Source organism: Sycon ciliatum, chromosome 2, assembly GCF_964019385.1.
Source record: "Sycon ciliatum chromosome 2, ocSycCili1.1, whole genome shotgun sequence".
Classification (NCBI taxonomy): domain Eukaryota; kingdom Metazoa; phylum Porifera; class Calcarea; order Leucosolenida; family Sycettidae; genus Sycon; species Sycon ciliatum.
Window position 1 is genome coordinate 1,533,053 of NC_088644.1, and position 72,089 is coordinate 1,605,141.

General features: G+C 47.6%; 4 protein-coding genes across 4 annotated transcripts; 2 read left to right on the forward strand and 2 right to left on the reverse strand.

Moving 5' to 3' along the window:
• Positions 1-15,244: 15,244 nt before the first annotated feature.
• Positions 15,245-16,129, reverse strand: LOC135810999 (integrase/recombinase xerD homolog). Its single transcript, XM_065324365.1, has one exon. The coding sequence runs from the start codon at positions 16,127-16,129 to the stop codon at positions 15,245-15,247; it is 885 nt and encodes a 294-aa protein (XP_065180437.1).
• LOC135811000 (uncharacterized) lies at positions 16,129-43,218 on the reverse strand. Its single transcript, XM_065324366.1, has 2 exons — positions 42,171-43,218; positions 16,129-17,888 (listed from the first exon to the last, which is right to left on the reverse strand). The coding sequence occupies exons 1-2, from the start codon at positions 43,216-43,218 to the stop codon at positions 16,129-16,131; spliced, it is 2,808 nt and encodes a 935-aa protein (XP_065180438.1).
• Positions 43,219-45,485: 2,267 nt separating this feature from the next.
• On the forward strand, positions 45,486-49,377 carry LOC135811001 (transcription termination factor 4, mitochondrial-like). The gene is made up of 4 exons (XM_065324367.1): positions 45,486-45,620; positions 47,233-47,286; positions 48,940-49,274; positions 49,365-49,377. The coding sequence occupies exons 1-4, from the start codon at positions 45,486-45,488 to the stop codon at positions 49,375-49,377; spliced, it is 537 nt and encodes a 178-aa protein (XP_065180439.1).
• Positions 49,378-57,055: 7,678 nt separating this feature from the next.
• On the forward strand, positions 57,056-59,106 carry LOC135810696 (pair-rule protein odd-paired-like). Its single transcript, XM_065324185.1, has one exon. It carries the CDS (start codon positions 57,185-57,187, stop codon positions 58,985-58,987), a length of 1,803 nt encoding a protein of 600 aa, XP_065180257.1. The 5' UTR covers positions 57,056-57,184; the 3' UTR covers positions 58,988-59,106.
• The last annotated feature ends 12,983 nt before the right edge of the window (positions 59,107-72,089 follow it).

Sequence of the window (72,089 nt, forward strand, 5' to 3'; positions counted from 1 at the left end):
CCTTCTCTCTCTACCGCGGCCATCAACACATACCGTAATCCCGCCCGTCTGTATGTTGATGGTGAGATTGTGCACTCATCAGAGGGTATCACGCAGGGAGATACCTTATCAATGACCATGTATGGGCTGGGGCCAGGGGGGGGGGGGCTGCCGTTGATTGAGGGCGTCTCAACGGCTGACATCATTCAAACATGGCTTGCGGATGATTCTTCCGGAGCAGGTCGATTGCCGGCAGTTCGTGCGTGGTGGGACTCCCTGAGCAGCCTTGGGGAAGCATACGGGTACCATTTGAATCCAACCAAGTCGATACTTCTGGTGAAGCCAGACAGGTATCATGCGGTGCTTAATCTAGTCCCTGACACAGGCGTTCAAGTGAGGATGGATGGCTGTCGTTATCTTGTTGCAGACCTCGGCACTGCTTCGTTCGTCGAGGAATACCTGGCTGACAGAGTGAGTGGATTCCTCGGGCAGGTGAACAAGTTGTGTGAGTTTGCTGAGTCGCAGCCACAGGCAGCCTACCATGCTTTGGTGAATGTGCTGCAGAGTAAATGGACGTCTCTTTGCCGCACAGTGGAGGGTGCTGCAGAAGCCGTTGGAGGAGGCTATTCATCACAAGCTCCTCACAATGGTAACTGGATACCCCCCTAATGAAATGGAGAGAGAAATGGTTTACTTTCCTTGCCGTCTGGTCGTTCTCAGCGTGTCAAGGTGTGTGAGGCTCTCTCTGATGCAGTCCCATGCTCAAGAGGTGTGCCCCAAGGCAGTGTTCTTGGGCCGCTTCTCTTTGTCCTTTACACGAGTGACATTTCCGACGTCATACCTTGCATTGTTGTTCATCAGGAGTTCGTGGACGACATCATCCTAGATTATTCTGATTCAGGTCTGGACACTGTTTGCAAGACTTTGACTACGGCTGTGACACGTCTGTCTGACTGGCTCTCCGAAATTGGGCTTCTGCTGAATACCGGCAAAACCAGCCCAAGTCATGGTAATTCAATCTAGGGGACTCACTGGCAACATACCAGTCGTGAAATGTAAGGATCAAGCCTTACTCTTTCCTCCACTGCCAAATACCTTGGCGTAGCCATTGATGACCAGCTATCCTTGCAGCCACATGTCTCCAGTGTTGTGCAGAAGGCGTCAGTCGCCATCAGCCAGCTATGGCGCCATGGGCGATCTCTGCCCATAAGAGCCCGCAGACTTTGGTACATTGGCATTGTGCAAGCACGACTAACGTACGCATCCAGTGCATTCTTCCCGTCGCTGACACAGCAGCTGCAGAGTCGTTTAATCAAATCCAGCAAATCCTTTTAAAATTCGTGCACTTTTCCGACTCTCCAGCCATGCATCCACAGCCCCTCTCCTCGTGAGCTTATCTATTCGATCCCTAACTCAAATTTTTCACTACAAGGTTTTGTTTTTTGTTTTCTGTTGCCTACATGATCTTGCAAGTCCTCTTTTCTGCACCTACTTTCAGTTAATGGCTAATACAGGCCAAGCATTCCGGAATGATCGCCGAATTACTGGAGGACAGGAACAGCGGCTACTGCAAGTGCCTTTCCTTACTGGACCTTCCGGTCGTCAGTCATTGACATTTATGGGAAGCACTCTTTGGAATGCCCTTCCCAGCGATATTCGCCTCCACAGGGAGGCTTTTTCCTTTAAACTGGTTCTGAACAGAATTAATATTATTGTAATTTGTAACCAGTGTTAATCGCGCTCCTTCCTTCCTCGGCATCCCTACACATTACTGCATGTTTTCTCTGTGTGTTCTTCACTGCATGCTTACACATGCACACACCCATTTGAATTATATACATACTTTGTGAATGTTGAGTCACCTCCACCATTAAACTGCGCTCTTTAGCCGACTAGACCCTCCTGCACACAACCATCACCATTGCGAGGACACTTCCGTAGACGATATTGATAAACTCCTTCAGACAGCTGTTTCGCTAATATATAGCTCATCAGTGAAGTTAGATGTTGAATGATTAAAAATATAGACCAAACTGCTATTATATAGGGGGTTTCCACATACAAAACTGGCATAGCTGAGGTGATAACGCGGGAAAAAGAAAAGTGTGAAGTACTGTTGACGTGCATTGGACATGCATGCAGCGTCGGAAATTCGGCGCGGAAAATCAATCACTATTCAATGCAGAAATAATGTGGCAGAATCAGAGTACTATGTAGCTAGTGAGAGTCTGTGTACTAGTATTGCAGTTGTCCGAGTGCCGGCATGAAGGTCTGCGAACGCACCTCACGACTCGCCGACGTCGACAGCCACAGCAGTCCCTGGGCCTGGGGCATGACACTGTACTGCTCGCCCGTCGCGCCAAGACGCTTGGCAGTCACTAGGCTTCAGCAGCCCCTGGGTCATGATACTGCACATACTTTGTGCTTTGAAATTATCATGTTATGATTCTTTTTAATATTTCCTTCTCTCATAATAATATAATTATAATATTCGTTCGTAGCAGGAACCGGAGGTTTTCCTCTGGTGAGAAGTCAGAATAGCCTGTGCTCTAAACGAATTCAAATAAAAGAAAGAAACAAACAAACATGGTGGCTTGGGCATGGTAGTTCCCACTAAACTAAACTACCAGCACACAACATCGAAGACCATTACAGCGTCTCTGGTGGAATGCGTCTGTTCTCAGGCTCCCCTTGGCCGACTCGTTGGATTGTGTTCGTTCCGCGAAGCGCAAGTTGTCGGCAGCGAACAGACGTTCTACGAAGAGCAAAGTGCTTGATTTCCTAGCGGTGGCGCCGGCAGAACTTTCCTATTCTGGCCAATTGGCCTCCCAGCCAGGAGCGTCCAGTTGGCTGACTTGCCGGCCGATGAAGCGCGACGGATTCGCTCTGACCAAGGGTGATTTCCGGGACGGCATTGCCCTTCGGTATGGCTGGCCATTGACTGGTCTGCCCAGTAGCTGTGGCTGTGGGGCCAGTTTCGATCTGTGCCACGCCATATCTTGCCCAAAGCCAAAGGGTGGCTTTCTAATATTACGCCACAATGAGGTACGTGACGTCACCGCCAGCATGCTCCGGAAAGTGGCAAAAATAATACCGTTGCGACGGAGCCTCATCTTCAGCCGATCACTGGCGAGCGGTTTCGCCATCGGACGACAATATCAACTGACCAGGCACGGCTTGACAATGCGGCAGGCGGAGTGTGGGGTGGAAGGTTTGAACGCTGCTTTTTTGATGTAAGGGTATTCAGCCCATATGCAGCTTCGAACCGGTCGGCCCACATCCAATCTGCCTTCAACAAGCACAAAGCTGAGAAGCGACGCCACTACGCTGAACGAGTGCGAGAGGTGGAGATGTCGGGTTTCACTCCACTTGTCCTGGCGACAACTGGTGGTATGGACAGTGCTGCTACTGTATTCTATCGGCGGCTGGCTGTCCTTATGGAGGAGCGTGATCGGTTGAGTATCATACCCATATCTCGCTTATCCGGAGTCGTCTGGCCTTTGCTTTACTGCGTGCTAATATTATGTGTCTGCGAGGGGCCCGTTCACCATTTCCCTGGCATAGGGGGATGGATGACGCCTCTCCAGATGTTCCTGTTGCCGAAGCCCGCCTTGTTGGCAACTAGCTAACACGGGTAACGGATACCGACTGATCAACAGAGACTATCAAGGGGAAGTTAAGGCAAAAATCAAAATTTCACCAGTTGTAGTCTTCGGGGTGCTGAGTCGAATGGTCTTGGTCCGAGAAAGCTGAGACGCTCCCTTCCTACTTGAATCCCAATCGAACTCGCGCACTTCCACCGAAACTGGGTGACTGCGCCCTACTAGATGGGGATTTGTATGCAAAATGTCACTAAAAGCGCCATTTCGTTCTTATAAAAGCACGGATGACCACGATTGGCCCATATGTTGTAGTCTTTTGGACGCTGAGTCGACTGGTTTTGGTCCGAAAAGGCTGCGATGCAGCGTTCCTCCTTTATTCCCAATCGAACGTGGTTGAAGAAGCGGTCACGTGCTCCTGGGTGCCCAAATCACCTGGTCACCACGCCAGCAGGTGACAACTTTCACACCAAGGTTCAATTCGAGTGACAGGACTGCACCCAAAAAAGGTCAAACAGGCTAGTAAGCTGTACCCTGCAGGCACGGTGACCACGTGACTGGCGTACGCAGCAGCACGTGACCGCTTGTTCAACCATGTTCGATTGGGAATAAAGGAGGAACGCTGCATCGCAGCCTTTTCGGACCAAAACCAGTCGACTCAGCGTCCAAAAGACTACAACATATGGGCCAATCGTGGTCATCCGTGCTTTTATAAGAACGAAATGGCGCTTTTAGTGACATTTTGCATACAAATCCCCATCTAGTAGGGCGCAGTCACCCAGTTTCGGTGGAAGTGCGCAAGTTCGATTGGGATTCAAGTAGGAAGGGAGCGTCTCAGCTTCCTCGGACCAAGACCATTCGACTCAGCACCCCGAAGACTACAACTGGTGAAATTTTAATTTTTGCCTTAACTTCCCCTTTAAGGACAGTTCCTAAAATTTTAACCGAACCTTGGATAGCCTCCTGTTGCACAATAGCCAGGTCTCTTCCCTGCACAGTCCGACGGTTATTAAAGGGGAACTCCACGAAAAAATGAAAATTTGATAGCCTGTAGAGTTTCGGGCGCTGAGTCGAATGGTCTTGGTCCGAAGTCTCTACGAGAAAGCGTTCTTGAGATATTTCAATTTTAGCCACGCCCCATACCAATGTATGTGTGACGTCATTGTGGCATGGTTCTTAAATACTTGGATTTTGAATCTCACTTTCTTCAGGACGAAAGTCACTTCAGAAAGTAGTTTGCCAAGTCGCCTGAGCCGCTGCAATGCCAAATTGTTGTGTTGTTGGTTGTGCCAGCATCATTATCATCCTCCTGGGGCCTGGCAAAGCGCCGAGATGTTGCAATGCGTCGTGAAAATTTCAAGCCTATTTTCGCAGCACAAGCTATGTTTGCTCGCTGCATTTATGATCCAGAGGGACTTGAGAGCTGAGTTTTGACGAGTACGCCGTCCAGGAAAGCCCTCATCAGTGTACCAGTGCCCTCCGAACCGTGAGCCTCCAGCAAAGCGAACTCAACAAGCTGCAACTGAGAAAGCAGGGCGAGATACGTTCCATCAGGATCAGAAGAGTACATCACCCCATCAACTCCGACTGCAGCTAGCTGATGAACGATATTACCCCAGTAACTTTGCGCATACCAGTACTCAAACTGTGCACATCTGTCATCAACTGGGACGCAAACAGACAGACCCCCAACAAGTACGAAGGTTACAGAACTGTTTGCTTGCGATGTGCAGGCAGCATGCACGACGAACTGTCTCACCAATCCTGCCAAACTGAACCAGTATAAGTTGATTGCGTGGACATGTCTCTATTTATAACAGCTACCCTACTTCTAGGCATGGTTGCATGAATATCATATCACTCAGAGCAGTTGTTAGAAGTCTGGACAGCCTAGGAATAGTGCAAGTAAGGTGAAACAAAAATTTATTACACTCCGAGTTCCACGCTTGCGGGATCACCAGGCCAAAAATAATCTAATTTCGAACAAGGAATGGGTTCTGGTTGAAAAGGAAAAGTAAGTGAAGACCTATTGTGCAAGGAATACAGTGGGAACTACACATATTATACACATGCACTCACACTTTCACCCACATGCGCGCGCGCGTGTGCGTGCACACACACAAACACAACAACACGCACACATACGCACCCACATACTCAAACTCCCTCGCATGTACGCTAGCCTAAGGATAGTACATATGCTGTAGTAGTGGTGTACTTAGTGAAATGACTATGTGTACATCTAATGACGCCACCACTCCACGCCAGAAGACAACAAACATCTGCTGAACATTTTTGCTCCCGTCTCTTACGGGCAACACAGGGAATGAAACGAACAATGCAAGTGAGAACAAGAGTCGTCCTGTATGGTGAAGTTTCCATTTTCCCATACAGCAGTATATTGTCTAAGCAAGTGTGTTTTCTCCACATTCTTTTTGCCATGCAGGTATATCACAGTGTCATGCCAAACTACATTCTCAAACGCATTCGTTTCTCAATTCTGGGGATGATTGGACACGCACATCTCGCAGCTCTTGACGACGTCAATGTCAACCGTCGTCACAGCACAACCAAAAAGACCGCGATAGGAAGGTATAAAGTCCAGTTCTCAAAGCATAAAGAAGACTGAGGCCAAATAGAAATTTATACAACAGAAAGAGCTATGAGTATGTTGACAAGCTCATGTGTGAGGTGGTAGCGGTTGCAAATGGCAACCTCGATGTTCCTGCCTTGGAGAAGCGTGTTTCCCTGCCAAATTCCAGGTGGAAGCCTCCTGAGAATGCTGAGGTGGTGCAGGATTTGGATATCTTTGCCTGATGGTATTCACAACGCAGGCTGGAAGACGACAACGAACGTGCTTGCCCAATTTGCCGTGCACATAGTGTGTACTGCCTGTGTGCCGCATAGCGTAGAGATCTACACAAACACAGAATGTCATATGGAATGTGTATGATATGCGCTGTATTGCACCTACCGGTACCTACCTGCACTTTCAGTGCACGCGCCATACTAATTTAGTGTCCACTGGTACAAAGATGGAGGGTCTTGTAGAATCTGAATTTCCCATAAGGCCACACTGAAGAAGGTCTGTGGTTCGACTCACCCGACCGACCGTACATTTTTCAGCCCGACCGTAACTTTTTTTCGGCGGGCTGTCGTGTGACTGACGTACGTGGACTGAACACGTCCACGTCTACGTGCTGTGCAGCGTGAGTCTGCGGACGCAGGCGGCTCCTTTTGGACTTGACTTGTACTTGTAGTTGTCCTGCAGTGCAGTGCAGTGAGTGGTACGACTGCTGCCTTGTGCTGGTAGTAGAGTCTACTCGATACGACCACCGGCAGACTGGCGAGACTTATTTTGAAGTGACCGTCCGGTTGAGAGTGATTGCCTCGTTCCAGATTAAGGACGGCCTTCTGTTTTGGGATGAAGGACAGACGAGATTGCACTTTCCTCGTGTATTGGGAACGATATTTCACCTGTACCGGTAAGTTGCTGCTCCATGTGTGCAAGCACAGGAAGCGTCGATGGAAAAAGCCCATGTATTCGTGCACGCCGACACCAAACTAGCAATACATGTACCGGTACATTGTACAATTTGTACTTCGATTGAGTTCGAAGTAGTTCCCGAACTTACTTTCAACTCGCATCGTTCTTCATTTGCTTGATGATTTGGACAGTCAGAGTCACCGCTTGAAGTTATTCTCTTCTCGTTCCAGAGCTACACAATGTTTCAAAGTATTAGCCATTCTAAGTTCGTAAAAAATATATTAAAAAAAAAAATCCACCCGCCCGCCCGAAAAAAAAATGTCCATGTTAGTCGAACCACACACCTTCTTTAGTTTGGCCTAATTGCTGATTTCAAATTGAATTCCAATGATCTGGGGGATGAATACTGATTAGGACGCGTTCGATTACCTACTAGTACAGAGATGTCTTGGTCAGAAAGTACAGATGTCTTACTCTCCTGCCAGAATTTGTGCATTATTTTGATGTACGCTTTCTTGACCCCACGCTTGTACGTTGCATGCCATGGAACGAGTTTATTGACAAAGTCTATCGCTTGAAACGATAAAGTATGGGTTCGGGTGTGATCAAATGCATCCATGGTGCTCATAAAGCCTGTTTAAGATCCGTGCCGCCCCTTATTTACTACGACATGCATAGCTCATTATCCACATGTCCTTTGCGTCTCTGTGTGTTTTCACTGTTTTTATTTGACATTATCTTTCTTTACGGAGTTGTTGTTGCTGTTCGTTTTGCTACTCTTTCTTTTTCCCTCCCCTTATTTCTATTAATCGCCGTGGTTGGCAATCACCCACTCTCGTAATATTGGCCGGTGTTTCCGCCGAGTCTTGAGATGTTGCAATAAATAAAAATAATAATAAAAATAAACGGTGTGCAGTGCTCTCTTCACCAACAGAACACTACCATACTTTGCAGATCGTGTACCAATCCAAGGGAAAATGACAAAGACAAAATAATGTGTTTGAGTCATGCATGAAAACTTGTGATAACTACTAGCACTATAGTACAACGTTGTTCGTGCTATGCCTGACAACAATAAGTTACACAAAACATTAAGCGCATCGATCCTCACAAGATAAGTCAAGACATACTCGGAGCAAAGAGAAATTTGTTTGTGTCATGCATGAAACTTGTGATAACTACCAGTACAATGTCTTTCTTGTGCGACGCCTACTGTAGCACGCCTGACAACAATAAATTTCCCCCCAAAAATAAGTGTATCATGCTGATACGCGATCCTCACAAGACAAGTCAAGGCAAACTAATTGAGGCTTACCTAATGTCAGACTCTTCTGTCAATGGCATTGGCGGCTTCTGCATGTCGAGATAACCTCGAAGAGCAGTGGTGGGCACAGCCTAATGCAAGGATACGATCTCGTAATCTGCTAGGTCCGCTACGCAAGAAACCTTGGGCCGTCTTGTCGACAGCGACGGCAGCATCCTGCCAGCAAAAATCATTCCCGCGGGCTGGGCATGGCTATACACTTTTGTCCACGCTCGCACCAGTCGGAGTCCCAAACGAATCGAGATTCTGGTGGCCTTGCCCAAGCTACTCGTCTTCCGTCGGACGCAGCTGCTGAAGTATCTTCTTCCTCAACATTTGTTACACGCGATGGCAGCTCCTCAGCAGAGTATCTGAGCTCCCTGCCCCAACCATACGCGGCGGTGGGCTGTTGGTCGTCTTCACTGGCCTCAGCATCGCTGCCTTCATTGCTGGGGACAGAGGATTGTTCGGAATCGCCCATCTTCCCTTGAAATACCAACTAAAATTAGTGCTTGTAGATTGGCGAAGAGAAACGACTATGCCACAATGACGTAGGCAGCCCGTGATGACGTAGCCAAATGGCCGCATGACGTCAGGGCGCGGCCCCCGTTTTTGCAATTTCAAAGTGAAATATCTCAAGAACGCTTCGTCGTAGAGGCTTCGGACCAAGACCATTCGACTCAGCGCCCGAAACTCTACAGGCTATCAAAGTTTCATTTTTTCGTGGAGTTCCCCTTTAATTAATATTATTATTAAAAGTAGAAAGGAAAAGGACATACAGTCCGTATCGCCTATAGTATAAGGTTGGCGGCTATAGTGATATACCGGATATAGTGATCAATTTCTCAAATTCATTTTCATTTGCCATAACTAAGTATACACAGTTATCGCGTATAGTAATAATTGTGTTGTAAACCACCAGTTCTCAATTGGGAAAGGCCTTCGCGCTTATGGCATTGTATTCGTTGAAATGTTGTATTTCGACTCCGCCGTACCGCTGATGTTGCTGCATGGCATACGCTATATGCGTTGTGTGCGTTTTGCTGTATACGCTGTTATGTCCAGTTTTATATGCTTATGTTTTGCATGTACGCTGTTTCTGCATGCTATAAATAGCTGGTGTTATTAGTGTTCATTGTTAATTATTCGATGGAGTGAAATATACTGTGTAAAGGAAAGAGTTGTCCTCGTGCCGTGTGGTCGTACGATCCTGACAATTTAGAGAATCTTAGAGGGTTCACAACATTTGGCGACCACGCCAGGATAGGAGCGAGCATGGCAGAGGAACTATGGAACAATTTGGAAGCCAGCTTTATCGACAATGGAGAGCGGTTAGGATTAGAAGGCGAGTTGTTGAAGGTACATGTTGAGCAGAGGCTCCAACAGTACGCGGAGCGTGAGGAGCGCAGTGCCAGACGGCGAGAGGAGGCGCTCCGCACCGAGTTTGCCAAAACACTAAAGGAGATTAACGAGCGCATCGCCAATGCGCAGGAGGGTGAGGGTAAAGCCACGATGGGAGGTACAGAGGAATCTCCCAGTCACAGCGGTGGGCGTCAACCGGTGATGAAAATCCCCTCATATGATGGAACGCAGCCATTGGAGCGTTATCTTGACCTGTTCGAGGACATCTGTTCCAAGAACGAGTTCGAAGAAAGCGAATGGCTGCTGCGACTACGCATCGCGCTAGCGGGTAGCAAAGCGGAGAGGATATGTATTGGATGCAATAATTACGAGGAAGCAAAACGAGAGTTGCTTGCCTCGCTCGGAAAGACTCCGGATAAAGCGTGGAAGACATTGCTGACAGGCAAGCAGCGGTCAGATGAGTCGTTTCATCAATACGTTGTCCGTGTTTGCCGAGAGGTAGAGGTGTGGGCCACACTCGCTATGACAGAAGATGGCGAGGTGGACACCAAGTATAGCGCCGATATAGGAAAAATGTCCCCGGTGCTGCAAGCAATGGCAAAGCAGGTAATCTTGGAGCAATGCGGACCTGAGATGAAGACGTACCTGGTCGAACGGCAGTGCTACGGGATGTCACTGCGCCAGGTACAGGAGCACGGCGCGTCTTACCAGGTCGCGCACGGACGACAGGGTGATACTGCCAGGAAGCCAGTAGAACGATCCGTGCCAAGGCCCACGGCGTCGGCACAGTGCATGGCGATATCGGTCGCAGATGCAGAGAAGCAGCTAAAGTCGCTGCCACTGGAAGGAAGAAAGGGTTTTCTGCAGCGAGAGAGACTCTGCTGGAACTGCCTTAAGTATGGCCATATGGCCAGAGAATGTCGGTCAGGCTCGAGATGCACGAAATGCCAGAGGAAACACCACCTGCTAATACATGATGTGTTGGAAAGAGCAGGTTACAGCCGGGAGAAACCGACTGAGATAGTTACGGAGAAGAATGTTGGGTCGTGCTGTCTACACTCGCCAAGTGTGCGGCTGATGACCGGAGTGGCACGAGTTGAGGGAAGAACTCGAAACGCGAAGGTTCGCGTGTTCCTGGACTCGGGTGCTGAGGCGTCATTCGTGACTGCAGCTTTGGTGTCAGCAATCGATGCAGAACACGTTGGGGTTGAAAATGTAGAGGTGAAGCCGTTCGGCGCGGAACCAACCCAACAGCGCATGGATAAGTACGCCATCACGATCCAGGGTAGCTCCGCTAGCATTCGGGTACGCGCGTTCGTGAAACCAACGCTTGAGCTGGACCTGAAGTGCGCAAGTCCGCAGACCATTGCGCAGTGGCACAGTTGGGGAGTAGAGCTGAGTGACAAGCCTCAACAAGGGACATCAGACGAAATACATATGCTGATTGGTGCAGACTATATCAACGCGGTACTGCACAGCAAGAAGGAAGTTAATGGTGAGACGGTGTGGAACACAGAGATAGGTAATGTATTATCTGGTCCAGCGTCTGCACCAAGTCGAAACAGTCAGCCGGTAACCGTGTCATGTGTCACAGCCCACATCGACAAACTATGGCAGTTGGATGAACCTCCAGAACAACATCAGCACCTGCCATCTTTCCCGCTATGTCGCCAGGGCAGCGGGTACCAAGTGGGTCTCTTGTGGCGAAATGAGCGTCGGCCAACGGATAACTTTGCTCAAGCTAGAGTCATCGCAACGCGGCTTCTTGAAAAGCTGAAGAGGAATGGGAAGCGTGCGCTCTATGATGATGTGCTGATCAGGGAGTACCGCGAGCTTGGAGCAATTGAGCTGGAGCCATGTGAGAGCGATGCCGGGTACTATGTACCGCATCATGGTGTGTTCCGCGAGCACGCTGCAACCACGAAGTTAAGAGTGGTGTTCAATGCCTCGGCGACGGCTCCAGATGGCAAGTCGTTGAACGACATGGTTGACCCTGGACCGTCGCTATTGCCGAGTCTCGCAGGTATGCTATTACGGTTCCGTGAATATAAGAGCGCGCTGCAAGCGGACATCCGCAAGGCTTTCTTCATGGTCGCGGTTAATCCCGAAGACCGTCCGTACTTGCGTTTCTTGTGGCCCGGTCGAAGCGACAGCGATGAACTGTTAACCTGGAGGCTAACGAAACTGCCATTTGGCGTAAACTGCTCGCCGTACATGCTTACTGCGGTGATTCAGCATCACTTGAAGGAGCTACGGGCGTTGTCTGCACCCAAAGAGCGAGATCGTATTGATCTCTTGCTCACGAGTTTCTACGTTGACGATTTGGTCTCTAGTGTCTCAAATGCCTCGGAAGCTAAGGAGATGCAAGAGTTCAGCGTGCGTGTGCTTACGGATGCTGGCATGGAGTTACGCAAGTGGCGAGGCAACGAAATCCCGTGCGATCCAGAGGCCGGAGATAAAGTTCTCGGTCTGAAATGGAAAACCAGTGATGACTTGCTCAGCATAGCAGCGCTAGGCGAGTCCGATAGGCCGTCTGTTTGGACCCGGCGATCCCTCCTCAAGTGTGTTGCATCAGTGTTTGATCCGCTAGGTCTAGCAGCACCGGCAGTTGTGCCGGGAAAGATACTGCTACAGCAAGCCTGGAAAGTCGGAGGCGACTGGGATGATAAGTTGCCTGATGGCATCGCAGCCGCATGTGCGCAATGGTGGGGAGAGTTGGCCGAAGTGGTGAGCATTGACATACCACGTTGGATTTGTTGCACTCTTGAGACGCCGATTGCGCTTCATGCCTTCGCCGATGCCAGTGAGAAAGCGTTTGGATGTTGTTTGTATGCAGTCGTCAATGGACAGTCGCACTTGGTATTTGCCAAGGCCAAAGTGGCACCTGTGTCTCCGCCCACGTTAGCCCGCCTTGAGTTACAAGCAGTATGTCTAGCGGCTCGCTACGCTGAGTTTGTGGTGAAGGAGCTGCGTGTGACCGTCACGCAAGTCTATGGCTGGACTGACAGTCTCACTACCGTTCATTGGATCAGTAATCCATCGTACAAATGGAAAACATTTGTGGCTAACCGCGTCAGTCAAGTCCAAGAGATATCGAAGAAGGTCGGCATTGTGTGGAACCATTGCCCGGGCCTTCACAACCCAGCAGATTTACCGTCGCGTGGGAGTAGTGCACAGCAGATCCGTAGTCCGTTCTGGAGGGGCGGACCAACCTGGATCACGGAGCCCAATGACTGGCCCACCGCATCCTCAACCGCAGCTACAGATGAGTCCAGTGTAGAAGTACGAGTGTCAGCCACCACCTGTAGTCGAGAATCTGATAAGGAATGGTGGCTCCGATTCAGTAAATGGTCGAGGGCACAGGGCATGGTGACTCGGATGTTGCAGTGGAAGCACACTGAGCCTCGTGCTGAACTCTATTTTGCAGCAGACAACGTATTGTACCGCATCGTTCAAGCCGCATGTTTCGCTGAGGATCTTGAGCTGATCAAGCAAGGTCAACCAGTGAAGCCCGGGTCGAAGGTGTATCAGCTTGCACCGTTTCTAGATGAGCATGGAGTGCTCAGAGCCGGGGGACGACTTCAGCACAGCGAGTTGGCGTATGGAGCCAAGCACCCAGTCCTGTTAGGCAAACATCATCTGACCGAGTTGCTGTTGGAGAAAAAGCATGTTGAAAGGATGCACCAAGGTGTAGAAGGAGTCTTGTCGTTCATCCGTCAGAAATTCTGGATTATCGGTGGTCGACGAGCGCTACGCAACATTACTCAGCGATGTGTTACATGCCGCCGCTACAAGGCTAAGGCTGCCTCAGAAGTCTGCCCGCCGCTGCCAGAAGACCGAGTTGTTCCATCGACTATGCTGGTCCGCTGTACGTGCGCCGTGGTGAGTCATCTCCGAAGGTATGGATAGCATTGTTTGTGTGTGCCACCACCAGAGCAGTTCACTTGGAGGTGGTCGATAGTTTAAGTACCGAGTCATTCTTGATGGCATTTCGGAAGTTTGTCGCGAGACGTAGTTTGCCGTCTCGGATCAGGTCTGACAACGCTACAACGTTCAAGGCGGCATCTGACAAACTGAGTGTGCCATGGATGTTCAATCCTCCAGCTGCACCATGGCATGGAGGCTTCTATGAGCGAATGGTTGGTACAGTGAAGAGTGCCTTAAAAAAGGTAATGGGAACAGCGTTTCTGAAGGTCCAGGAGCTTGAGACCCTCTTGTATGAGGTTGAAGCAGTGGTGAATAGTCGTCCGCTAACGTATGTGTCTGATAGCCTGGATGAGCCACCAGTAACCCCTGCAATGATGATGGGTGACATCTGGATGTCGTCAGAGAAGCCAGCAGGTACCCTGGACGCTGCGCAGATGTCATCGAGATTGCGTTACCTCAGTCGGACACTGGAGCATGTCAAGAATCGTTGGGAGGTGGAGTACCTCAGTCAGCTGAACAAACACCAACAGACCATGTCGCGCCCTTTAGCTGTGGGTGATGTTGTCTTTGTTCTCGATGATACCAAGCGCAAACAGTTCTGGCGTTTGGGACGGATCATCGAGTTATTCCCTGGTCGAGATGGCAAGCGTCGTGTTGCCAAGGTTAAGTTGAGTACCAGTACCCTGTTGAGGCCGATCCAAAGGTTAGTGCCATTAGAAGTATCGTCACAGGACGTGGCTCCTGGGCTTGCCGATACCGCTCAACCTGCTATCGTCCCTCAGCAGCCAGCATATGAACCGCCAGCACCGTTACCACCACCACGGCAGCAGGAGATGACGCGTTCTGGGCGCGTAGTCAGAGCCCCGGATCGTTTTTGACTTGTGTGCATTGTTGTACGGCGGTGAGAAGCCCTTTGGTGGGGAGAATGTTGTAAACCACCAGTTCTCAATTGGGAAAGGCCTTCGCGCTTATGGCATTGTATTCGTTGAAATGTTGTATTTCGACTCCGCCGTACCGCTGATGTTGCTGCATGGCATACGCTATATGCGTTGTGTGCGTTTTGCTGTATACGCTGTTATGTCCAGTTTTATATGCTTATGTTTTGCATGTACGCTGTTTCTGCATGCTATAAATAGCTGGTGTTATTAGTGTTCATTGTTAATTATTCGATGGAGTGAAATATACTGTGTAAAGGAAAGAGTTGTCCTCGTGCCGTGTGGTCGTACGATCCTGACAATTTAGAGAATCTTAGAGGGTTCACAACAAATTGTCTATAGTAATATATCGCCTATAGTGATCAAATTCTTATTTCAAAAGACCTTTATTACATTATTTTTGCATCGGTTATAGTGATTGATGTAAAATCAAGCGATGTTAGAGGAGAACAGGGTATTACTTCTTCGTGAAGAACTTGTCCAGTGAGTGTTGTTTGGTGAGTTTTGCTCGTACAAGTTGCCAAAATATGCCTCCATCGTGAGGAAATGCTGATTTTCTGTGTGGGTGTGTGTGCGTGCGTGTGTATGTGTCTGCGGGTGCGTGTATGTGGGTGTGGCTGTGCGCGCTTGCGCGCCTGCGGACGGCGAACAGTTACTTTCCACAGCGTACATAGTTCTTGTAGCAGGCACTTCGCCATCTGCCGAGTTTCATGATCTCGGATTCGGTGAAGCCGCTCATTGCTCCTGTGGTTGCGGCTCCGGCTCTGAGGCCGTGCAGTGAATACTGGATAGGTGGGTACCCTGCGCTGCTCAGTAGCTGACGGATTAGACGGGTGAGTCTTGGTGCAGTTAGGAACTTGCCACAGCTGTCAACGAACAGTGGTCTATTGGGCAGGTTGGGGCGTCTTGATAGATAGGTATGCATGGCTTTGACCGGGCAAACCGTTGAGTTGGTGGTTGTGAGCCGGACGGAGTGACCCTTGCCGAGTTGGTCGGTCTTGGACTTCTTGATTGTGACCTGTATTGCCTGCGGCGTGATGGAGAGGTCTTCTGTTCGGAGGCCACCGTCTGACATGGTCGTGGCGGTTGTGGAAGTGTACTCACTTGCCCGGAGACACGCAAAGAAGCCCAGGCAAATAGCTGCCCATACCATGGCTCGGTCGGTCGCGTTGAGGTTAGACCGTATCAGGGCCCTGCGCATAGCTGCCATGTGGGGCAGGAGGATTGGCTTACTGGCGTTTTTAGTTCGGTTGGCCTGTGCACGTGCCACTCCTTGAACTGCGAGGTCCACTCTTCGCGACGAGAGATCTTTGCCGTTTTCTTTGGCAATTGCCCGGATCGCCGACACATACAGGCGGACGGTTGACGCGGCATGTTGACGCGCCAGGTAGGCTACAAACGCCAGCATGATGGTGTCTGTAATCACCTTGGTGCCGACTAGTTGGCAGAATTGGTGCAGTCGTTTCCAGGCTGTCGCGTATGTGGCACGTGTGGACGCTGACAGGCCTAGCCACTGGTAGGCCTGACCCTCCAACATCAGAGGGAGTAGGTGCTCTCGGGCACCGGAGATGGCGTGTCTTCTGCTGTGGGTGCCAGTCGGCGAAATCGGGCCATCTGAAACCGAGACAGAGAGTCAGCAATCGCATTGTCAGTGCCGGGGATGTGGGAGACTATGACGTGAAAGTTGTGTCGGGCAGCAATGGCAAACAAAGTGCGTACCAGCGCCATTAAGTCGGGGCACTTTGTGCGTGAGCGGAGCCAGATGTCGCATACGCTACGGTTGTCGCAGTGGAAGCGGATGCGCTTCAGATGCAGCTGCGGTGCCCATGTGGATGCTGCGGCCACGATGGCAAAGAGCTCCATCCACGCGATGGATCTCTGGGATTGGTGCCTCTGCCACCGGTGTTGGAGCCACCGGCCGGCGAAGAAAGCACCATAGCCGATGGCTCTAGATGCGTCCGTGTAGAGGTCCATATCGGCGGCGGCTGACCACGTGGGTTCTAGGAAGAAGGCGACGCCATTCCAGGCAGGGAGGAAGTCAAGCCACCACTGGATGTCTGCTTTGGCGTCTTCTGTGATTCTGATGTAATCGTTTGGATGCGGGACCGTCGTGCTGAGATCAATGAGGCGGCGCAGAAACATGCGGCCCGCAGGGACCGCCTTGCAGGCAAAGCTGAGGTGACCTATCAGGGACAACAATTCAGACTTGCGGGCGGTAGGGCGGGTATGTTGCCAAGCCTTGAGGGCAATGAGAAGGTCTTCTAACTTGTCGGATGGGAGGCGGATTTCGAAGCGCTCTGTGTCCAGCATGACACCGAGGAATGTCAGGGTTGTACTAGGGCCTTCCACCTTTTTTGGATTGACCGGGAAGCCTAAGTCGTGGCAGGCTACCAGGGCACGGTCAAGCTGGTGCTGTGCGCCGATAGAGTCCGTCGCTCCACCAAGGTAGTCGTCTAAGTAGTGGATGACTGGGGCTACGTCGAAGTTGTGCGACATGACCCACTGGAGGGCGTCTGCGACTTTGTTAAACAGCGACGGTGATGAGCGAAGGCCGAAGGGTAGGCATTTGTCCACGTAATATTGCCCGCGCCAGAACAGGCATAATAGTTCCCAGTCCTCTTTCCGTACTGGACAAATGCGAAATGCGTCTTGGAGGTCGACCTTCCACAGATGGCAGCCACGGCCTAGGGACCGTGCGAGATTTACGCCGTCGTCGACCGAACAGTACTGTACAGAGAATTTGTCGACAGGGATACCATCGTTCACTGAGTGGCCCTGTGGTGCTGACAGATGCATAATCAAGCGCCATTTTTGCACCGACCGTGACTTCTTGGGAACCACACCCAAACCGGAGACCTGTGTAAGTGTGAAGGGGGGCTCTTGGTAGGGACCGGCCATGCGACCTGCGGCAATTTCACGACCGATGGCAGCATCGACAATGTCAGGGTGCTCAATCGCTGATTTGAGATTACGAGAGACTCGGAAGGTACGGGGACCAGCAAACCCAATATCGAACCCGTAAGACAAAGAATGTATTACGAATGAGGCAAAAGCCGGATCAGGATGCTGACACAAAGCGTCCTGCAGGTAAGAAACGTTAATGGGGGTTACAGGCGTGTGCAAATGGATTGGCTCGTGAGCGAGGGTGCGTGTAGGAGAGATGTGAGCAGCTGGGCAGAGTGTGTGAGTGCTATTGGCCTGGGTGAGTGTAGAGTTACCGGTGAGTGACTGGAGTGACCGAGTCTCCAAGCTGGGCAACTGCGAGCTATTGGTCGCGGCTGGCGGCGGCTGGCTTTCTGGGAAATTGCAAAACAGTTGGATGCACGCAGCAGCACAGCTAGCAAGAGAAAGAGCCGTGGATGGGTTTGTTCCTGTTTTTGATGGCTGTGGCCATCCGTTGGCCCAGCGGTCTCGTGTGAGTACGGTGTTTGTTCGTGCTGCCAGCTCGCGCCCGGCATTTGTTTGCGCTGGCAGCTCGGGCCCGGTGCGCGAGTGAAACCGAACCGTGACAAAGGCTTTCGCTCTTTAGTGCTATTGACTGGCTTTTCATACGATGCCTATTGATGTCTAGAGACATGCTGTCTAGCCTTCCCCTAGTACGCATTCACGGGGCTTTGTTGAAGTTCGTGCCGTGAACTGCCAAAGGGAACTGTTTGAATGGTGCTGGGGCGAGTGCGACATTACGGCGTCCCTGCAGCCGGCCTAATCGCGTTTGTCGCCACAACCGATTTTATAGTGATAAAATGCTCAAAATCAAACACCAACGCTATAGGCGATACTGACTGTAATATGGAAACGAGTTAAGAGTAACTCTCCACCACTGTAACTAGATACTATTATACAGTCAGAAAGTGCAACAACTAGGCACAAAACTGACAGAGTACTGAAACATGCGACGTCCTGACACCTAGCTTCAACACATCTCCGTAGCGCTAACCGGCAGCCCTCCAACTTGGAAGGTTCAAGGTTATGGAAAGACTAAAGAGGGAAAGGCAAGCGCAACGAAAACGAGCACAAGCTACAGTCCCAACGGAACAAAGAATGTCGATTGTTACTGGACGATGACGAGACCAGTAGGCGATTTGACAAAGCGGTCTAACTACAATTCGAAGCAGCAAAGCAGCACACCACCCAACTTGGGTGGGTCATAAATATCAAAGATAAGTAAAGAAGGGGGAAGCTTTGCGAAAACGAATTGTACAAGCCGAAAGCCAAACTCCTACAGTACTCCTCATGCATGACATTGTGATGGACTAGTTGACTACAAAACAAGTTGTTTGACACGACATACTTTTTGTCAAATCGCCTACTGGTCTCGTCATCGTCCAGTAACAATCGACATTCTTTGTTCCGTTGGGACTGTAGCCTGTGCTCGTTTTCGTTGCGCTTGCCTTCCCGTCTTGGGTCTTTCCATAACCTTGAACCTTCCAAGTTGGAAGGCTGTCCGTTACTTCAAGGCGTTAGCGCTACGGAGATGTGTTGAAGCTAGGTGTCAGGACGTCGAATGTCTCAGTACTCTGTCAGTTTTGTGCCTAGTTGTTTCACTTTCTGACTGTATAATAGTATCTAGTTACAGTGGTGGAGAGTTACTTTTAACTCGTTTCCATATGTCCTTTTCCTTTCTACTTTTATTATTGGCTCAATACCCGAGTTTCAAATTATTATCAAGTATTATTATTATTAGCCTTGAGGTTGACTCGCCCTTTTAAAATTATTTGCTTGCCTTTCTCTGAAATGGGAATGGGATAAACTTCAAATTCAAGGTAAACAGGGGAAGTGAACTGCCTGAAAAGGGAGAAAAAATGCCAGACCCACCAGGACTCGAACCCGGGACATTGCTTGTCATGAGGTTTTTTGCCATGAGCTGCCATTGCCAAGGCCTTGAAGTAAAAAAAACCTGTCAGCGCCTTAGAGGTTTGGCCTGGCCCGTCGCTCCGTTGGTTAGAGCATTTCTCACGACAAGTAAAGTATTCCCATTTCAATTAATCTCTCTTTCTCATTCCCTCTCTCCCTCTGTCGCTCACATGTATGAAAGGATGCGAAACCGCCTGTTTATGGCGCGACGTTTTGTAAATGTCAACAACAACAGGAGCAACATGCTTGCACTGGCCTTTGGAGAATATACTCGACCCATTCAAAATTTTTAATAAAATGTTTGAAAAGGTCTCACGGCGAGCGAAACAAATGTGCACAGTGGATGAAATGGGTACAGTTCTCCTCTAACAATGGCGTTATCCACAGTGGGAGACTAGGCGACCAATGGGTGTGTGGTGCTTTCCTCGCTTCGTCCGGTGCATGTTGCTTCGCTGAGACGAATTGGTGAAGACTATATACCACAAACATGCGATAAGCAGCAGCACCACATGCACCCAATGAAGAAAGGAACGCACAGCCCATACGTCTACTGTTGTTGCACAAACGGCAGAAGAGAACAGAGACGACCGGCTAGGTCATTGTTGTAACGCTGCTGTTGTAGAGGTAACTGTAATTTGTAATTTTATTGTTTAATGATTCCACAAAGGTTTTCGCCTATCGAGGGGGTTAGGTTGCACCACAAACAGGGCGAATGAGAGAGAGAGAGGTAGAAATACGGAGAAAAGAAGAGTAATAGGTATTCGCATGCAACGACGCAAATCCACACAATTCAGTAGACACTTCTTTTCTATCAAACGTTTTCTTTCCCTTCTCTTCAGGATAGTACAGGGAATGTTGTTAATTTGAAAACCACATAACTATACAGAGAATGAAAGAAAGGAAAAAGTCAACACTTCAACATAGGTGTTAAAATGATTAAAGTGTTAAAAACTCAAAAACAAACAGCTGCAAGGTGTAGACAAACACGTTGAACACATCAGGGAACACTTGTCACACTTTCACGAGGTGTGACACCAAACAACTGCAACGATAACACATTCTCCTTCTGTACACATAGTTCTGGATCTAGTTTACGAATATACAGAGCTTCTAACACAGCAAGATGTAACTTAGACCTTCCACGAGTCAAAATCGAAAAGATATCATCACTATACAATTTACGACAACTAGCACTGCCCGACAAATGACGCTGGATGGACGATGTCCGATCACTTAGCTCTGTCACCTTCGACGCCTGCCGTTGTTCTCTTCCGTTAGGCTTGTTTGGTTGGTTGCTCCGGTCCACACCTCCAACGTCCGTTGATTTCATGTCCGTTTTTGTTGATTTCATGGCCGTTTTCGTTTCACTTCTTGGTCTTCCTCGTTTCCTCTTGAGGAGAGAAGGGAGGCTCTTGAGAAGGGAAAGAAAACGTTTGATAGAAAAGAAGTGTCTACTGAATTGTGTGGATTTGCGTCGTTGCATGCGAATACTTATTACGAAACTGTTTTCCCACCGCCTCCAAACTACTGTTAGAAGAAGAGTAGAAAATAATTAAGAGAGTTTAATAATAAATTAAGAGAGTCAACCTCTTTTTTTTCTCTCTCTCTCTCTCTTTTTTCAGTGAAGATGCGAGCTTTGTTTATTATTATTATTATTATTATTATTATTATTATTATTATTATGTCTCCTTTATTCACTTCTTTCGAAGGCGATAAGCCAGACCCACCGGGAAATATTTCCATAGGTGGGACAGCAAAAATAAAGTGAAAAAATAAAAAGCTAAACCAAAGGGACAAGAAATAGGGGAAGGAAGAGGAAGAAAGGAAAGAAAAGAAACTCAATCCGAACTCCAACATCAAAACAATAATAAAGAATTTGCAGCGACAGCCGGGCAAAGTACATCAACCAATGAAGGGAGTAACAAAGGAAATAGCAGTCTTTATCAGTCGTTATTCAAGTCTCTTAGCTATTGAACACGCAAACGCAGCAGAGGTGCATCTACATGTTAAGGATAGTTCTCAGTATTTTAATCGAACCTTGGATAGCCTCCTGTTGCACAATAGCCAGATCTCCTCCCTGCACAGTCCGAAGGCATTGAGGAGTCTCTCCCACCAAGCCTCCCAGGGCACCGACAACCACAGGGACCACGTCAACCTGGGTGAGGGACCAAATCCTGGAAATCTCCCGCTTCAAGTCATAATATTTCGAGCGCTTTTCAGCCATTTTCTTATTGATGTTGTTCTCACCAGGAACGCTTATTATTATTAAGCTTATTAACTGGTTTTGAGGGAAAGAGACAAAAGGGAAAAGTCTGAAGAAAAAATTGACCGTCACCACCAGGACTCGAACCAGGGACCCTCGCTTGTAGCCAGCGATGCTCTAACCACTGAGCTATGGTGTAGTCGTCATCCAAGCAGAGACCGTTCAACGTTTTCTTCAGACTTCGTAACTCACACTTCCTGTGAATCCACACAGGCGGGTGGGACGCAGCCCTCACTGTACCCACACACTTCACGTACAAACTAGCACGCGGGGAGCCCCAAATCATAAAATATTAACTGGTTTTGAGGGAAAGAGACAAACGGGAAAAGTCTGAAGAAAAAATTGACCGTCACCAGCAGGACTCGAACCAGGGACCCTCGCTTGTAGCCAGCGATGCTCTAACCACTGAGCTATGGTGTAGTCGTCATCCAAGCAGAGACCGTTCAACGTTTTCTTCAGACTTTGTAACTCACACTTCCTGTGAATCCACACAGGCGGGTGGGACGCAGCCCTCACTGTACCCACACACTTCACGTACAAACTAGCACGCGGGGAGCCCCAAGTCATAAAATATTAACTGGTTTTGAGGGAAAGAGACAAACGGGAAAAGTCTGAAGAAAAAATTGACCGTCACCACCAGGACTCGAACCAGGGACCCTCGCTTGTAGCCAGCGATGCTCTAACCACTGAGCTATTGTGTAGTCGTCATCCAAGCAGAGACCGTTCAACGTTTTCTTCAGACTTCGTAACTCACACTTCCTCTGAATCCACACAGGCGGGTGGGACGCAGCCCTCACTGTACCCACACACTTCACGTACAAACTAGCACGCGGGGAGCCCCAAGTCATAAAATATTAACTGGTTTTGAGGGAAAGAGACAAACGGGAAAAGTCTGAAGAAAAAATTGACCGTCACTAGCAGGACTCGAACCAGGGACCCTCGCTTGTAGCCAGCGATGCTCTAACCACTGAGCTATGGTGTAGTCGTCATCCAAGCAGAGACCGTTCAACGTTTTCTTCAGACTTCGTAACTCACACTTCCTGTGAATCCACACAGGCGGGTGGGACGCAGCCCTCACTGTACCCACACACTTCACGTACAAACTAGCACGCGGGGAGCCCCAAGTCATAAAATATTAACTGGTTTTGAGGGAAAGAGACAAACGGGAAAAGTCTGAAGAAAAAATTGACCGTCACCACCAGGACTCGAACCAGGGACCCTCGCTTGTAGCCAGCGATGCTCTAACCACTGAGCTATTGTGTAGTCGTCATCCAAGCAGAGACCGTTCAACGTTTTCTTCAGACTTCGTAACTCACACTTCCTCTGAATCCACACAGGCGGGTGGGACGCAGCCCTCACTGTACCCACACACTATTAATTAAGCTTACGTGGAGATAAAAATTTAATCAACGCAATAAATAGAGTAAGCTGCGCACTCAGTACAAACACCATTTAGCAAAACTTGTTTTCATGTAAATAACGAAGCTTATTCTCGCTCCACATATACTGGCATACACAGAGACATAGACTGCAATAGCGACAACACACAAAGTGAAGGGTAGTTGGCCGCAGCCAGATGTGAACCGGATAACCAGTGAGGTATGGAAGCAAGCAAGGACTGAGAACAGAGTGTCTCAGATGGAATAGTCGAGCCAGTGGATAGCAGAAATAGGCCATGATGCAGAACCACTTGGGACCGTCAGATTAATTTTCCTGGACCGAGCCAGCCGGGAAAAAACCCTCGCGCCGACGGACGCATTTGTGAGGGAAAAAACCGGGTGTATATCCCCAATGGCGATTAGGCATCATGTAGGCATGGCAAGCACATCACGGCAAACAGTGATAAAAAGCATTGATAATATGCACAGAAATAAAGGGTGGGAGGGCAGGGACACTGGTGAGACTCAAAACTGACTGAAGAAGTCAGGAAAAGAAGCGACAACAAAGAACACACCAGATGCCATATTTGCAACTGAAAATATTTCGCGAGAAATCATTTCTCGCCTATCTCGCTGCGCTCGGCCGGCGAGAAATACAACTTCTCGCTCCACATATACTGGCATACACAGAGACATAGACTGCAATAGCGACAACACACAAAGTGAAGGGTAGTTGGCCGCAGCCAGATGTGACTCAGAAAAAGCATAGCGCGGCGAAAACGAGAAAGAAGGCAGAGAGATGCAAACAAGACAGGAAGACTGACAGAGAGAGAGTACGGGACAAAACGAGTAGGCTATGACCTACACAAAGTTTCTCAAAGTCCAAGGACCTAGCACCCTGATCTGGTGCAGCACGTCCCAGTTCAGTGCTGAGGAACCACCCACCAAACTGAGTGTGAGAGCATGTAGGGTGTCTATAGTAGTTCAGGTGTCAGGAACTGGACAGCCAGGACTTGATAGTGATACGTCCACGCAGTGTACATGAACAAGGCATCTGATTCTCAACCCTGATTGAACAGCAGGTGGCGACTATAAAGATCACAGATAGCAGATATATCGGTTCAGTTTGAGCTGCACAGGATCAATCCTCCCATAGCCAACCCCTGAAGTACTCTAAAGCAGGGAGTAGAGAAGAGAAAGGAGAAAGAACAAGCAGGAAAAGCACACAGAACAGCAGAGTAAGTCATCTGGATGCAAGAATCATGTACAGGGTTGTACCACGAACAGACTCGGGACAAGTGAAACCCGATAGGGCCGGCATGATTAAAATGCACAGCATAAAATTGTTGGAATTAATCCAGGAATATTCACACAGTGCCGCCAGGCCTCACACAGAACACACAGAGCCTATGCAAGAAGCCAGTAAGTTAGGTCTGATCCGAATTTGCAAAGTGCATGCAACACCTGTCCAATCGGACTGGTACAGTGGGCCTATTTTGACTTCGCACAGTAGAGAATGAACTCCTCCAGTAAGACATTTTTACTGGGATACAGCTGACACCACACAGTATGCAAGGCACTCCTCTAATAGGACAGATAATGAAACTGGAACTCAATATTTAACTCTCGGTGACCGAAACGTATAGCCGGTAAGATCATTCTACTGGGACCCGTCCAACATGGTACGTGGCGAACGCATTCATTCATCGAGACGATCATACAGACTCAACTGACATCGCACATTGCACAATACGTCAACTACATGTAGTAAGCCATTGATATTGGGAGGTGGCGGACATTACACAGTACCCAATGCACCCATAGAGACTGTTATGCGGGGACCCGTCTGACATTGTATAGTACACAATCTGATGAGCGAATAAGACTGGAATGAACTCCTCCAGTAAGACATTTTGACAAGGACACAGCTGACCCCACGCAGTATGCAGGCACTCCTCCAATGAGACACAATGATACTGGAAATCGACATTATAACTTTCGGTAAACAATACGTACATCCGGTAAGACCATTCTACTGGGACTCAACCCAACATTGTACGTGGCGTAATGCACTCATTCTTTGACACAATCGTACAGAGACACAACTGACATCGTACATTGCACAATACGTCAACTAGTAAGAAATTGATATTGGGAGGTGGCGGACACTGCCAGGCTGGAAGTGTCTTACGTTGTACGGTGCATAAGGCGCTCATCCAGTGAGACAGTTATATGGGCACTCATCTGGCGTCGCACAGTGTAGAACACAATCATCCAGGGCGACAGATCTAGAGGGGTTCGTCTGGCATTGGACAGTGCACAATGCACTCTTCCGGTAAGACAGTTATACCGGGCCTCCACCGTCATCTCGCAGTGCACAATGCACTCTTCCAGTAAGACAGTTATACTGGGGATCCTCCGTCATCTCGCAGTGCACAATGCACTCTTCCAGTAAGACAGTTATACTGGGAATCCTCCATCATCTCGCAGTGCACAATGCACTCTTCCAGTAAGACAGTTATACTGGGAATCCTCCGTCATCTCGCAGTGCACAATGCACTCTTCCAGTAAGACAGTTATACTGGGAATCCTCCATCATCTCGCAGTGCACAATGCACTCTTCCAGTAAGACAGTTATACTGGGCATCCACCGTCACCTCGCAGCGCACAATGCACTCTTCCAGTCAGACATACCGGGATCCGTTGGACATCGCACAGCTCCCGATGCACTCCTTCGGTGAGACAGTTCTATCAGGACTCATCTGACATTGCACAGCGCATAATGTGCTCGTCAATTCAGACAGTTACACCAGGAATCAACACTGACACTCAGCGCATAATGTACTCATCAAGTAAGACTGGTCTGGGATAGCACATCGCACGATGCGTTCATCCAGTAAGACAGTTACACCAGGACATGTCCACCAACACGCTATGCGAAGTACACTCATCCAGAAACACAGTTTTACCACACAGCGCATAATGTGCTTGTCAATTAGGACAGTTACACCAGGAATCATAGCCGACACTCAGTGCACGATGCACTCATCAGGCAGGACCGATCTAACATAGCACAACGCACAATGCGTTCAGTAAGACAGATACAGCAGGACTTGTCCGCCCGCACAGTATGCGCAGCACACTCATTCCGAAACACAGTTATGCCACCAACACACAGTGTGCCATACGCGCATTTACTAAAGTTCGCTTCGCATACATGAATTTGTAGATTCATCCACTGACGCACAAATAATGCACCGACGCTGTACAATGGATATACTGGAAGCGGAACTAGTGTAGTACCCTACCCCGCATAAAGTACTGGAATTGCAAACATTGCCTGTAGGGGTGTAAAGTAATCGCACGATTACTATAAGCTGGAGCTTATTCGATTGTACAACTACGCCTGACCACCTACACGTAAGAAAGCACTTTATACCGCCATATACAAATCCGGCATGGTTGGCGGCGCTACTCTCATTACCGAATGATTTGGTGCGTGCCGGAGGAAGAGAAAGGGAGAGACAATCTCCATTATAATAGGATGCTTGGAGTACAGAAACAAGTAATTTCATTCACGACCGCAACAAAGCCCGAACGGAGGTGACTGGAGTACACTATGGCACCAATCTGTTAAACCTATGAGAAAAAGCATACAATAAATTCAACTTATCTGGATAGTCACTGGCGGCAGCCACGATCCGTCATCTGGCCTCGTGATCTCGAGGCTGGCGATGGCTGATTGCCCAGTGGCAGCTGCGGCTGTAGGCTACTGTAGGTACTGCAGTGGTCATTGATTTTGCTGGAGATGGCATGTTTCTTCGTCCTGCCTGTTTTGCGTGCAGCGTAATCATCAGCATCAAATCATCACCACAACATTCCAAACATTTCCTCCGCAATTCTCAGAAGTTTGTTTCATGTGTATCTCAGGCTCGCGCGATGGTCGATGGATGACATAGCGCCTTGCTGGTGTATTGCACGGACCTGGGGCGTGGCGCCTTGGTTGCGGACAGTTCGATTTTTTGTTCAAACTGTTGTTCGCAGCATTTTTGGCTACGAGTATGAGCGAGGGTTTTGTTTGCTGGAGTTTGGGGTTGAGTCCCGCTCCAGACAATGTCCTCAGCTCCTGGATCTTGTCCTGTGGGTGTTGCGGTTTCAACTGCTGGCGTTCCACGGGTCGTGTCAGATTCCGTCACGCAGGGGACCTGTACGCCTCGGATGTTGGTCAGTTGGATGGCGAAGACGGCGATTCGGGGGACGCGGGGTAGCCGACGACGATGTGATCGGAGGGGATGTCAAAGGCACTGAGAAAGAAGCATTATGGTCGAGGGATCCTGACAAAGGAGTTCGTTCAAGCAAAATCCTACGGAGATCGAAAAAACCGGTCCACACTGGTGAGACTCAAAACTGACTGAAGAAGTCAGGAAAAGAAGCGACAACAAAGAACACACCAGATGCCATATTTGCAACTGAAAATATTTCGCGAGAAATACAACTTCCTAAACGTTTTCATCGCCATCTCATCAGAGGATTACTGGTGTTGTGAAACGACAAGTTCTCGAGAGTGAAAGGCCTTCTCGCTTGTGACATTGTGTTCGTGTCAATGCAGTTGTATCCCGACTCCGCCGTACCGCTGATGATTACGACGTAGTATACGCTACATGCGCTATGTGCGGTTTGCTTTGTGCGCTGTAGTTGTATGTGTATGCTTTTCTCATATACGCTGTCATTTTCACGCTATAACTACCTGGTGGTTTTAGTGTTCATTCATACATTCGTTGTTCATTCATTGTTCATTGTTGTTAGTCGATGGAAGTGAAATATACTGTTGAGAATAAATAGTTGTCCTCGTGCCGTGTGGGGTCGTTCGTTCCTGATACTTAAGAGAACCAGAGGGTTCATAACAACTGGCAAATCAACATTAGCTCTAAACTCAATATACTCTAATAATATCCTCTGATGAGATGGCGATGAAAACGTTTAGGAACAAGCTTCGTTATTTACATGAAAACAAGTTTTGCTAATGGTGTTTGTACTGAGTGCGCAGCTTACTCTATTTATTGCGTTGATTATTATTATTATTAACTGGTTTGAGGGAAAGAGACAAACGGGAAAAGTCTGAAGAAAAAATTGACTGTCACCACCAGGACTCGAACCAGGGACCCTCGCTTGTAGCCAGCGATTAATGTAAGCGATGAAGACGATGCAAGAAACAACCTAAAGGGTAAGGAAGAATACATGTAAGAAGAAAAAGGGCAATGGAAAAAGAGATCCTGGTGGTGACAGTCAATTTTTTCTTCAGACTTTTCCCGTTTGTCTCTTTCCCTCAAAACCAGTCAATATTATTGTTATTATTATTATTTTAACTGGTTTTGAGGGAAAGAGACAAACGGGAAAAGTCCGAAGAAAAAATTGACTGTCACCACCAGGACTCGAACCAGGGACCCTCGCTTGTAGCCAGCGATGCTCTAACCACTGAGCTATGGTGTAGTCGTCATCCAAGCAGAGACCGTTCAACGTTTTCTTCAGACTTCGTAACTCACACTTCCTGTGAATCCACACAGGCGGGTGGGACGCAGCCCTCACTGTACCCACACACTTCATGTACAAACTAGCACGCGGGGAGCCCCAAGTCATAAAATATTAACTGGTTTTGAGGGAAAGAGTTATTATTATTAATTTTATAGAAATATTCACTCACTACAACTTCTTTTGATTGCTGGTGCCAATGTAGCCTGCTTGTTAGGGAGAGTGCACCGGATATGTATTGATATGTGTGTCTGACGAGATGTTCTTGAACTGGCATGCTGCTTTGACAATAACTTTGGTTAGATACGGTTTAGAATTGGGTGCTCTATGGCCTGGAGGAATTAATCATGTTTGCGATCAGTATCACCAAGAGTACGGTTCTTCTGTCTACGCATCTCTTCTTGGCTTGTGGATTGTTTGAAAAGAGATAAAATAATAATACAGAAATACCTATATTCTGCCTGTGACTACTCACAGAGAAAGAGCGGTCGCAACTGTACATTCCGCATGCAACCGTTCGCATGGAATTATAGTGGTCAGAACTGTATTCTGTGACCGCTCATAGGGAATAATAGTTTCCACAACAAATCCTGCAGTATGAAGCACTCCGCGAGCAGTCACGAACTGTGTGCTTACACATGCAGATGTATGGTGATTTGTGACTGGTCATGGAGCATTGTGACTGGTAAACTAATTTTGTGACTGGTCATGGGGGGTTTGTGACTGTTTGACTGGTCACGGGGACCGTGATTGGTCATGGGGCCTGGTCATGGGGACTGGTCACTGAGTCTTACATACCGACCGTATTATCTCTAATATAAGCACAGTCTCCAATAATAGCACGTCTCTTAGAAGATATTCTAGTCACCGGTGCAAGCGTGAAGCTCCTCGGATCCCAGTGCTCTGGAAGTTGAACACACAGATGATAATACTCAAATCTGTGGACAGCAACTGTTTCGCTCTGTTAGAGGTCCTCAGCACAGAACAGATGATAATACTATTATTGTCCCTGCATGTGGAATTTTCGTTTAGGAGCTGCATCTGCGCCTTGATCCTAGAGGGTGGTGATGTTCCTATGGATACGAAAACTCGGCTTCAAGCCGAGTCTCACGCGAACCGTGAAATTAATTTATTTATGTGGAATTTTCAAAAATTCATTGAATTTATTGCCAATCCAGGAAAGGCAGCACCGGTCCGGAGTACTCCTTGCAACGAAGATCTCCCGGAAACAAATCTAGAATACCATGATAAGCCTGTCTTGTCCGTGACATGGGCCTCTCAGTATTAGTATCATGGTTCGTTACTATGGTTAGTAGTATCCGATTCCTAGGTTTCGCCTGCTCATGAGGTTGAACTTCAGGTAGAGTGGTGGTAGAATATGGCGGCGGTGCTTAGTCTTGCCAGGACACAGGTCTGCAGAGTACTCTATGCCTGTTGTATGTGCGGCTGCTCCTGCTGCTGCTGGTCTAATACCAAGAGTACATAACCCCCCCCCCCAGAGTGTGCAACGCCGATCCAGCTCTGCATAGGGTCTTGGTCGAGCGGAATCGGATCTTCTGATGTCATGCGTACACTCCACACCAGGGAGTCGTAAAAGCCCGGGAGAGGACACGGCACACATTCCCAGAAAACATCTTTGCCTCGCGCTGCCGGGGAACGCTGCGCCAGGGAACGGTGTAGCGAGGCAAGGAAATTATTATTTTCGAAAATTGTGATGTCTTCTTGAAATACTAATTGGGACATTCTCCGATTTCTCTTAGAGCACGGAGACGATTTCTCCGTCGAGTCTTCTAATCTCTATTTTCATCCTCAATTCTTCCAGCTGCCTCACTCATTCTCTCTCAGTTTATCGAAGTTAATTTATTCTGAGGCGATGGAAATGCAAGATAAGTCCCTAATTGTACTTCACTTTTATTTGAGTTGGGGTGAACGAAATGAGATTTGTGGAAAATGACGCCACTTCCCGTGTTAGCCGCTGGTCGTATCATAGAGCCCATATTCCATTGCAGGTGATGGGAGAACGTTCGTGTTGAGATCCGCTGAGCTTCCTCATACTCGTGGAGTTGAATTTGTGGCAGAAATTGCACTGAATTGCAGTCAAATGGTTGTGAATGAAACGAGATTTGTGGAAAATGACGCCACTTCCCATGTTAGCCGCTGGTCATATCATACACCCCATATTCCATTGCAGGTGATGGGCGAAAGTTCTTGTGGAGATCTGCTGAGCTTCCTCGTACTCGTGGATTTATGAACTTGTGTCAGAAATTGCACTGAAATTGCAGTCGAGTGTGTGTGTTGTGAGTGAATAGCAACAGCTCCCTTCCTTCAGCATCGTCAAAACGCAACATAGAGCATTATTAATTTATTACGCACTCGTTCCATGATTTATGATATTGCCTGGATTCTTTTAAAAACAATCAATGTGTGTTCCCTATCTATCTACAACACTTTTCTATTCGTATACTGAGTACGCGGTGACTTTAGCCGTTTAGGAAACGGAAGGCTCAGCCTCCAGGTTGGCCAGAAAGGTTCTCAGTGAATCTAACCGAAGTCTTGGCGAGTGTACAAAAGGTTAAAGGGGAAGTTAAGGCAAAAATTAAAATTTCACCAGTTGTAGTCTTCGGGGTGCTGAGTCGAATGGTCTTGGTCCGAGGAAGCTGAGACACTCCCTTCCTACTTGAATCCCAATCGAACTCGCGCACTTCCACCGAAACTGGGTGACTGCGCCCTACTAGATGGGGATTTGTATGCAAAATGTCACTAAAAGCGTCATTTCGTTCTTATAAAAGCACGGATGACCGCGATTGGCCCATATGTTGTAGTCTTTTGGACGCTGAGTCGACTGGTTTTGGTCCGAAAAGGCTGCGATGCAGCGTTCCTCCTTTATTCCCAATCGAACATGGTTGAACAAGCGGTCACGTGCTCCTGCGTACGCCAGTCACCTGGTCACCGTGCCTGCAGGGTACAACTTACTAGCCTGTTTGACCTTTTTTGGGTGCAGTCCTGTCACTCGAGTTGAACCTTGGTGTGAAAGTTGTCGCCTGCTGGCGTGGTGACCAGGTGATTTGGGCAACCAGGAGCACGTGACCACTTGTTCAACCATGTTCGATTGGGAATAAAGGAGGAACGCTGCATCGCAGCCTTTTCGGACCGAAACCAGTCGACTCAGCGTCCAAAAGACTACAACATATGGGCCAATCGCGGTCATCCTTACTTTTATAAGAACGAAATGGCGCTTTTAGTGACATTTTGCATACAAATCCCCATCTAGTAGGGCGCAGTCACCCAGTTTCGGTGGAAGTGCGCGAGTTCGATTGGGATTCAAGTAGGAAGGGAGCGTCTCAGCTTTCTCGGACCAAGACCATTCGACTCAGCACCCCGAAGACTACAACTGGTGAAATTTTAATTTTTGCCTTAACTTCCCCTTTAACCTATCATTTGTTTTTCATAACGGAATTGTGCACAAAAATGCGCGCACACACACACACACACAAACACTGTGCAAACACACACAAAAGTACAAGCACATGTGCACATACACACGCCCCCCCCCACACACACACACTGTCAACTCCCCACATCCTGTACCATGTGTACTGAGTCTGACAAATCATGTTTACGCTTCCTTCGCCACCAGTTTCGGATAATGGTGTCAACAACGAGTCGTAAAATATTGGTATTTTAGGACTCCCTGCCCTGAAAACGAGCACAACGCCGTGGATCGAGCAGATCCGGCCGCGCCGGCCTAGCGTGCTTCACTTTCTGGCCGAGGCAAACATCGTCCGCGTGCGCGCATCCCGTGTCCTCTCCCGGGCTTTTACGACTCCCTGCTCCACACCAGCGCAAGGCCGGTCTCGAGGCAGGGCACCATTGTTTTTGATCCAAGAGTGCCCGCGACTCCCCGGGTTCCCCTCAGATGTGTACGGTATTATGACGCAAAGATCCGATTCCGCTCGACCAAGACCCTATGCAGAGCTGGATCAGGCGTTGCACACTCTGGGGGGTTATGTACTCTTGATAATACCCTACACTCAGGCTACAGTGTGTAGTATAGCCGGCTATAACCCCTGCTGCTATGAAGTGTGCAAGTTTACCTTTCTCAACACCAGATTCCCAATGACATTCGTGACGTGGAGGAAAGTAGCAATATGAATATTCTCCTGGGTTTGATCGTGTAGACAGTGTGTACATGCCGATTGCTACAAGCGACCAAAGGAAGCCGTCAGCGCATCTCCTCGCTCCATATTGCTTGGTGTACATGTATTTACTGTGGTGTAAGGCAGGCACAGTGGGTTGGTCAAAGACCATGATTGAGATACCAGAGGTACCTGGTTCAAGTCCTGCCTTGGAGCGGTTTTTCCAGCCGTGCTGCTACCCACAGTCAACTGGGAACTTGTGGCCAGGCACAAGGGGCACATGGATGCAGCTAATGGGATCGTTTTCGACACTTGTGCCAGTGGTTGTGAGACTTACCCACTCACCCCCACCGTTAGGCGCTGCATCTGCCGCTAGGGTTTATCGGGTGTTAGCGGCCGTCGTGAGTTCCCTTCGGGAACGGACACGATAATTTACTTTTTTTTACTTTTAACTGCTAGGTCAGCTTGTACTGTACTGACTGTAGTCCGGGCTGTCCGGGGACGTGATCTGTACTACTGTAGACGTGTTCGACATGTTAAGACAATAAGAGTGGAGATCTCGTAATCCTAGCTAGTGATCAGCTGACGTGAGAAAATAGTCAGCACAATGGGCGCGATGAGCAAAAGCTTAAGATCTTGATAGGCACCCCACGTAACTGTGTCGTTGCAGTGTCTGTTCACTGCGGATTCTACTAATCGTACAAGGCCCGGTATCCTGCACCGAGTTGGCGCTCAAACAATGTAGTTCAGACCACAAAGATGCAAACTAAGTTGTTGTGTTTACCGATTACACGCAATGTCCATCACGTCACCACATACTGAGTAGCGTTCGACGAATCGAGAAAGAGGTGTTATAGGGTACAAGTGAAGGGGTAACAATAATAACGAAGTCACTTGGTTAGACTGTGAAGAGTGCGAAATTGTCATAGCAATGGCTACCTTGCTCTTGAGTCGTATTGCGTCAACATGCTGACCACGGATGAAAGTTAGACAAAGGGGAGTCTTTTGCAGTTTCATCACTGGCCTACTCCTTTTCAAGCTGGCATACCATCACAAACCTGATCGGGGCAATTTCGCCGAAACGAGCGGGTCTGCTCTAAGCTACTTCCTATGAATGAATCTGCAGTAAGTCTACCCACTGCTACTAAAAATATACCGAACTCAGAACGGCTCGTTGTACAATGTGCGATCTCTACTGCTATACATTACTGCCGTCGACAGCGAAAGACAAAGGGGAAAATTAATGCCTGTTGAATGACGTCACGAACACCGTGGACTCCAGCCGGCACTAGCGCATACGCGCTGCATAGGTAGATTCCGCACAACAATATAACCCTCTGACTAGCAGAAACGGCACCATTCGTCGAGTCAAAGGCCACGAGTACGCTTCACAACGGGTCATCTCCTATTCTTCTTTACGTTGCGAGACTCCAGCAGTCACTCTCCTGTAATAGTGTGGATCAGGACTATCCTGTCGTTCCGTGGATTCTATCCGTATCTCCCGGACCAGAACTTGCTGCTGTTCTCTGGACGAGCCAGTCACCTCACTTGTTTTGGCTACCATTGTGGTCGAAAAAGTACAGCCAATTTCCAGAGACTCGGTTGGCTGTTTGACACTGCCCTAGTTGTCACGTTCGGAATGTCTTCCTCAAGGAACACGTCAGAAGCAGAAGGCCACCAAGGGATGACGGGAGCTCAACTACCCAGCTACACGATGCAGTATTTTCCGCCGTTGGACTCACAACGTCCAAAGATGCCTACTGTACAGGGTAAGGGACGAAAGTCGAACGTTTTGCAACCTAGTGTACATAATGTCTTGGGATTTTGCACCTGTATGCTCTGTACATAATGTCTTGGGATTTTATGTGTTTCCAGTATCGGATAAAAACTTGAGAATATTATCCTGCTAGACATGGTTTCTGCCCCGATATATTATTTGCTTTGTGAATTGTCTAGTTTCTGCTCTCTAGCGTGGATGGGACTTCATGTGTGTGTGTGTGTGTGTGTGTGTGTGTGTGTGTTGTGTATGTGTGTGTGTGTGTGTGTGTGTGTGTGAAATGGGCTGTGAATCACGGCATGGAATTGTCTAAGTCAGTCAGTAGAAGCTGTCGAACACAGTCACTACATGGATTCCCCGTCTGGCCAAGACAGTGTAAATGTTTATCAAGCCTGTTAGAATGGACTGGGATGGAGAGCCCAATAGGATTGTATAAGGATTTAGTGAGCAATTCACCTCCCCCCCCCCTCACCTTCCCCTCCTATGTTGTCATAATTATAACTTAGGACCTTCCAATTTGGAAGGATGTTGGAGTGCGCATCCGAGGCTTGCTAGAGCTGATAGCCAGTTAGTTGTAGAACGTCAGTACCGTCGGTCAGTGTCGTGAAAAGTTATGGCATGAGCTGATTGTTGAGTTACTGGTGGTGTTAGTGGACATTATAGCGTAACTTGTAGCTCCTTGGTCATTTTTCCTTTCTAGAAAATTAAAAAAAATTGTCAGTGAATTTTCTGTGTGTTCATTGCTGTGTACAATGAAGATCTAATTTTCCTCGCAGTATGACTTTGAATTTGGAATTCAACTTATGTATACAGTCGTGCAGTAAGTTTGACTATAGGGTGGAAAGGTGGTAAAATATAGTTTAACCCACATGCATGCACGCATACACACAATAAAACTTAAAACAACCAAAACATCAATATGCACATTTATCCAGACACGCTCTCACATACACACGCACGCATGTGCGTGCCAAACGTACAAAACGTGGACACATGTACACCAAGCAGATAGAATACAAAGAAGTGGGGTTTGCCATAGTTTTTTTCAATTTTGTCTGATAAATATTTACGAGACTTTGCATCGAGCGACACCGTGGATAACATTGAGCCAAGAATTATGCAATAAACCAGAAGAGATATCTCTTCACAAGTAGGCAAATAAATGCGTAGGTGCCCGGCAACAGCAATCGGGCGAGTCACAGCAATGTACGTGTTGCAACTTCAATGATACACATACACGGTTGACCACCCATGCCTCAATTTTCGGCGGGTCAACCACATGGTGGCCCGGCAACTTCAAACGGGAACACACCGATACAACATACACAGTTGACCACCCATGCCTCCATTTTCGGCGGGTCAACCACATGGTGGCCCGGCAACTTCAAACGGGAACACACCGATACAATAGACACAGTTGACCACCCATGCCTCCATTTTCGGCGGGTCAACCACATGGTGGCCCGGCAACTTCAAACGGGAACACACGGATACAATAGACACAGTTGACCACCCATGCCTCCATTTTCGGCGGGTCAACCACATGGTGGCCCGGCAACTTCAAACGGGAACACACCGATACAACATACACAGTTGACCACCCATGCCTCAAACCGGCGGGTCAACCACACAACAACATACAGGTGTCACAACACTGAGACAGTACAGCACAACACTGAGAGGCAAATGCATTTGACCCTCCTTGGGGCCTCGTCATGTGGCACAAGATACCGACGTGTCATGTCTAAAGGGAGGGAGGGAGGGGAGAAAACACAACCTTGAGTCACTTTGGCTAACTGGATGACAGAAATTGTTGACAAGGAAGTTGCTTTGCTGACACGAGGCAGGGCAAAGCGGCCACGCAAGATTTATTTTTTCATCCACCATTTTCGGAAAAAATATTTTTTATTCATGTGCCGCGTGACGAACCGTGACAAAACACGTGCATGCGTGGGCTAACTTGGCTTTGCTGCTCAAACTCGTCATTTAACCCACATGCATGCACGCATACACACAATAAAACTTAAAACAACCAAAACATCAATATGCACATTTATCCAGACACGCTCTCACATACACACGCACGCATGTGCGTGCCAAACGTACAAAACGTGGACACATGTACACCAAGCAGATAGAATACAAGGAAGTGGGGTTTGCCATAGTTTTTTTTTCAATTTTGTCTGATAAATATTTACGAGACTTTGCATCGAGCGACACCGTGGATAACATTGAGCCAAGAATTATGCAATAAACCAGAAGAGATATCTCTTCACAAGTAGGCAAATAAATGCGTAGGTGCCCGGCAACAGCAATCGGGCGAGTCACAGCAATGTACGTATTGCAACTTCAATGATACACATACATGTACACGTTTGACCACCCATGCCTCAATTTTCGGCGGGTCAACCACATGGTGGCCCGGCAACTTCAAACGGGAACACACCGATACAACATACACAGTTGACCACCCATGCCTCCATTTTCGGCGGGTCAACCACATGGTGGCCCGGCAACTTCAAACGGGAACACACCGATACAATAGACACAGTTGACCACCCATGCCTCCATTTTCGGTGGGTCAACCACATGGTGGCCCGGCAACTTCAAACGGGAACACACCGATACAACATACACAGTTGACCACCCATGCCTCAAACCGGCGGGTCAACAACACAACAACATACAGGTGTCACAACACTGAGACAGTACAGCACAACACTGAGAGGCAAATGCATTTGACCCTCCCAAAAACCAGTGTTTACGACCAAGCATTTCTCACGGCATCGCTCATTAGCATAACTTCCTGCAAGTAACCATGGCAAACCCCTAAGTGATACCCACAGAGCCACACCGGCACAAGGACTGCACAACAAGCGGAAGGCACAACACTGTACAACACTACAAAGTACCTCACTTCTGTTCTCAACACCACATGGGCGTGGGCTGTTCCAGTCTTTGCTGCTAGCCATTGCACAGAGGGTATACCGGCTGCACGCCTGACATAGTGATCGGATGCTGCACTTCGCCAGCAGCCTGCACGGCATATGGCTGCTTCACAGACACTTGTACTCCGGTGAGCCATGAGTGTGGGCCCGCCAATGCGCACAGAATGGGAGCTCACCCGGTTGCAGTTGAGGATCCTAGTCGAGAAAACTCGGGAGAAGTAGCCGCCGTCGACGAACACGAACACTGGCCGTGAGCTGCCGGCAGTAGCGGTCAGGGACCGGAACTAGGCCATAGCCGAAACTGGGTACATCAGATTATGTGTGCGCAAATACCGGGCTTAAAGGTCTGAGTCGCTCATGAGATCATTGCTGGCAGCAATCAGAGCGGCGAGTTCAGCGGAGGAGTTGGCACCAGGCACTGGTTGGCTGTGGAAGCCAGTTCTCGGAAGCGAGTAATCACAATAGGTTCATGCTGCATCTCAGCGGCCCGTTGCCCCAAAAACGATTGTCCTTGATAGAAACCGCAGAAGCCAACATCAGAGGCATCCGTGAATAGCTCAAGGTCAGGGGACTTTGAAAACTCGACATCGTAGAAGAAGGATTGGCCATTCCAGTTTGCGGCAAAGGAGCGCGACCATTCGATGTCCAAGTGAGCTTTTGTGTTGATGTTGACTACTGACTGAAGAGACTGAGAGAGTTGTCCAGCTAAGATACAGGAGTTGCCGGATGAAGGTCCTGCCAGGAGGAACCACCTTTGCGGCAAGGACAAGGTTCCGATCAGCGACAGCAGTTTCCGCGTTGTGTAGCTAGCGCGCGTGGACTACTCACTCAAAGCCGCTAGAAAGGCAAATAACTTCTTGTCAGGTAGCCGCATCACCTGGTCCTCGCTGTCGACTTCTATGCCAAGTACCGTCACCACTGTTGCTGGCCGACCACCTTGCTGAGGTTGTCGAAGACCTGCGGAACCGTTGCTTTCAGTTGAACTCATTCCATTGACCATCAAGCACACGAACATAAGCACCTTGTTAAGTGCAGCGTACTGGTTCTTGTGCTGGCCTGCACAGCTATCAGGAATAGTTTTACCCAGAATGACTGGGTTGATGATTTCTCCCTGAGATAGGGTAATGCCACGTGCACAGCAGATGTGGTGCATAACGAACGCACAGTGGGCATAAAATCTTCATATCCACATCAAAGGCCACAAGCGTTTGACAACCACACCTGATACGTAGATGATCAACGATCGTCCCTGCACTCAACGTCGCTCCAGCAGTAGTAGCATGTTGCAAACCACCATCGTACGTTGTCCATTGGTAAAATATAGTTTTATACGATGAGAAGTTAGTTTATCACTCATGGTAGGATTCTTAGGCTTAGCGAATCTTTGATGGAGAGACTGGGCTGGACAACGATAGGCATGATGACAAGTCCCTATCCGCCCTGCACTTTGATCTGATGTAGCAGTTAGCGGAATGTACAATGTCATATACATGTACATACTAGGGTGTCAGACCTCAGCAGCTTCGCATGGCCAGCTACTACAGTATTATCAGACCTTGACAGCGTAGCACGGCCAACCACTCTACTAGACCTCAGCAACCTGCCATGGATCAGGCTCTTGCACAACCTGCCAGTGGTCGGGAGAGCTAGAGAAGGAGAGCTCTTATTTCAAGCAGTTTATATTAAACATGTCCTCGTTATCACAAGTCAGCGAATCTACTTTTCCTCACGCAGTTAGAATGTCATTTCCTAATTGCAGATCCGGCAATGTGTAGAAAGTAAGCGCACAACACTGACAGTAAAGGTCAAGCAAAAAACAGTAGCAACGAATCAGCTAACTACCCACAGAGACAGTCAGAATGCTCGGGCGAAATGAGTGCATTTTAGCCACTGGGTTTACTCACTGTCGCTTATCCTTTCTTGACCCAAGATGCAGTAGTCAACGAGCCGCTTGAAACGAAAAGCAGACAGTACTAATTGCGTGGGAATTTGCGAAGAACTAGTATGATTGCGTGGCAATCGTGAAACTTTGGATCTACTGGTGCCGACAAGCAAATCATCGCCAATGGTATATTAACTGTGCTGCTATTGCTGGTTAAATGCACTAACTCCGAGATACTGGCAAGTGCGGTGCGACCTTTGTAGACCGTTTCACTGCGTTTTGCAACCAATCAAGGCAAAGTCTTCTACTTCGAACTGAGGTTGAGGAAAGGCGGCGCTCAGGGGACATTGCACTGAAACGTTAGGGAGTTGATAGCTGAGCAGAGGATGGCAAATGTACGTTTCTGTGTCACACAGCTGAGCCAATCACGTACTTCTTTGGAGGTAGTCAGGAAGCTGTGTACTAGTACTTGGCAGATTCAGTGCTGTGGAGTGGTTCGGAGGATGGTTTCTAGAAGTCAAGACGGGAAGCTCGCTGTATGACTTTCATTCCTTCCATAGTGAAGCAGGATCCAGGAGAGAAGCCCCAGCAGAGAGTACGATGAGTGCATCACAGTTTCTAAACTGTAGGTCGCCAAGCGGCAGGGAGAACGGAGGAACATGTTGTGCGGCTGCAGAGAGAGGTCGCTAAGGGTTCGGAAGGTTTACACCTGCTCTGGGTCTCCTGCATGAAATCAGAAACTGCAAAGGACCGTTCTTACTATCTGGAGAATCTCTGCCGCAAGCTGTGTGATAAATGGTGTTCTCTTCGTGTTGAAAAATGATGTTCTCTTCGTGTTGAAATCCGGAACTACAATCATATACATGTAATGAGTGGTCGGGGGGGGGGGGGGGATATTGATACTGCAAAACATGTGTAGAGCGTAAAAAGAAGCCATCATGTACAGCTGCAAGTCGTTCATGTTTTGTTCACTATCAAGTAAGTTAGTATCAAGGTGTTCAGGTCCAATAGTAGGCAATACATTGTACTGGTACTAGTACTAGTACTAGCTCATGACTGGGTGTAGACCACACTTGATCGAAAGAAGTGTTCAGGTTCAAGCTTGTGCCTGTTTCTAGTATTGGGAGCCAATTGGGCCAAGGGCTTGGAAGGAACCTACTTGCTACTCCAGCGTGATGTCATGCTATTCTCTATAAGTAGATAGTAATGCTTGAAAAATTGAAGTACGTCACTACGTGTACTGTACTCTAGCCTAGTATAGGTATCAGCACTAGCCATCATCATCATCATCATCATCATCATCATCATCATCATCATCATCATCATGTGACCAAGCCGCTTTCACGGACAACAATATTATGAACATAAAACGCAAGGTATTGTAAGAGCAATTTTCTGAAAATAATGTTAAAACACGAAATATAAAAATGCATTATCACACCGTAGCCACTTTTATGGGCAAATTCCAATACAAGGCAATAAGAAAAAGAGGATGAAGTTAACCGTTTAACCCAAAGAAAAGACAAAAGATGTCAACAATAGAACTACAAATATAAAAAACCAACATCAGGTCATAAAAACTACTACATCATCATCATCATCATCATCATCATCATCATCATCATCATCATGTGACCAAGCCGCTTTTACGGGCAACAATATTATGAATATAAAACGCAAGGTATTGTAAGAGCAATTTTCTGAAAATAATGTTAAAACACGAAATATAAAAATGCATTATCAAACCGTAGCCACTTTTATGGGCAAATTCCAATACAAGGCAATAAGAAAACGAGGATGAAGTTAACCTTTTAACCCAAAGAAAAGACAAAAGATGTCAACAATCGAACTACAAATATAAAAAACAAACATCAGGTCATAAAAACTACTTTAAAACATAACCAAATGACAGCAAAGCGTGGAGAATGAGATTGACTTACAAAACAAAAGTAGTCCTACTATGCTTACAAAACAGAATCTACCTACACCACTAAGGAAGAAACATTAAATGATTGCAGTCTCACAAACACCGGCCTCTATCTAACGACCCATCAAACAATAACTCCTGAAATTCTTGACTGACTTTTTCTGGTAGGAGCTACGGCAGCCACGAAAACAGGTCACTGCCCAACGGAGTAAAGTGAACGAGAGCAGGCACCGCAATCGACCCATAACCAGCGAGTAGGCCAAGTCACTGTGTTTATCGACATACTGGGCTGCAAGACACTTGAGAAAGCGGTCTGCCTCCCGGCCACACATGCCATTCGTGGCGAAAACCAACGGGGTGAACGTGCCTCGGTCTATATTCACAACACGCGCTCCGTATTCCCGCTTTTTCATGCCTTCATGCTTTTGGAGATGGCGCTGGACTTCTGGACGCGACAGCAGGTTTGGCTTTGGGTGAGTCACCCGAACATCAAAAAAAGCCTCCTGCTGCGTGGACCAGAAACCCCGCGCCCTCACATCGAGGCGAGCTTCGGATTTCCTGTTGGCTGTACGATGGGGAAGATCCTCCCCATCAAATGGCGCTAGCACCGGCTCCACCTCCACGTCAGGCAATACCTCCGACAGTACACCCGCCAGCAAATCGCGAACATCATTATGGCGTGCGATGGTGTAGCCGCCAGTAGGACAAGCCATTGCATGCTCAGTGGTTAGAGTTGCTCCACAAACACAAGTCTCAGGGAGGCCATCCAGCTCCAAACCGTATCGGAAGCAGAGAGCATCCCGGAAATCAGATTTATTGAGTATGGTTACTGGCTGATTGTATGACGGTTGGGCGGTCAGCCAGCTGGAGGTGCCTTTCTCACCCGCTGTTTCTAACAGTAGCCGCTGGCACGGAGACAGTCCAGGGCCAATCTCTGCCTGCACACCACGCGAAATCTGGTCCCGCCGTGCTCTCACCCGGCGCAGCCCAGCACGCACCGCAGCAACAGCCTCAGCGACACCACACGGACCACTAGGATTAGTCTCGCCAGGCTCTTCGACGCCTAATCCCACGGCAACAGGCTCCGCACGCAGCGCAGAGAGCGATCCGGCATCAGGTAGTTGGTCAAGATCAGGCGGAGGCGGACCCGCAGGTGGAGGCGACAACGCGCCAGCATAATCAGGCGGAGGCGGTCGCACATGTGGCTGGTCTAGACCAGGCGGAGGCAGCGACGCACGAGCACAGTCAGGCAGAGGCGGTTCCGCAGGCGGAGGCAGTGACACGGCAGCACGGTCAGGCGAAGGCAGTCGCACCGGCGGTTGGTCTAAGCCAGGTAGGGGCCGTCCCACAGGTGGAGGCAGCGACGCACCAGCACAGTCAGGCGGAGGCGGCCGCGGAGGCTGAGGCAGCGACGCATCAGCACAGGCAGGCAAAGGCGACCCAGCAGGCAGAGGCGGTGACATATTAGCACAATGATGCGGGGGTGGTCCCATAGGTGGTTGGTTAAGATCATGCAGAGGCGGTCCCGCAGGCGGAGGCAGTGACGCACCAGCACAGTCAGGCGAAGGCGATGATAGCGCAAGCTGAACCAGAGGATCAGTGGCACTGACAGAGGCCTGATGTTCCCCAGCCGCCGTCTTCGACAATATGGGGACGGCGAGGCCCCCATGTCGGACAGGCAAAGCCATTAGCCGACGTTGGTGGCTGGCCTGCGCAATTCCATGACCCAGCAAAGCCGGCAGGAAATGGTCACTGAGGATCTCATCCAAGGCCTCCAAAACGTCTGTCGAGAACGGCATTGAGCGCAAGTGGTAAGTCCACCGTGATGACAGGGCCTTGGAGAAGACGGTATACGCCGCATGAGGTTGAGTCTGGGCGATCTCACACAAGGTGCGCAGGTCACCAGCCCATCTATCCGCCAACTGCCCCATATAAGAGCGGCAGAAATCTTCTATCATCATCATCATCATCATCATCATCATCATCCTCATGAGAAAAGCCTCTTTTACGGGCAAAGCAAATGTATATCATTACAATATTATGTAAAGTGAACAGGGGAAATCAACACAAAACCAACCGGAAAATGATGAAACACAAAAGCAGTCAAGGAAGTAAATCAATACAAAAACAAGCAATGAACACAGAGTAATAAAAGGGGAAAAACCTCATCCTCATCATCATCATCATCATCATCACCATCATCATTGGAAACGGCCTCTTGTACGGGCTTGAAACGGTGATAACCGAGATTATGTGCAAAAATCGTGACAGATATTCAGGTACAAATATGACATTTAACAGTTGAATGATTAGTACCAAGTAGATATTCAAATGCTGATTATTTTACCAGATAGATATTGAATGACAGATGATGTTACTTTACCAAATAGTTATTTATAAAATGTGATGTTATCCATAGTGATATTGTTGAGAGGCATAGCATAAAAATTCACTATGCGGCCAAACGACACTGGGCCACAAAGGAATTCACCCGCCGTCTGTTATAAGACCCTCGGCAACCACGAAAGCACGTAATGGCCCACCTCAAGAGGCAAAACGACAGGCGGGTACGCAACATACCCATGACAACAGGATATTTGAGATCATCATCATCATCATCATCATCATCATTGGAAAAAAAAATCATTGGAAACGGCCTCTTGTACGGGCTTGAAACGGTGATAACCGAGATTATGTGCAAAAATCGTGATAGATATTCAGGTAAAATATGACATTTAACAGTTGAATGATTAGTACCAAATAGATATTCAAATGCTGATTATTTTACCAGATAGATATTGAATGACAGATGATGTTACTTTACCAAATAGTTATTTAAAAAAATCATCATTATCATCATCATCATCATCATCATCATCATCATGTGACCAAGCCGCTTTTTCGGGCAACAATATTATGAATATAAAACGCAAGGTATTGTAAGAGCAATTTTCTGAAAATAATGTTAAAACACGAAATATATAAATGCATTATCACACCGTAGCCACTTTTATGGGCAAATTCCAATACAAGGCAATAAGAAAACGAGGATGAAGTTAACCTTTTAACCCAAAGAAAAGACAAAAGATGTCAACAATAGAACTACAAATATAAAAAAACAAACATCAGGTCATAAAAACTACTTTAAGAGAGCATGTCTGAGAAAACCAGAACATATGTGCAAGTCGATCTCTCAGATTTCGCTCAAATTTTGCAGGTAGGTTTGCTTTGGGGTGTAGATCGACATTCCAAAGCCCGCACAAAATCTTTTGAAGGGAACCATGAAATTGGCATACCCCTCAATATTGGCCCAATATTGGCACGATTTATGGGTCTACAAACGAGCCACGGCACAGCGTACAAGAACAAGCTACGAACAAAACTCCATCAAGCCATCATTACCTCACCTTAGAAGAGTTCTTGGGGCAGCACCACTTAGCCACGCCAGCATCCCAGAAGACGAGGGAAATCATCCCTTGACGCCACAAATGATCGTCTTGAAAATAGCCAAATTACAAGCGCTGATAAAACAGCGAGCTACGTCCTCAATTAGCAAACACTATACACCGGCAGATAGTAGAACACCTCTTCTAGCACTGAGGACATGTCCCCCATCATCCTTTTGGGGTTTTCTTGAAATAAACAATTTTGAATTTTTCCACTCGACCATTCTGAAATACGTCCAAACTCATACCTGCGCAGGAAAGCTCGCCCCTCCGCGACGTCTAGTCAGCAATTTCTACTCCAACACCACTCCCAACGCTGCAGAACAAAGTGTATTGTTGACTCTGACAAGGAACAGCAGCGGTGATCACTTGTCACTCCAAACGACAAGCTTCTCCTTCCGCCACCAACATTTTTCGTTGCAACAGTTGATGCAGAAGTGACTGAATTTTTGCGTGTAGTTTTTGGATTTTACTGCAAGAGGAATGATGAAATCACGTGCCTCGTGACACAAGAATGCCAGGTCTCGTAGATCACGGTTCAGCAGTTGTTCCGAGTCACCTTGATCAATCGCCCCTGCACTTACATGGATCACCCGTCGATCTAGATCGGATCAAGTGCATCTTGATGTCCAGCTCAAGAGCACGCATGTCGTGTTGTAGGCCTTCCAGCTGGGACTTTCCCTCAACATGCAGCACAGAGACTATGGCGAGTAGGGTCAAAATCACGTTGTTCATGACGTAAGAAATCTGCCATGTGGCCGTGGGCGCGCCACATACTTCATGCAACCAGTGCAGTGTTGGCCGCGCGCTGGTCAACTCCAACCGACCTAGATGGCATGGACCACGCTCATTCCTTGCTGTTGCAGATCTACGTGGATCATCAGCATGTAAACCAGCCGTAGTTCCTGTTGAACCATGGCATGTTCGGGATGAGCGAGGTTAGTGTGAAAAAATGCATCCCTGTTCTTACTGCAAGAGGAAATATCTCCAATAATTCTTGCCAATGCAATACTGCTAGCGTTATAACGATAGTTTCTGCATGTTCTGAGCAGAGCATGCAAGAAATATAATGCGTCTTACCTCCTCCCTCATGGTCCGTTTCGAATAGCGCCTCAGGAACGATCGCGATCGTGTGCATTGTGTCGTGTACCAGAAAGCATTATTCTACGTCACGATCCACGTGATTTCTTCATTCCTCTTGCAGTAAAATCCAAAAACTACACGCAAAAATTCAGTCACTTTTGCATCAACTGTTGCAACGAAAAATGTTGGTGGCGGAAGGAGAAGCTTGTCGTTTGGAGTGACAAGTGATCACCGCTGCTTTTCCTTGTCAGAGTCAACAATAAACTTTGTTCTGCAGCGTTGGGAGTGGTGTTGGAGTAGAAATTGCTGACTAGACGTCGCGGAGGGGCGAGCTTTCCTGCGCAGGTATGAGTTTGGACGTATTTCAGAATGGTCGAGTGGAAAAATTCAAAATTGTTTATTTCAAGAAAACCCCAAAAGGATGATGGGGGACATGTCCTCAGTGCTAGAAGAGGTGTTCTACTATCTGCCGGTGTATAGTGTTTGCTGATTGAGGACGTAGCTCGCTGTTTTATCAGCGCTTGTAATTTGGCTATTTTCAAGACGATCATTTGTGGCGTCAAGGGATGATTTCCCTCGTCTTCTGGGATGCTGGCGTGGCTAAGTGGTGCTGCCCCAAGAACTCTTCTAAGGTGAGGTAATGTTGGCTTGATGGAGTTTTGTTCGTAGCTTGTTCTTGTACGCTGTGCCGTGGCTCGTTTGTAGCCCCATAAATCGTGCCAATATTGGGCCAATATTGAGGGGTATGCCAATTTCATGGTTCCCTTCAAAAGATTTTGTGCGGGCTTTGGAATGTCGATCTACACCCCAAAGCAAACCTACCTGCAAAATTTGAGCGAAATCTGAGAGATCGACTTGCACATATGTTCTGGTTTTCTCAGACATGCTCTCTTAAAACATAATCAAATGACAGCAAAGCGTGGAGAATGAGATTGACTTACAAAAAAAAGTAGTCCTACTATGCTTACAAAACAGAATCTACCTACACCACTAAGGAAGAAACATTAAATGATTGCAGTCTCGCAAACACCGGCCTCTATCTAACGACCCATCAAACAATAACTCCTGAAATTCTTGACTGACTTTTTCTGGTAGGAGCTACGGCAGCCACGAAAACAGGTCACTGCCCAACGGAGTAAAGTGAACGAGAGCAGGCACCGCAATCGACCCATAACCAGCGAGTAGGCCAAGTCACTGTGTTTATCGACATACTGGGCTGCAAGACACTTGAGAAAGCGGTCTGCCTCCCGGCCACACATGCCATTCGTGGCGAAAACCAACGGGGTGAACGTGCCTCGGTCTATTATTCATCATCATCATCATCATCATCATCATCATCATCATCATCATTGGAAGCGGCCTCTTGTACAGGCTTGAAACGGTGATAACCGACATTATGTGCAAAAATCGTGATAGATATCATCATCATCATCATCATCATGTGACCAAGCCGCTTTTACGGGCAACAATATTATGAATATAAAACGCAAGGTATTGTAAGAGCAATTTTCTGAAAATAATGTTAAAACACGAAATATAAAAATGCATTATCACACCGTAGCCACTTTTATGGGCAAATTCCAATACAAGGCAATAAGAAAAAGAGGATGAAGTTAACCTTTTAACCCAAAGAAAAGACAAAAGCATCATCATCATCATCATCATCATGTGACCAAGCCGCTTTTACGGGCAACAATATTATGAATATAAAACGCAAGGTATTGTAAGAGCAATTTTCTGAAAATAATGTTAAAACATTTAAAGAGTCGGCGTGGAGAAAGCAATTTTATTAGTGCAATTAGGAGTATAATCGATGCAGACATGGCCAGACAACAACGAGTTCATGGAATTTTTAAGGATTTTTATGTTATTCAAAATCGATTTTCGTGTTCCGCTCATCAGTGAATAGTATCGGAACTGAGGGTACGTCATGTTGCACTGTATCACCTCTTGCTTTGTGGCTGCACTCAGTTATATACGTTAGCACTATGTTTGACACCTATTATGTAATGCTGTAGCACTTCCTTTGTTGTTCACACTTTTAATTAATTATGCTGTTATAAAATGTTCTATTGTTGTAGACAGTACCCTCAGTTCCGATACTATTCACTGATGAGCGGAACACGAAAATCGATTTTGAATAACATAAAAATCCTTAAAAATTCCATGAACTCGTTGTTGTCTGGCCATGTCTGCATCGATTATACTCCTAATTGCACTAATAAAATGTTAAAACACGAAATAATTTATAGAAATGCATTATCACACCGTAGCCACTTTTATGGGCAAATTCCAATACAAGGCAATAGGAAAAAGAGGATGAAGTTAACCTTTTAACCCAAAGAAAAGACAAAAGATGTCAACAATAGAACTACAAATATAAAAAACAAACATCAGGTCATAAAAAATCATCATCATCATCATCATCATCATCATCATCATCATCATCATCATTGGAAACGGCCTCTTGTACGGGCTTGAAACGGTGATAACCGAGATTATGTGCAAAAATCGTGATAGATATTCAGGTAAAACTATGACATTAAACAGTTGAATGATTAGTACCAAGTAGATATTCAAATGCTGATTATTTTACCAGATAGATATTAAATGACAGATGATGTTACTTTACCAAATAGTTATTTAAAAAATGTGATGTTATCCATAGTGATATTGTGAGAGGCATAGCATAAAAATTCACTATGCGGCCAAACGACACTGGGCCACACATCATCATCATCATCATCATCATCATTGGAAACGGCCTCTTGTACGGGCTTGAAACGGTGATAACCGAGATTATGTGCAAAAATCGTGATAGATATTCAGGTAAAATATGACATTTAAGGTGGCAGACTATCCAAAAATTCGCTGAAAAATCGAATTTGTAAATTCATATTGAGTGCTACGTCAGTTGAAAGAGCGTGAATAGCTGCAAATTCTCTGAAAATTGTGTCCCGATCTGACCGGCCGCTCAAGAGTTATGGCCGAAAATGTGCCCTTGCAAGGAAAGATTTTTTTGTTGCACGCTGTCATTTGTTGGCAGCACTGTATTTGAATGTGAGCAGACCGTGCGCAACTTGTCGTATCATGGAAACACGTGAAAGTGTTTCCATGCTCGAGTGCAGTGAGACTGAGCATCAAACGGATGATGAGGAAGTGACTGATGATGATGATGGTGGTGATGAGGACGATGATGATGAAGATGAGACGGAGGACGAGGATAGGGCGGAGGAGGTCGAAGGAAAGGAGCGGGATGAGACGGAAGAGAGCGACGTGAGCAAAAAGTCAGCTGTATTTTGTCACTTGTTATCACGTCCAGATTGTCTTAGTGTGTACGATGATTCTCACTTTTCTGTTTTGTGCCGTGCAAGTTATGTTAAGCAGTTGAAGGTTCTGGAAGCTGTATGTATTCGTGTGCATAATCCTGTTCTTTGTAAACAAAAGAAGAAGGTAGTCGCGCTAAAGTTGTTCTCGTAGCTGGTTATCAGATGTAAATGTTGTGTCATGTTGCACTGTATCACCTCTTGCTTTGTGGCTGCACTCAGTTATATACGTTAGCACTATGTTTGACACCTATTATGTAATGCTGTAGCACTTCCTTTGTTGCTCACACTTTTTATTAATTATGCTGTTATAAAATGTTCTATTTTTGTACACAGTACCCTCAGTTCCGATACTATTCACTGATGAGCGGAACACGAAAATCGATTTTGAATAACATAAAAATCCTTAAAAAATTCCATGAATTTGTTATTATTCTTATATATAAATAATTGAGAGGCTTTGAATCCTTTTTATCAAAATCAAAATATTTGCCGGGTTGGAAGGTGGGATCAAAAAAAAAAACCATCATCATCATCATCATCATCATCATCATCATCATGAGAAAAGCCTCTTTTACGGGCAAAGCAAATGTATATCATTACAATATGTAAAGTGAACAGGGGAAATCAACACAAAACCAACCGGAAAATGATGAAACACAAAAGCAGTCAAGGAAGTAAATCAATACAAAAACAAGCAATGAACACAGAGTAATAAAAGGGGAAAAAACCAAATAGCATTATATTAAGTTGAGGCCAAAGGCAGCACCCTACTCCGCCTGGCGGCACTGGGCCAGAAATGAGTTCGGCTGTCGCCTCTTGCCGTACGAACCGCGGCAACCGCGGAAGCAGGTGACTGCCCATCATCATCATCATGAGAAAAGCCTCTTTTACGGGCAAAGCAAATGTATATCATTACAATATGTAAAGTGAACAGGGGAAATCAACACAAAACCAACCGGAAAATGATGAAACACAAAAGCAGTCAAGGAAGTAAATCAATACAAAAACAAGCAATGAACACAGAGTAATAAAAGGGGAAAAAACCAAAATAGCATTATATTAAGTTGAGGCCAAAGGCAGCACCCTACTCCGCCTGGCGGCACTGGGCCAGAAATGAGTTCGGCTGTCGCCTCTTGCCGTACGAACCGCGGCAACCGCGGAAGCAGGTGACTGCCCATCGCAGCAAGCAGAAAGACAAACGGGTGCGTAGTATGCCCATTACTAGTGGGTACTTCAGTTCAGTATGGCGCTCAACAAACAGGGAGGCCAATGATTTCAGGAATTGAGTAGTTTCTGGGCCACTAAAGCCGTACGTCGAGAACACAAGTGGCGTGAAGGAGCCGCGCTCCACGTTAACCACACGGCTGGCGTATTGATTTTTCTTGTTTCGCTCGTGAGACTTCAGCTGACTCAGGGCTTGTGATCGAGACAACACAGACGCTGCGGGATGAGTGATCCGCACATCAAAGTAAGCGTCCTGTTGCCACGACCAAAAGCCGCGAGCCCGCACATCCAGACGAGCTTCTGCGCATCGGTTGAGGGAACGACCACCAGGCAAATGCTCACTGCTGCAGGGCAATAGCCGGGGCTCCGTCTCTACGTCCACCACTCCAGCCTCCCTCAGTAGTCCAGCAACCAAGTCCCGCACCTCATTGTGACGGGCAATGGTATAGCCGCCAGTGGCACAGGTAAGTGCATGAGCGGGGCTGAGAGGCACACCACAAACACATGAATCGGGTAGCCCACTCAACCTTCGCCCATAGCGGATGCACAGGGCATCACGGAAGTCGGATTTCTTTAGGATGGTTCCATCTTGCCACCGCGGGGCAACAGTCAACCATGACGATACTCCCTTTTCGGACGCGATTTCAACAAGAAATTGTTGCTCCGAGCTCAAGTCCGCCTTAATGTCTTGTTGCCGGCTGCATAGGCTCCGCATTTTGCTTGACCGAGTCGAGCGTGCCAGCTGGCGGGTGTCCCCAACAGCATCGCGGACGGGATCATGATTGGAGAGCCTCACTCGGTCGGCAACCTCCTGGGTTGTATCACCGGAGCCCTCTGACTGGGCAGTATCCGACAAATCGCTCCTTGCCATATCACCAGGCACGCTTGGAGGGTTCGCATATGTGCCAGTCAACAGTAGCTGAACAAGAGGCTTTGTGATGCTCAAGGATGCTGCGAGCTCTGCTGGTGCACTGTCCTGCAACAGAGGGAGGGCCAAACCACCAAGACGCACTGGAAATGACATCAGCTCTCTCTCAGGGCTACCAGGACGAACGCCATCCCCCAGAAGGGCAGGTATCAGGCAATCATTGATCCTCTCATCAAGCTCGGCCAGTATCTCAGCCGAACAAGGTGAGCAACGCAAGTGGTATGTCCATGTGGATGACAGACCCTTCGTAAAAACGGTGTATGCGGCCTGAGGCTGAGTGACAGCCATCCCCGTCAGGGAATCCAGAACCTGCTTCCATTTATCCACCTTCATCATCATCATCATCATCATCATCATCATCATCATTGGAAACGGCCTCTTGTACGGGCTTGAAACGGTGGTAACCGAGATTATGTGCAAAAATCGTGATAGATATTCAGGTAAAAATATGACATTTAACAGTTGAATGATTAGTACCAAGTAGATATTCAAATGCTGATTATTTTACCAGATAGATATTGAATGACAGATGATGTTACTTTACCAAATAGTTATTTATAAAATGTGATGTTATCCATAGTGATATTGTTGAGAGGCATAGCATAAAAATTCACTATGCGGCCAAACGACACTGGGCCACAAAGGAATTCACCCGCCGTCTGTTATAATCATCATCATGTGACCAAGCCGCTTTTACGGGCAACAATATTATGAATATAAAACGCAAGGTATTGTAAGAGCAATTTTCTGAAAAACACGAAATATAAAAATGCATTATCACACCGTAGCCACTTTTATGGGCAAATTCCAATACAAGGCAATAAGAAAACGAGGATGAAGTTAACCTTTTAACCCAAAGAAAAGACAAAAGATGTCAACAATAGAACTACAAATATAAAAAACAAACATCAGGTCATAAAAACTACTTTAAAACATAACCAAATGACAGCAAAGCGTGGAGAATGAGATTGACTTACAAAACAAAAGTAGTCCTACTATGCTTACAAAACAGAATCTACCTACACCACTAAGGAAGAAACATTAAATGATTGCAGCATCATCATCATCATCATCATGTGACCAAGCCGCTTTTACGGGCAACAATATCATGAATATAAAACGCAAGGTATTGTAAGAGCAATTTTCTGAAAAACACGAAATATAAAAATGCATTATCACACAGTCAATTACCGTCCTATATCGCTGTTAAATGCAGTTGCCAAATTGTATGAGTCTATGATTAGCCGTCAGTTTTACTCGTTTGTTGAGAGCAATAAAATTATCAGTTCCAGCCAGTTTGGCTTTTGTCGCAAGAGGTCAACAGTTGACCAATTGGTACAGCTTGCCTCAATTGTTTCGCGTGCATTTGACTCTAAGTCTTCTTGTGACCAGCTGTTCCTTGATTTTTCTAAGGCCTTTGACAGAGTTAGTCATCATTTAGTTATTCAATCTGTTTCAGGTTGGTGTTCTCTTTCTGCCTGTTCTTGGGTGAAGGATTTCATCAGTGATCGTAGTATTTGCGTTCGCATTGGCCAAACTCTTTCTGACCCTTTGCCCATCACCGCTGGCGTACCCCAAGGTTCCCATCTCGGCCCGCTTCTTTTTAACCTGTGCATCAACTCCTTTCCTGATGCCCCTGCTTCTAGTACCCTATCCCTTTTTGCTGATGACTCTAATTTAATTCTTGTTTCTCCAGCAAACACCTCATTTCCTATCCATCATGCATTGCTCCAGACTGACATTGATAAGTGTTGTCAATGGTCATCAGCTACTGCCATGCCGTTTAACACCAGTAAATGCGTCCACCTACCCTTTCAAAAATATGCATTAGCCCCCGGCCCGTCATCCCCCTTGACAATGAACGGTGTGCCTATTCAGAAAGGTGATAGCCACTGTCATCTCGGCGTGACTATCACTCCTTCACTAAATTTTTCTGACCATATAAAATCTATCACCCATAAGTTTCGCAGTCGTGTTTTTCTGTTGCGCCATATGGCCCATTTCCTTTCTGCTTCAAAAGTGAATTTGCTCTACAAGTGTTACGTACGACCACTGTTAGAATACGCAGTCCCTGTCTGGTCATTCGCCGTATCCCATTCAGATTCGCTTACGTTAGACCGACTGCAAGCCGTTGCTGCTCGTTCATATCTGCTTTGTAAGACCCGGCACCCTCCTGAATGGGAAACCCCGAAGCAGATTCTTAATCGTACTTGTGACTGGTCATCCCTGAAGTGGCGTCGTCAGATTCTGTCCTTGCTGTATTTTCATCATGTCTTTTACCAGTTTCCGTCTTTGCTAATTCGTTTCAAATTCAATGTATCCCTTAGTTGTCGTCACCCGTCCTCTATAGTTTTACCTCGTTCTGGCGCCCATTTCCTTAAATCCCCTCTCTTCAGTTTATCTGTGGAATGGAACAAACTTCCAGAACACATCCGCTGCGTTCAGTCCTCTGTCAACTTTCGCATTGCTCTAAAGGCTCATTACTCACAGCATAGATATTCTCTGACTGGAATTCCGAACTTTTCCGTTTGAGAATTTTTTTTCCTTGAAATTAATCCTTGCTGGATTTTTTTTCATCTAAATGTCCCGCTATTATCTGCAGAGGTGATTTCTTCCCTCGTCGATTTCTTTCCTGCTTTTATACCTCGATATTTAGGTACTTTTACTTGTTTCCCTTCTTCCCATGCTTCATCTTCCACTCTCCTCTCCCCCATTTCCCCATTTTTCTTGCGATATTTATGTGGGAGACTTCCGTGATAAGCATCCATTTGCTTTTGGAGAATCCTTTTCAATAAATACAATACAATACAATACAATACACCGTAGCCACTTTTATGGGCAAATTCCAATACAAGGCAATAAGAAAACGAGCATGATCATCATTGGAAACGGCCTCTTGTACGGGCTTGAAACGGTGATAACCGAGATTATGTGCAAAAATCGTGATAGATATTCAGGTAAAAATATGACATTTAACAGTTGAATGATTAGTACCAAGTAGATATTCAAATGCTGATTATTTTACCAGATAGATATTGAATGACAGATGATGTTACTTTACCAAATAGTTATTTTTAAAATGTGATGTTATCCATAGTGATATTGTTGAGAGGCATAGCATAAAAATTCACTATGCGGCCAAACGAGACTGGGCCACAAAGGAATTCACCCGCCGTCTGTTATAAGACCCTCGGCAACCACGAAAGCACGTAATGGCCCACCTCAAGAGGCAAAACGACAGGCGGGTACGCAACATACCCATGACAACAGGATATTTGAGATCCTGGCTTCTCTCTACAAAGAGAGAGGCAAGAGACTTTAGGAATTGAGTTGTCTCAGGCCCGCTGAAACAATAAGTCGAGAACACCAGTGGGGTGAACGATCCTCGCTCGACATTCACAACGCGGCTGGCATATTGATTATTTTTTTCATCATCATCATCATCATCATCATCATCATGAGAAAAGCCTCTTTTACGGGCAAAGCAAATGTATATCATTACAATATGTAAAGTGAACAGGGGAAATCAACACAAAACCAACCGGAAAATGATGAAACACAAAAGCAGTCAAGGAAGTAAATCAATACAAAAACAAGCAATGAACACAGAGTAATAAAAGGGGAAAAAACCAAAATAGCATTATATTAATCATCATCATCATCATCATCATCATCATCATTTGAACAGCCTCTTCTACGGGCAAGCAAAAACGCAATACATCAAAATTCAAATAGAATGAAAAAGAGAGGAAAATGAACACAAAGTGCACTGGAACTCAATATAAAAAGGAACGCAAAGTGCAGTTGAACACAATGAGCATGGGGATCATCATCATCATCATCATCATCATGTGACCAAGCCGCTTTTACGGGCAACAATATTATGAATATAAAACGCAAGGTATTGTAAGAGCAATTTTCTGAAAATAATGTTAAAACACGAAATAATTTATAGAAATGCATTATCACACCGTAGCCACTTTTATGGGCAAATTCCAATACAAGGCAATAGGAAAACGAGGATGAAGTTAACCTTTTAACCCAAAGAAAAGACAAAAGATGTCAACAATAGAACTACAAATATAAAAAACAAACATCAGGTCATAAAAACTACTTTAAAACATAACCAAATGACAGCAAAGCGTGGAGAATGAGATTGACTTACAAAACAAAAGTAGTCCTACTATGCTTACAAAACAGAATCTACCTACACCACTAAGGAAGAAACATTAAATGATTGCAGTCTCACAAACACCGGCCTCTATCTAACGACCCATCAAACAATAACTCCTGAAATTCTTGACTGACTTTTTCTGGTAGGAGCTACGGCAGCCGCGAAAACAGGTCACTGCCCAACGGAGTAAAGTGAACGAGAGCAGGCACCGCAATCGACCCATAACCAGCGAGTAGGCCAAGTCACTGTGTTTATCGACATACTGGGCTGCAAGACACTTGAGAAAGCGGTCTGCCTCCCGGCCACGCATGCCATTCGTGGCGAAAACCAACGGGGTGAATGTGCCTCGGTCTATATTCACAACACGCGCTCCGTATTCCCGCTTTTTCATGCCTTCATGCTTTTGGAGATGGCGCTGGACTTCTGGACGCGACAGCAGGTTTGGCTTTGGGTGAGTCACCCGAACATCAAAAAAAGCCTCCTGCTGCCTGGACCAGAAACCCCGCGCCCTCACATCGAGGCGAGCTTCGGATTTCCTGTTGGCTGTACGATGGGGAAGATCCTCCCCATCAAATGGCGCTAGCACCGGCTCCACCTCCACGTCAGGCAATACCTCCGACAGTACACCCGCCAGCAAATCGCGAACATCATTATGGCGTGCGATGGTGTAGCCGCCAGTAGGACAAGCCATTGCATGCTCAGTGCTTAGAGTTGCTCCACAAACACAAGTCTCAGGGAGGCCATCCAGCTCCAAACCGTATCGGAAGCAGAGAGCATCCCGGAAATCAGATTTATTGAGTATGGTTACTGGCTGATTGTATGACGGTTGGGCGGTCAGCCAGCTGGAGGTGCCTTTCTCACCCGCTGTTTCTAAACATCATAATCATCATCATCATCATAATCATCATCATCATCATCATCATCATCAGCCCTTTCGCGTTGGCATCGGCGTTAGCCTAGCCTTCACTTGCCAGGGAGTAGTAAAATACTACTCCCTGGTACTAGCCATGTAGAAGGAGGTCCTTGGCTACTTCAGAGAGCAGTGTGTACAATCATGTACATGACTGCTTCAACGGTACCTGTATGACACGTGTATGCGTGTGTGTGCGTGCGTGCATGTTGGTTTGTGCTTGCGTGCATGTGTGCATAATTATGTTCATGTGTGTCCGCGTGTGTGTGTGTGTGTGTGTGTGTGTGTGTGCGCATGTGTGTTTGTGTGCCCGTATGTGTGCATGATCTGTGTGTGTGTGTGTGTGTGTGTGTGTGTGTGCCAGCGCAGGGACCATTGATTTCATAAATGTGTGCTGAGGGACAATTCACTATTGTAAAACTAAGCACACATCTATGGTGCGGGACCACTTCAGTCAGTTTTTTCAAGTATCTAACAATTGCTATCTTTAATACCTTATTTGCACATTGTCAATTTCTGCTTTGCTATGTAACACAGCATTTGATGGGACACATCAACAGGTACAGGCAGGGCTGCAAGCTGCAGGGACATATGTCACTCCAGTACAGCCTCATCCCAACATTAGCTTAACTCAGCCTATTGCAAACCAACCGCAGCCTGTTGGTCAGCAGCACAGCCTTATTGGACAACCTATCAACACTGGTGGCTTCAGAGGAGCTAGCAGTAGTAGTGTGGGGCTTAGACCATCATTAGTGGAGTCAACACTGGGTCTCCCACCACAGCCTCAACCAACCATTGGTGTTATGTCATCACCAGCACAATTTGCGACTCCCTACAGCCAGCAAATGAGTCACCACTTCCATGCCACTGCTAGCAGCTATCTGCCGAGTAGTGTCCCAGCAATGCACGGCAGTATGGCCAGCTCTAACCATCCTGCGGAAATGCACGCCGGCTTTCCACAGACCCCACTGCACCATCTAGCACAAGGCGTCGAGTATCAACTGGACAACCCCTCTGCCCCTCCACTGTTTGGCGGACATCCCAGAAATCTGTGCGAATGGCGTGTAAACAACGGTCTACAATTGTGTGGGTTGGCTTTCTATAGTGTCACCGAACTAGCGCAGCACATAAGCAACGTTCATCTCCAGCAACAGGACACTACCGAAAAGGAGGATGGCAACGTCCACATCTGCCACTGGGACCAGTGTTCACGCAAGAAAGGATTTAAAGCCAAGTACAAGCTTGTCAACCATATACGAGTTCATACAGGGGAAAAACCCTTTATCTGCAATCATCAAGACTGCACACGCAAAGCATTCGCAAGAGCCGAAAACCTGGAGATACACTACAGAGTCCACATAAAGGAAACGCCGTTTGCCTGCACCTTCCCGGACTGTAAGAGAAGATTCGCAAATTCCTCGGATCGAAAGAAGCACATGCACGTGCACACGAATGATAAACCCTACCGATGCAGGGCAGCAGGATGTACGAAGAGATTTACACACCCGAGCTCGCTTAGAAAGCACACCAAGCAGCATGATGCTCGAAATGCAGCCAATGGCGGTAATGCTCTTTCCTACAGTACCACGGACACCAGCGCAGAGAACAGTGGCTTGCCGTCTGCGGATGGTTCTATTGCTGTGGACGGAGAAAGTGATCATGGCAGTTCGATTTCATCCGATGAGGTACTTGCAGACCAGCACCACCACCATCAACAACAGGAAGAACAGCAGCAGCAGCACCAACATCAACAACAAGGTTTTGCACTTGTGACTTGCATGGACCAGTGTCAGCCTGCACAGCCGCAACACTTACCACTGGGAACGTCCTTAAGCATGCTGACTGTGAATTCAACATCCACGTCATCTTTGCCTCAGTTACCTTATCATTTGCACTCTGCCCAGGCAACTGCTGGTAGTCATCTGGTCAACAGTGCACTGCCAACACCACCTGGACAGCCGTCTGATAGCTATGCGGTGTTCAGTGAAGTATGCCATGACAATGCCGGAAAGGGTGACCTAGTAGTGGCAAGCCTAGGCAGTAGAGCAACAATAAATGATCCCTTGCCTACATGTTCCATACAGACATTCCCACAGCCGCCGCCACCACAGCCAGAAGCAACAGCAGCAACAGAAGCAGCAGCTGTGCCAGCAGCTGTGCCAGAACTAACTCAAAACAGACAGCTTGTTCAGCAGCAACATACTCACTTCCAATACCCGGCAGCACGTCAGCAGTTGCAGCAACAACCTCATCATCAACATCCAGAACAGCAGCTCCAGAAGCAGCATCAGCAGCACCAGGCATCACATGACCAATGTCAGCAGTCGCAAATCTATCTAACTCACCACCATCAGCTGCCGACGCCCACACACACACAGCTATCGCTGTTGCCGGCACTGGTGGCTCACACACCGCAGCACCAGTCATCACCTGTGTCTCAGACGCACAACCATCAGGCACAGAAGCACTCTCTCCCATCGCCGATGCAGCTGCACCAGCAGCATTTTGCACAGCATTCGGCAACTGCTCAGCCAACACTATTTCATCCAGTCCTCTTTATTCTCGTGAGCTGTGTACTTGTTTTGCTGTTTGTTTGGTTTATTTGAATTCGCTCAGTAACCGTGTACTTCAGCTATTCTCTCCTCCCTCTTCTGAATTTGACTCTCCGCTGGCCTTCTCTCCCATCCCCTTACATTGTATTGGGCCTCCGCAGCTCCCCCCCCCCCCCCCCTCCACGCACACACTACATTGTCACATAGCACAACTCAACCATTCGCTACCCTGTTATTGAGCACTCCTGCTCGTTTGGTCTCGCGAATCCAAATAAAATCAATCAATCAATCATGCAGGACAATAGCTGCACCCCGTACTGCCCTCGCATGACGCTCACTCTCTGTCAGCACGAAGACACCTCCCAAAAAGGCAATACTAAGCAAACAAACATTACACGGCTTGAAAACACTATTCTCATGAGCTGGACAACTGCCTTTTCAAAATGGCACTGCAGCCAGCTTCGTGAATGGACGTGTTAAACACTGTCAATAAGGTTTTTAAGGCACATCATCACTTTCAACGTAATTATTATCAAAACTCCTAAGTTTTACGGAGTTAACAATTTTTTTATTATAATTACCTAATTCAAAAAAGAGGTATGAAGTGTACAGATGCAAGTTCAATACTCGCTTTTGTGATATTGAATTATCGTATCAACGCTGTCCAACGCTGAATGTTTTCAAGGTTATTTCATTAAAGATGGAGCCGGGATGTTGCTCATTAGGCTGTGGAACTAGTCAATCAGACGACTGCCACATTTGTAGAAGTTCCTTTTTCAAATGTCTCGTCAATTTCATTTTCCGCATATTGTCTTCACTAACATCACCCATGGTGCTGGCCACATGTTTGTAGCATCAGTAGAATTGCAGCTCAACATCCTAATCCGCACTGCCTTCAGTCTGGTTTCTACCCACTCACTGTCAGGATCGGGTATTTCCCCTCCAATTAGTAACCATAGTGCCCGTTTCTTTTTAGTTCACTTTTTCGGCTGATCTGCTCATCCCGCAGAAATGTGTCAATACTAATGCTGGCCTATCATATTCTACAGCTGCTGAAGAAAGTCTTGTCTCAGGCGCTGAGTCTTCAAACACTCATGATTATCGTATCTGTTTTCAAAATAATGGGATGGAGTTTTCCTCTTATTCATATGGGATTTTGTGAGCCAGTACTCGAAGTACAGATGTGCAAGCACATCATAGAAAACAATACTCGATAGCGAAGTATTCGTGAGCAAAAATCATAAGAAAGTAACTTGAGACGCTTCTTTTAAAGTTATTTGTGGCTAGACTGAGAAAGCACAAGACAGAGTTAGTGGTACTATGCCTTGCATGTTCCAGTACATCATGTATGCATGTTCTAGAGTAGCGAAAAGTTCATGTGAACCACTATCTAAGGAAAGTGCTAGAAATAGAGGCATAACTGGCACAGCACACAGGAGTAGCATTTGTCGACATGTCTAAAGCTTTCGACAAGGTAAAGCATAGCATTCTGGTTGAGGACCTCTTTGAACTGGGTCTCACTAGCACTGCTTTTTGCAATGGTTTTCAGACTACTTGATGTATCGCCGGCAATACGTTGAGACAGGAAAAACCAGAAGTACAACTTATGACAGCCAGTCAGGGGTTCCTCAGGGGTCAGTTCTCGGACCTTTGCTCTTCGTTCTGTATGTGAGGGATATTGCCGGCGACCTTGCCCCTCATGACGTCACCACTATTCAGTTTGCTGATGACATCTCGCTGCGTGCGAGCAGTCCACAGCCAGAAGTTGTCTCCCAGCGCCTCACTGCAGCAGTTCAGTACCTGGCCACTTGGTTGAAGAAACGTGGACTGATCCTTAACGAGACCAAGACGCAGATACTCGCCATACCACACCATAGAGCTGCAGCCCTCGACATCAATGTTGTATGCAATTCACAAGTCCTACCAGTAGTCACATCTGCCAAATACCTTGGCCTGCATTTTGACTCGGACATGAGTTGGACCACAATGGTGGACCATGTTGCTCGTCGTGTTGCCGGCAAAATTGCTGTCCTGCTGCGACATGCTTCCTCGCTGCCGTATCCATGCCGACTCACCTACTTCAGATCTATCGTTTTGCCTGAATTTTTGTATGCTTCTATTAGTTACTACCCGTATTTGACAGTTGCCCAGGAACAACGGCTACATAGGCTATTCAAACGTGCCGCTCGGGCAGTCTGCAAGTCGCCACCGTGGACCAGTACTGCTCCCCTGCTAAATCGAATGCATGTATGTGATCTACAGGTTTCTGTGCACTTGAATATGTTGTGTTTCATCTGGCGATGTTTGCATGATGCATGTAGCACCCTGTTTGAGTCCTTTTTTGCTGTCGTGCCCTCAACTCGCACTCGGGGAGGCCAAAGCAACTTGCTTGTGGTCCCACCTGCTAGCACTGCTCGTTCTGCTAAGCGCCTAACGCACGCTGGAGCCATTATGTGGAATAGATTGCCACCAGCAGCAAAATGTTCAAATAGGTATTTGGATTTTAAATCTCAAGCCTTGCAGTATATATTATCAGCGACATAGGTTTTCCAATGCTTACTGGATTGATATCTGTTCGTTGCAACCAACCTTCCGTCATTTTTTTCCTTTCTCTTTTTCTCTTGTATCTATTTTTTTTTTTTTTTCTCCACAATATCCTTTAACATGTTATTCACAGTGGGTCCAATGTTATTAGGCATTTTGCCTGTTTTGATTTCCACTATAAATAAAGTATACAACAACAACAACATCTGGTGGATTTTGAGTGGTAGCGCAATTTGATAATGAACGAGCGGGCGAAACCACATCTCTCTGACTCACAGCTGTTAGCGAGCGTTTTCAAGATGACCTTCCTGTTCACCGCTGACACATTCACTAATTCTGTGGCATTTTCTGACAGTCTCCACTTCAGAACTTTCATACATTTGTCAGTTAAAATGCCAAAATCAGTAAAAACTGTATAGACTATAGGCAAGTGTTGCGTAGGATTGGTGTACATACATGTACATGTATAGTGTGACTACACTACTAGAACTACAGTCCATTCATAAAAAGATGGGCTCTGGCTCTGGTGAGCTCCCGTATTTGGCGGTTTTTCGTGATTTCATCGTACACAGTGCAGTGCTGCGAACTTTGAAATTTGAAAAAGGGTCCAAAAAGGGTGCCTGAACTGGGGTTCGAACCGCAGAATGCACTGTTGCCAGGCGGGGTCAAACGGCCTGGATTTTGATGGTTTTCCCAATTCTGTGCTTTTGGGGCAAAACCTGGCCGAAATCCTATTCTTGCTATGGCTTGCTTTTTGGACAAAAAAACTTCAGAAACATAATTGGAAGAGGATTCCATAGGGGATTGCCAAAAAAAATTCTAAAAAAACTCAAAGTTTGACCCATTTATGGCCAAAAGCTAGAAGTTCATTTTTTTCTGAATGGACTGTAGTAGTAGCTACGGCTCTTGTAAGTAATATTATTGTAGAGCATGTGAATGATCACATGCGCACTCGCAGGTTAGCAGGCAAATCATCGCATGCGTGGCGTCGAACGGCTCCCCACACACACAGCTCGCTGGTGTGTCCAAGAGAGACCAACCATAGCGGAGAGCTGGAGCGTCGCGGAAGTCTCCCTTGGACAGAATGACCATGGTCTGCCAGAGGCAACACCCCGAGCCAACTCGACACGCCTTTCGTGGATAAACTCTCCAGCCGACGAGCCAAGGCAGGGGACGCACTGCTCTTGATCGTGACGAAATCATTCTGCTCCCCCTGACGACGGTCATGCGCTAGCCGTGTCTTCTCGCTTAGGGCTGCCTGGCGAACATCCTCCGTGGAGTTATGGGTGAATTGAACATCATTCTGGTGTACAATCTCCTCCACCTGAAGGGCCGTTACAGCTCTCGACGCAGGGAGCTCCGCCGTACCCATTTGCTGAAAACACGGCAGGGCCATCCCCTCCCCAGTCGACAGGGCAGGCGGAGAAGGCTCAATTCTTCTGGTAGGAAGGAATCACGGCCCGCTAGAGCAGGTAGAAGCTCCTCCGTGATCACCTTGTCCAGGTCGGTAAGGCATTGTGCAGGGAAAGGCACTGTACGCAATAGGTAGGTCCACCTACCACGTAAACCATGAGATATTGCAGCATAGGCAGCATGTGGCTCCGTTTTTGCAATCTCAGTAAGCTGCTTCAGCTCTTCCTTCCACTTCGCCACCCGTTGCTGCATATTTTCCGCGACCGTCTCTTCCGATCCAATCTCGGAGCCGAGATAACGCAGGCTCCCCGTGACAATGCGGATCCCTGTCTCGGCAAACACTTGGCGTGCTCCCTGATCCAGCTCTGGCTTGACAAGGAGCTGGGTCTTTTCGGAGTTCGTGAAGTATCCGTATCGCCGTCCAATTGCCTGCAGCTCGTCCCACCACAACCGAATCTGTCTCAGCCTACCTGCTCCGCTGGAATCATCCGCATACCAGCTCTGCCGGATTGATGTGTGCTGCTCCTGGAGACGAGTGATGATCGGTATGGTGGCAACTGCGTAAAAGGCCATGGAGAGGGGGTCGCCCTGCGTGGTTCCCTCACTCGACTTGACTTCCCCTCCACCTGCAACAAATAAACGTGCGGCCGTTTCGATAGGAGTTCATGATGACGCTGGAGAGGGCAGGACATAGCCGCTGGACATTGTGTAGCGCCGCTTCTCTGTTCAAGCTGTTAAATGCATTGCGAGCAATCACCAACAGCACTCCATCTGTCTCCTCTTCATTGTAAATCTGCTGCACCGCATGCACCGCCGCCTCTATCCCAGCTGGTTGGCCCGCACACTTGTTGTTGTTGATTTATATTTTACTTCGCAAGGCCAAACGGGCAATGGTGCCCAATTCTATGGAAGCGAATTTCAAAAGGGAGAGAGCTACGGGAGGAGAGAGAGAGAGAGAGAGAGAGAGAGAGGGGGGGAGGGAGGGAGGGAGATGATAAGCAATTTTGCAGCGTCAACAGAGCGATTTTGCAGTGTCAATAGAGCGATTTTGAAGCGTCAACAGAGGGAACACAAAGAGTTCATAAGCGCACAAGCACGCAGAGAAGAGTAAATGACGTGGTGTGTGGACGGGAAAAGTCAGACAGAGCATTCATTGCAAGGTGTAGGGGATGGAGGCAAGCTTAAATTGCTGGGCAGCCTTGATCTCCCTTACACTCCTTGGGAGAGCATTCCAGGCCAAGGCTGCCTGAAAGGCCAGGCGAGATATGCCGGCTTCTGACTGTGCCGAGGGGACAGTGAGGCCCCTGGAAACCTGGTGCCGGGTGGTGCTGCCAGCTGATGGTGAGAATAGGTCCTGGAGGACACTGCTGGCTTTCCCATTGACACAGTGCCACACCAGGACGAGCCGCTTCTGGGCGTAGCACTCGCGAACTCTGTACAGGGACATCCGTTCGAGCAGAGGCTGAGCCGAGGTGTGAGGCGGCAAACCGTATACCACTCTCGCCGCTCGGTTCTGCAGGACCTGAAGGCGATCAAGCTGCGAAACCTTGAGAGAGGAAGAGAAGGCGTTAGACCCATATAGGAGGTCAGGCATGATGACTGACCTCACATACTGGATGCGACTACTGAGGCTCAGACATCTGCGGGACCGCCACAGTGCTCCAATCTTCTGCACAACTTTCTTCGCCATCGCGTCAACATGGGGGTCCCACTTCACAGCGGCGTCAAGGGTCACGCCGAGGTACCTTGCTGTTGGGCTCAGGGGAAGCTCTGTCTGGTTGCAGCGGACAGCGACATGCTGACCCGCATTGCGTTGTGGTACAATTGACAGGACCTGGCTCTTCTTGTCATTTAGAAGCAGATGTCGATGCTTGAGCCAGTCAGCGACGTTGGTGACGGTCCCTGATAGGCAGGCTGATGTGGCTAGCACTGATTTTCTGAGGCAGTGCACGGCAATGTCATCGGCAAATTGCAGAGATGGAGCAGGATGGGCTATGTCAGGGACATCACGGGTGTACATGCTAAACAGGATCGGTCCTAGGACCGAGCCCTGAGGTACACCAGATGAGCACTTAGCAGCAACACTGTAGGTGGGGCCAATGCGCACTTGCTGGGTTCGATCGCTTAAGTAGCTGCAGAACCAGCGAGGGGAGGCATTGTCCAGGCTGAAATCGAATAGGTCCCGGACCAGTTGGCTGTGATTGGCCTTGTCAAAGGCTTTTGACATGTCGATTAGGCAGACGCCTGTGGTCAACTTGTCGTCCCGGGCCTTTAAGATGGCATCTGTTGCTACAACTAGGGCGTCCTCTGTTGAGTGGTCACGGCGGAAGGCAAACTGAGTCGGTGGTATGGCACATGATCGCTCCAGATGTGCAACAAGTTGCTTCTGGACTATCTTCTCGAGTAGTTTGGATACGATCGGCAGGAGCGACACAGGACGATAATTTGCAGCTACCGATGGATCGCCAGCTTTGAAGAGAGGGCTTATTACAGCATGTTTGAAAGCCAGAGGGACTTCACCATGCCTCAGCGATGAGCTGAAGAGCACTGAAAGCGATGGAGCCAACAGGTCAGCGCAAGCACGTAGCAGACACCCAGGAATCCCATCACTGCCTGTGGCTTTGCAGGGATTTATCCGTTCCAGGAGGTGCTTGACCTCATCTGGGGTGGTTGACTGGAAGGTCAGCATTGAGCCTTGCGGCTGTGGACCGATGGGAATCTGGAGCTGCGCCGGACGGGACGGATCATGTACAATGCAGTGGAAGGCATCCGAGACTTCTGTGATGTCGCACGTTGGCTGATGATGTTGACGAGAACGGCTAGTGACAGAGTTGATCACGGACCACATCATCCACAGGTTGGAGGAGTAATCACGACACTGCTGTTGGAAATGCTGATTGCGTTTTCGCCGGTAAGCATTTGAGGTTTCTGCACGGGCTCGCTTGTACTCCTCATGTAGATGCACGTTAGTCTTATCTCGTAGCCACTTTCGGTGAAGTATATTCTTGCGCATGTTCAGTTGGAATAGATCACGGTCGGACCATGGCGGGGGAGTCCTCCTGGTGGAGATTCTGACTTCACGCAGGGGAGCGTGACTTTCGAGAACCGACATAAACTTGGCATGCCTTCTGGATAAATCCGCAGGCTTTCTCATTATCCGGGGCTGCGACACGTAGTACCGCCTTAGCAACAATGCACCTCAGCACCTCGCCAACCCCGATTGGGCGGACCCCAGGCTTCTTGTCCAGTGCAATTAGCCGACCAGCAAGAAATGGAATGAGGCCCTCCGATGGCATGACACGGGTCGCAAGCAAGCGGGCGCAATCAGCTATTGCCTCGCATAGGCGTGTTGAGGCTCCTTTGAACGCCAAATACATGCGGCGCCAGGCAGCAGCATCCAGACCAGAAGGGCCAGCGGAGCCTTCTGTGTGCTCGGCGATAGACTTGAGGAGATCCGGGGTCAATGGGTAAAATGCAGAGGTCATGACTTCGTAACATGCAGAGTTCATGAGTTCGTAACATGCAGAGGTCATGACTTCGTAACATGCAGAGGTCATGACTTCGTAACATGCAGAGGTCATGACTTCGTAACATGCAGAGGTCATGACTTCGTAACATGCAGAGGTCATGACTTCGTAACATGCATAATGTACACATGTAATGTTCATATACATGTACACGGAGTTTTGCGGACTACCCGCCACTATCTCGTCCGCCCCGGGATACCTGATGAAGGCTGATTCACTCGCATCTTCTGCTACATGTACTGTGTCAGTGTGAGAAAGAACTTTGAAGAAGACGAGTTCGAGCATACAATTCTGTATTGCCATGATTTCTTCCCTGATTTTCATTGAAAACACTATCTGCATGACCTCCGAACCCTTTACCATGCAGACCACCAGCACTGATCAGGTGAATTGTGCACAATTGAGAACTGTGGTATAATCGTGCAGTTATGCTCCTACCTCCGAGAAGATGCCAAATTATGCTCCAAATTTTCAACCACCAAATTATGCCAATAATTATGCCGGCATAATCCGCCGGTGCCTACTCCCTGCTCAATACACAGTGTTTCGGGGAATTCACCCGTCATCAGTTGGGTTTTAGTAGGCTGAGGAAGATTGTGCCTGAAAACCACCACATACATGTAGATAGTGGTCTCCAGGCACAGACATAACCAGGGATACAAACTTACAGAGACGCTCCGTTTCCAGCTCGACAAACACACACCTCTTGAACACCAGATAACAGCGTGGGTCAGTAACGCTCATGGGTGTGCTGAACAAGCGCTGAGGACCGTTGTCCATTCGCAATGTTGTTGCCTCCAAACCATCCAATTCGCAAGCCAGCGCCGGAGACAATAAAAGTCCAATTTTGCAGCCGATTTTCGAACAATCAGCTGATTTTGCAATAGGGTCCAGCGGATAATGCTCCGAAAATGTTCGTATAATGCTAATTATAATGCTCGAACAACTACCTCATAATGCTGATTATAATTCTTCGACAAGGTCTATAATGCTCTTGTTTTGGAAAAAATAGAAGAAAGGCTCCACATTGTCAAACTTCCAGGAAAGGATGCATATAGTCGATCTGCCTCTGAAGCTGCTACAATATCTCTCACGAGCGCCACCACTTCTTAGCACTATAAGACATGCTCGTCTCCATTGGCTGCTCTCCATTGCAACTTTGATGCAGGGCTGTGGCTGCATAGTGGGTTTATCAAATCTTTTCCCTTGCTTATCCATGAAGTGAGAGGTGAAACTATTATTGCTGGTGATCATTTGGATGCTGGAAGCTTATCATGGGAAGCGATATTCCTGCCTGCAGACAATCTGTCACTCCTTCCACTCTGTGACAAAATTAATAATATCTTCATCTGAAACAGCTCACGTGAGGCCAGTTCCTGAGAGACGATCTCAGATCTAGATCCCTCCCATTTGCGGAAATCCTGAACACACGTGGTCAGAAGTTATTTTGCCGCTCTACATCCTCTGCTTGCGCTGTCTTCTTCTCCTGTGGTTGCGCGGAGACAAATGGTTGGCCACAATACTCTTCTTTTCTGATAGCACTTGACTGTAGGCCTTGCATTACAATCGTCCACAACGAACTGCACGTGCTTCACCAGGAAAGTAAGACACGCGCTGCTGAGCACTCAAATCGACTTGGTACTGCGTCCATGAGAAATAATATTATTCTAGTTCTTTTCGAGGCTGCTGAGCTGGACTCAGCAAAGGTAGTTATTTGGAACAAGCTCTTTCTGTTTATGGTCGCTCCTTCATCCAGGTCCAAATTTATCAATGGATCTGTGTTTACTTCTGTATCGCTAGAGATGCTATGGCCAGAGTGTTTGGCATAACACTTTTTATTAACAGGACAACTCCTCTTCGTCTGTTTGATATTCACTTCGCGTACGTCTAGTCTCCTCCGTGGTTCTCCATGATTTCTAAAAAGTAAAACTCCTCGTAAATCATCCTTACGGATTTTGTGCAGCAGCCTCAGGTGCAACGCTTAGTTGGGCATGCTACACCACATGTACATTTACCTGACTAAACTGCCACATAAAGCCTTTATGTATCAATGGCATTATGTAGTCAGTTAAATGTAGCATTAGTGCTAAAGTTGTTTCGTGTCTACACAATCACAAAATCATCAGCCTGTACAATACATGGCGTTGCACCTCATGGCTTTAGCCGATTGTTGCCAAAAACCTGACATTTCCCGACAGTATCCACTATGAAACTCGTTATGCCGCTCAAACCTCACATCATGCTCGTCTTGTTCCTTTCTAATGCTCCATAATGCTCTGATGCTCGGATAGTCTCATAATGCCGAATATGATGGCGGCGTTATCCGCTGGACCCCATTTTGCAGCCGATTCTGATGTATTTTGCCCCAGGCAGCGTACACTACTTTTGTTCGTGCTCTCTCATGCCGCTGGACATTCTTGTGTCGTGTTCTGCCGGATGCGTCCAGTGGTCTTGATCAGTTGGAAAACGCCATTGTTACCAAGCTGCTGCCAGCCCTGACTGGAGAAGAAGTCAGTCTGGAGCTGCGACGGCTGTTTGCCTTCCCTTGCCGGGATGGTGGCCTGGGCATCGTCAATCCAACATCTCTGACAACCCAATGCGCCTCATCCCGCGCGATCACAGCGGCGCTCACCACCAACATGCTCGACCAAGACTTCAGTGTGACGGAAGCTCTTGCCAGCGTTGCCTCGGCCAAAGCGTCACAGCGTGCAGATCACAGCCAGAAAGCGAAGACCGACATCCGTGGCTTCGCTGCCGACGCATCGCCCACTTTGCAGCACACAATTCAGTTGGCAAGTGAGCCTGGCGCCTCCAGCTGGCTCACTTGTCGTCCGCTATCCCGTCATGGATTTGTACTATCCAAAAGCGAGTTCCGCGATGGTTTGGCACTGCGCTATGGCTGGCGGCCTTCTCGCTTACCGTCAACCTGTGTCTTGTTGTTGTTGTTGTGGAGGACTGTGTCCAGGTGGCCCCAGAAATCAGCAGTTGCATTTGGTGGGCGATAGAGGCAGCCAACAAGGTGCTGGTGTTGCCCTCCGCCAATAGCTATCCAGGTAGCCTCCAGGTGGCTATTGTGCAGATCAGAACGATAGGTAACTGGGAGTGATGTCTTGTAATAGAGGCAAGTGCCCCCACCCTGGCGATCGGGCCGGTCACAGCGAACAACACTGTAGCCGGGAATACAAATTTCGCCATCCGAGATTGTACTATCCAACCAGGTCTCAGCAACGCCAACGACGTCCCAGTTGTGCTGGTGGGCAAGGCTGTCCAGTGCATGCAGCTTGTAGCGCAGGCTGCAGATATTCAAAAACCCGATGTTGAGGCTCGTGACGAACAGTTTGAGGTTGTTGCAGTGTCTGTGGAGCCAGCTTCACAGTAGCCCATGCCCTGACATGCAGCACCGGAGGTTTCCCGTCACTTCGACACAATCAGGTGCGGAACATCACTGCCTCGCTATTGAAACGTGTCGACAATAGTGTCGCTATCGAGCCACACTTACAACCGCTCTCTGGTGAGCAGCTCCGCTACAAGACTGCCTCCACAGAAGACCAGGCTCGAAAGGTATTGTCATTTCCCCTGTCTCTACTGTGAAATACCTCGGTATACTAATCGATGAGCATCTAACGTTCCGCCCACAAGTAGAAAAGGTGTGCTCAGTGGTCTTCGCAAAACTAGCCTGTTTTGCTCATGGCCGTCGCAATTTATCAGCTACAGCTCGGAGAACTTTCTTCTTGTCAATTATACAGTCTACTCTAGAATATGCAAGTAATGCGTATGTGCACTGTTTGAAAACTACCCTATATAACAAGCTTGTAACGGTCAGCCATATTGCGATGAAGAAGGCATTTGGTTTAGATAGAATGACCCCAACTGCATTAGTTTTACAACGGTGTCATCTGTATTCGTTTGAGCAACGAGTTAATTTGAAACTATACGTTTTGGTCTATCGCTGCTTGTCATCAATTACTAGCCCCCTCCTTCAGTCACTGTTTCTCCTGCGTTCAGTTGGCCCGCACACAAATGCTCGTACTCGTGGCCAGGATACAGCTGCCTTAGTATTACCTACTGTACATATTGGGTATGGACTGCGCTCAGTTTCTTTTCTGGCGGCAGGTCGGTGGAACACTCTTCCTCCAAACTGTCGTCAGGCACAATCTGCTGGTACTTTTGCTCACCTCACAAAGATTCACCTAGGGTTCCCTGTAACAAGGCCATGCCTGTTGGGGCTCCCCTAGTCAAATAATAAATACTACTACTACTACTACTACTACTACTTGATGTTGCGGCGAGTGGTGTTTGGGGAGGTCAGTTCGAGAGAGTCTTTCTCGATATTCGGGTTTTCAACCCCTTTGCTCCCTCAAATCGATCCTCTTCCATCACGGCTTGCAACCAGCGTCATGAACGTGAAAAACGGAGGCGATACGAACAGCGCGTCTAGGAGGTCGAGCGTGGAACCTTCATCCCTGTGGTTTTCGCAGCAACTGGTGGTACTGGTCGAGCTGCTGCCGCTCTCCTCAAGAGAATAGCTGCAATGGTCTCCAACAAATCAGTATTCTGGTGAGCCATACTCTGCAGTGACGGCATGGATCCGCTGCAGGTTCAGCTTTGCCCTTCTCCGTGCCGGCGTGGCTTGCCTACGTGGTGCACGACGGCTGTATTCACACCTGGAGGTGGCTGAGTCATCCGCTCGACTCGCTGTCTCGGAAGCTGCCATACAGCACTAGACACTTGTTTATGCCCCGTCATCATTGCTTTTTCTCGTATGGTCCATGTATGTAACTACTGGTACTTGTTTTTATTGTATCATTGTGTTACTTAATTAATTCTGCCCGTACAAGAGGCCGGTTTACCAAGTAAAAAAACCTGATGTATTTTTGAACCGAGCGAAAAGCCGAATAGGTGAAAAAATGGGCCGATTTGGGGAAAGCCTATTCCTCGTCGACTCTTTAATAGTGAGAAAACCATACGATGAAGCTGAGGCTTGTGAGCTTGTAGGAGCCTTTATGCTCAGCAAGCTCCGCCCTCTTGTAGGCGAGGAATGTGTCGGGTTGTGTCGAGCTGATGGTCTGGCCATAGTGAAGGATGCCACTGGCCATGGAGCTGACCACTTGCGTAAGGAGATAATCCAGGTGTTCCAAACACACGGCCTGAAGATTACGATAGACGCTAACAGAAATGTCGTCGATTACTTACCTCGACATATCAATGAACCTCAACCCCGGTATCTTTCAACCGTACAGAAAACCAAAAAGCACTCCAGTATAATAATTATGTTGATGTCAGCTCCTGCCACCCGCCACAAGTATTGAAGCAGATCCCGATTGGTGTTAACAAGCGTCTTCAGCGGATATCTTGTAATGAAGAAGTCTCAATGATGCCAAGCCCGTATACGAGGACGCCCTGGCAGCAAGCGGACATCCAAGAACCATGGCATATAGTGACGAACCGGATAAAGGAAAAGAAGGAAGCGGCGGAGCAGAGATGTGATTCGGTTTAACCCGCCCTATAGCACAACGGTCAGAACCAACGTTGGTGCAAGGTTCCTGGGCCTCATCAAAAAGCATTTTCCAAAGGGATCGGAACTGAATAAGATCTTCAACAAAAACAAGATAAAAATCAGCTACAGCTATCTCCCAGGGAGATATCGGCATGGGGTTGTGGTAGAAGAAGAG

What these genes read in the sequence shown, in the direction of transcription:
- LOC135810999 (XM_065324365.1), bottom strand. Translation starts at nt 16,129, where the DNA reads ATGTTGGAGGGTCAGGCCTACCAGTGGCTAGGCCTGTCAGCGTCCACA.
- LOC135811000 (XM_065324366.1), bottom strand. Translation starts at nt 43,218, where the DNA reads ATGGGGCAGTTGGCGGATAGATGGGCTGGTGACCTGCGCACCTTGTGT. An exon ending in GCTACTGTTAGAAACAGCGG is followed by an intron (nt 17,889 to 42,170) that starts GTGAGAAAGGCA and finishes GCAATTTCCCAG; the next exon opens with AAAGCCAGCCGCCGCCAGCC.
- LOC135811001 (XM_065324367.1), top strand. Translation starts at nt 45,486, where the DNA reads ATGTGGCCGTGGGCGCGCCACATACTTCATGCAACCAGTGCAGTGTTG. An exon ending in TCTACGTGGATCATCAGCAT is followed by an intron (nt 45,621 to 47,232) that starts GTAAACCAGCCG and finishes AAATCGTGATAG; the next exon opens with ATATCATCATCATCATCATC. An exon ending in CCGCTTTTACGGGCAACAAT is followed by an intron (nt 47,287 to 48,939) that starts ATTATGAATATA and finishes TCCATGCTCGAG; the next exon opens with TGCAGTGAGACTGAGCATCA.
- LOC135810696 (XM_065324185.1), top strand. Translation starts at nt 57,185, where the DNA reads ATGTCATCACCAGCACAATTTGCGACTCCCTACAGCCAGCAAATGAGT.